The sequence below is a fragment of the Neopelma chrysocephalum genome, unplaced genomic scaffold (genome assembly GCF_003984885.1).
Source record: "Neopelma chrysocephalum unplaced genomic scaffold, ASM398488v2 Primary Assembly neopelma1_24, whole genome shotgun sequence".
Classification (NCBI taxonomy): Eukaryota; Metazoa; Chordata; class Aves; order Passeriformes; family Pipridae; genus Neopelma; species Neopelma chrysocephalum.
This window is the reverse complement of record NW_020897693.1, coordinates 46,041,732-46,113,820: the sequence shown is the minus strand read 5'-3', so window position 1 is coordinate 46,113,820 and position 72,089 is coordinate 46,041,732. Positions and strand designations below refer to the sequence as shown.

Genomic DNA, 72,089 nt, shown 5'->3' with positions numbered 1-72,089 from the left:
TCCTTACATATATATCCTATATAATCTTTATATCCTCATAAAGTCTGACTATTCAAGTTCATCAGGTTGATGTAACACCACTGATTCCCAGCCCTCATTTGCACTGGTGCACAATAGGCTCTAATCAGGCAATGCTACAAGCAAAGTGAGCTTCAGTTGTGTCCATGAACCTGCCAGAGTTCAAAGTTCTCCAAGCAGATGTGCCAACAGAATCACTGACATAATGCAAGGTGCTCATGCTCACTAAATCTGTCACCAAAATGGAAATTCACTTGGAATGAGAGTGTTAATTTTTGTGTGAAATAGATGTCTGAACTGAAATAGCAAAAGCTAACACTTCTAGCTATTGAGAGTCCTGAGGCCTACTGAAGTCCCTCGAAGTTCTGAGTGATAAATACTTCTTGCAAGGCATTAAAGGAAGATTATTGCAAAACCTATTGAAGTATAAAGACTGTCGTTGATTCCAGGAGGCATTAGATCAAGCCCAGTGTGAATGAGTATCAGAGTATGTCTACATAGTCTTTTGCAGGCAGAATACAAGTTTCTCTGTCCAAGATTTGAGCCAGCTGGATGTATGACAGCCTTGAACTGGAAGCCATGTTACTGCATTTACAGTGTTGAGCCCAAGCTAAAGCCCCTGCTCAAAGACAGAAAATATCAATTTGTGCTCAGCAGCGTGCTCTGTCCAAGGATGCGTAGAGTGAATGCACATATGCTCAGAGCTCAAACAGAATGATTTCATGCTTGCCTGCAAAAGACCACGTAGAAAAATGTCCTGAAAGGGGAAGAGCATCTAAACTCTGACGTGAACACTAAAATATTCACTCCCTTGGACTCAGGGAAACTGAGGAAAACAGACAGAAGGGCTCTTTTCTAACAGCATTCTTCCTAGTTTATTTCTTAGATGGAAAGAAAAGAGATAGTCAGAGAGGTCCGCAGATGAAAAAAAAATAAATTAATTGAAATAAATTCCAAAGCCACAAAATGATCAACTTTCACTGGCATGAGCTCTGCAAGCCCCTAAACAATACTTTAAAGTGTTTAATTTTTTTCACATCAATTTTAATTAAGCTCTCATTAGGCTCCTGTGCCCCTAGAATTTGGCGAACAAAAGAAGCTGGCTTGCCCAGCGAGTTTCCCAAGCTTGCACGGCTCTATTCCTAAGAAGATTTATCGCATTTCTTTCCTCCTCTTGAAAGAACCTTACATGAACCAATTCAAATGAAAACCACATGGACTAAAAAAGACTTCATCATGCCAGATACCTTTTTATATCCAAAGCAGTGAACTTGTAGTCAGTTTGTCCTTTCATGTGTTGTTTTTTCTGGCTTTGCGACCTAAGAATGATTTTTTACTACGTGCAGTAGTAAAACAACATATTATGCAATTCTATTTTTCAGGGAGAACACTATGTAATTCACAGTCTTTGCGATGCCACATTTTCTGTTCAACAAATACAAAAAGTGACTTCTCTTTCTCTTGTGGGCAGACATCTAGAAATTTGTGTTCAACGAATGGTATTCCAGTTTACCTTATTTGGGGTTTTGGAGTTTTAACTATTTCAAAAGTGACTGCATAATGTATTTATAAACAGTTTCCAAACTGTGTTTTTATCCCTGGCAAAAAAAGAGGGTTAATATCTTTAATCCTGAGACTTCCAGTAAAAGAATACAGGTGAAGACACAACATACCATAACTAGCTTGCAGCCCAATAGATCTGATAAAAGAGGAAGATCTTGCCATAAAATCCACATGATGGATTAGCAGCTGTGTTAAAATAACTTGTTGGAAATGTACTCACTGGGATGATTTTGAAGATTATGCCATCTTCCAAAGAAAGTTTTCAGAACTCTTTCCTATTTCTTAAAGCCAATCTCCAAAAGAGTTAGTTCAATTAAGTACAGTTTTTAAATGGATGTTTTTGTTTTTTAGCTTGAAACAGTCATAATTCCAGAAGACTATCCCTCTAAACCTTCTATGGATTTATGTGGTGCCTCACACCTCTTCCATCATTCACTTGCTAGATGCGTGTTCAGATGATGGATACTTAGCTATTGATTTTCCTAGATCAAGGCTTACAGGTCAGAAATTATCTCTAACGTGTAATTGGGAAAATTTCCCAAAGAATTCACTCACCTCGTGCTTAGAAATATGTTAGAACTTTGAAAGGTGCTGACAAGGAAAATATAGTTACACTTAAGTAAGTCTTCTTCTCTTGCTCTGCAGTGGTGCTAAGAAAAGACAAAATACAGGTGAGCTTCCTTCAAGTTAAGAAAATGCATTTGCAAGCCTTCTAGACAAGTTTGTGGGAGAATAATCCATTTATTGCTATACAACAATGCTACGTCAGGATCAGGATGTTCTGTGATGCAGCTTGCTGGAGGCTGGGCTAGTATTCTCAATAGTATTGCTGTATACTTGTCTTCCTATTATAGTCTTCTTTACATGTCTAATTTTAAGTGTTATGGCTCTTCTACTTAAGGTGTGGGTGGCTTTCAAAGGGAAGATCAAAACCCTAGAAATAGCTGGTGTAACCCTAATCAGAAAAAGTCCAGAACTTCTGCAGCCTGGTCAGGATTGAGAGGTAATGAACAGTGGTGTTTGAGGTGTTCACGGAAGATATGCCCATGCTTTACCCTGTAAAGAAAAATGCTACAGCACTCCATCCCTCCAGCGCTGCACCTGAATACCCCTATTATCATAGTTAACCCCCAGTTCATCCCAGCTAGCAGCTAGAAGAGGCATCAATGGCAAAAAAGATGGATTGTAAAGCGTTCAAAGAAGAGGCCACCCATGAGGCACTGTCACACTCAGACACCCGACCAGAACTCCAGACACAGCTGACCTGGGCTGTGAGAAGGCCACGATTGTTGGAGTTGAGGTTTTTCCAGATCCTCTAGGGAGTGATGATCTATGATCTCTTTACATGTGTCTGCTGGAACCAGAATATCTTCCTCAAATGTGGTTGTGGATATCCTGATGGTGTTAAAAACCATGAAAAGGACCAGTCAGTAACAGGCTATTTTGTGAGAAGCAGAAGTATTACAATTCTTATAACTTATTGGCCATTTATGGTCAGCGGTAAGGCTGCTGGACAGGCTATGCCTTTGTCCTTTCTGTTGTCATGCAAACTTAATGTTTCTTTAGCCCCAGAGGTGCTGTTGTAATAAACACACTCTAGACTGAATGTATGGATCTTGTAGCAATTTGTACCTTAAAAGCAGACACATCGCGAAACTATCAAGCTTTTGTGAAAAATAAAAAGATAAATCATAAGAGGAGATATTACAAGAGATGGAAAAGATGCACTTCACTTTGTGTTTTCACTAGTCCTTCTTATTTCTAGGAAGGACAAATCTGGCTGGCCAAAGTGCCAGATAGTTTATGATGGGATTGAGCAATCTTCTCAGAAGACTAAGGGGTCTTTTGCCTCCTATGTAGTCCCTCTATTCATGAAATCATATTCTTTTAGATCTTTTCCCTAATCCTCCCAATTCAGATGGGATTTATAACTTCTCCTGAAAGAAGACCTTTCTTTCAGAGGGTTCTCTCACATTTGTTCTCCTTGAGGAATATTGCTTTTGGCTTGAGTTTTCAGTTGGAGCTTTGTCATCTTCCCCATGAGTATCCAGCCCCATAGACACCAGTAACATAAATTCCAGTGGCATTTAGTAATGAGGGAAGTGTACTGACTATATAGTCCAAGTGAAGTGAATGACAACATATGTCACATTAAATGTGAGAAAGCTGGTGTAATAGTATTCTATACCATGTGTACACGAGATAGGATGGCTCCTGGCATTATATGAGACTTCAGTTAGTTGCTGCATTTGAAACAGTTTGTTAAGTGCAAATGTTCAAGACCTTATCACTCACCCTTTGTACTGCAGGCGTCATCTACTACACTACATCAGAGTAGAAACTGAGTCGAGTTGGCTCTCAGTGTTCAACAATGCCAGGACAAGCAGACTAGGAAATGACCGGAAAGGAACAGAGGGATTAGTACCTCTTTACCTCCTTTCAGTGCTTTTACACTTCTTGATATTGAAAGTCCCACATTCTTGCTTTAAATCTGTATATTACATCTTCACTGTAATGCATGCTGGTGATTTTGGAAGTACAGGCAAGCTTGGAGGATCTTTTGAAGCAGGTTTTTTACTCAGTGATATTTCCACGTTTTTGTGTTGCAAAGATCTCCATACTGTTTCAGATGCTTTGGGAAATTAATCTGATGAAAAAAAACAAAATTACTTCTGATTGACCTCTACATCTTCTGTCCACTATTTGTTTTGAACTCTCGTAATTTGTAACTGGTCCAATATTTTGCCCAGATGCATAGTACTGTTCCTTTTCCCTGACTAGCTGAGCACAATTTCTTGGGTCAGTCTGATTCTCTGAAGTCTCTGATAATTTCAAATTATCTTTCTGGAAATATTTAGCGATATTTAATTAAAATTTACTCTGAATATCCCTTTTTTCAAGACAGACTACAGGAATATTTTTTAGGTGAACCTGTGTGAAAACAGACCAACTAATTTAATTTGGCAAAACAGAAAGATTTTTATGGAAAGTTTGTTGCCTACCTCTACTTCAATATAATGTATGTACTATGTTACTGTGAGATGCTCAATAAGTCTTAACTTTACAAGTTTAACACTACATTGTCGGTTAAATACACTTTTTTTCTAATTTTGGGGTTTTTTTTGAATCTGATTAAGCACAACATTTTTAATTTCATCCATCATTTGAAAGGAATAGTCTGTCTCTTTTTGTAACCTTTGTTTGAGGCTCAGTGGAAAAATAATGTAGATAGGAAAAGTACATTAGAGATACTATGTGACTCAGACAGCTCAGGATTTCTCCCTTCAGAACCTATTTCATATTTGCCAAGGAATTCACTGCCATCTTACAGTATCTCTTACTATCAATTTGAAACTGTTCCAAGGCATCTCCCAGGCAGCATTAGACAGAGATGGTAGAGATGCTCTGCTCACTGGCAGCATTAGGAAACAACATTCTTTGGCAGAGACATCGTCTTCCAGTATAAACCTGTGGACTGGGATAGACATGGTGCCAGAGTAATGAGGCTTTCCCACCATGTGGGAAAGATTGTTACTCTGACATTCTTGGTACAGCTGGATTTTAAGCTGGTCCCAGTTTCACTGATGGGCATCTCTCTGAGTGACGGGGCTCAACAGATCACCTCACCAGTGCCACCCCAACCTAAAATATGCAGACAGTTTTTATAGCTGTTGTCCAGTGGCCACACCAAGACAGTGACTGGAGTAATTGCAGACTGGGAAATTTCAGAGGCTGCCATATAAAGGCGATGGTAATTTTTTTCCACCAACAGATAAAGAAAACCTTGCAGATAAAACAGATGGTTTTTATTTGCCCAATATACCCTGCACAAACTAAGTTCATTCTGAACCATCTGACCCCTTAAGGTGGCTAGAGGGAATAATTTCATTGTGCAAATTCCTTGTTAAAGCTTTGCAGTTAAAATTCGTGTGTGAAATAAAAGTACATCTGTGTTTAATTTTACAAGTTTGCCATACATCATAACCTCAGAAGAACCCCTCAAGATCATGCAAATTAAAAGCAAGTATTCAGATGATTTGCATACATGTTTTTCTGGGTTAGACATTACATCGGAATGCATTGGCGGTGAGTGGCTGTGACTAATGTAACAGAGCCTTACATTTAATGTACTGCATTATACAGTTTTATGCACACTAATGTAATAATTAGTTTGTCAAGATATTACGCTCAGTTCAAATTTAAATAGTGTTGCTCTCTGCTGGTTAGTCTTGTGAACTACATATTTGTTAATATGAAAGCTTCCCATTAAATTGTTCTCGGAGACAGTATTTCAGATCCCATTCCACCAGCTGCTATCCAAGTAGAGTGATTTTGTGAGAATCAAGAAAGTACATACAACAACAAATCACTTTGATCACATTTGCTCTTTTCTCTGGTGGATGTTATTAGAAAACAGTCTTCCCTCTTATTCTACAGAATACTGTGTGGCTTCTCATTAACCCATCCTGTATTTTCAGATTTGATCATTCCTCATAACCTTTTCTATTCTCTCTTCCTCCTAGATTTCCCGTCTCCTGAATAAATATTCTGAAGAGCGATATTGAAGGACGCTTCTGTTAATCATACAAGAAAGTAGCAGCCAAAACTGCATTCTCTGAAGAAAAGGAACTAGTCATCACATTAGGCATGTTCTGATTTTACTATTTGGGCTGAACTTCTAGGAGGATTTTTTTCTCTGGTTTCTCTACCAAAACCTGAGATCTAGAATAAAGTACAGAGCCTAGGTATTCACCACATTTGCAAGTGCAATCCTATATGCTGGGTGAACTGCAAAGCTTAGGCAAACATCAGATCTTTTAGTAGCAAAGACGGATTTTGGTTTGCACTTGAGCATCTAAGTTAACTTTAATCACGGCTGACCAAATTCTTGACATCTTGCTTTTCTTATGCACAGGTGAGAGGGAACCTGGAGAGAAGACAATGTAATGACACCATGCAGAGCATTCCGTAGCACAGTGCAAAGAGTGATTACTTTTCCTCTGACCCTCTACAAAACCACTGCGCAAGATAATAAGTAAAAAAAATGAATTTTGTCAAGAATTGCCCATATTATTCAAATGGATCATAATGTTTAATTTGATAATCTTGTATGTTTTGCTGATTCTGCTCTTTGCTTAGGAGAACAAGCTCTGAGAGGTATCACCTTTAAGTTATTTACATCCTACTTAGCCAGGATGTATATCATAGCTCACTTTATGTGTCATTCCTTGACTATATGAAATGAATACCTGACAGTTATCATAGAAGTTAACTGATCATAGATAAAGAAAAGTTTTCAGTGTAATTATTGAATAATGTATTTAAGTAGGATTTCTTTTAATTGTACATTCCATAATCTACTTCATTTCTATATTTTAAATTCAAATTGTATGAGCTAAAGACTAAGTTTTTCCATCCTTATGTTTTCAAGAACATTAAAATCCAGATCTTTCATATCTGTTCCTATTTATGTAACTAGCAAAGGCTCCTTGCTGCGTTTACTTCATCACAGATGTGTGTTGTATGAATTTGAAGAGATCCTCAAATACCTCTTGGTCTATTTCTCCTTCCAAACAGACAATCCCTGCAAGTCTTCTGATTTTAATTTCAATTATACGCTTCAGTTACTGCCATAAAACAAGTTAGTCTTGGCCCTGATGTTATAGGTTGTCAGGAAACATTTTATATGAAGGAACAATGAACAATGAGTATATGATATAACTTGTGGAAAAGTTGTGCTCCTGCAGTTTTCACTCAGACATTATTTCCACTTATTATGGCCTTTGCTGCCAGTGTTTTCCAAAATGGTAAAATGAGGACTCAAGAAGAAAATATGAGTGAGGATCAATATGTACTCATAGCAGACTGAGGGTTTATGTTGGGCTGTAAAATAGGGAGACTTTGGCAAAATTTCAGTACATAATATGTGACAAATCTCAAATCAGGACAGGGAGTATGCCATAATTTAACTTTAGTACCAATGAAATGTAATTTAAAGGGAATGTAGGAAGACAAAGATTGTCCAGAAGGGATGGCAGGGATGTGAGATGTCCAGTGTTTCCCCTCTACAGCAATCAAATAGTAAGTATTTGTGATTTGGTTTAGGTAAACATAGGTAACTCCCCTATTCCAAGTGAAGTGTTACTTCTAACTATTTTGATAATTTCGACTAAGGGAACTTACATCAGTCATTTCACCTGGGTTCCTGACTAACTTCTGTCAAAGCCACTGGTGTACCACAGTTTTTCCTGCTGACTAGCTACAGCCTAGGGGCAGCAGTGGTTCTCTGCAGTCATCATCTGTCTTTCAATCTTTTATACATCTGATATGGTTTGGAGCTAGCTCCCTGCCAAATCTCCAAACCTTACCACAAGAAGTCTCCCCCCACCCCCAAACCAAGGGGAAGAGGGAAAAAAAACCAAAAGAACCGAAAACGAGAGAGAGACAAAGCAATATATATAAATATATTTACACTTATATTACAGTTATGTACAGTTGAAATATATATACAATTTCACAGGGAAAAGGGAAAGGGGAAGGGAAGAACAAAAACCAAAGTTATATATATATATATATATATATATATATCCCGATCAGTAGCCCAAGGTCCATCAACTAAAAGAATTAGCAAAGAATATCTTACTACTCTCCTTGGGACAACGGAGAGTCACGCTGGAGCGACTGCCGGCAGCCTCCGCCTCCCAAGGTCGACAAGGCCTTACCAGGCCTCGCTCCCCAACCCAGCAGACTCAACAGCAGGGAACCCACACCTCCAAAGCCGCCGGAAGGAAAAAAAGGGAGCGAAGGCCTTTCCTCCCTTCTTCTTATACCCCGGCTTACGTAAAAATCGTAGGGAATACCGGGTAAACCTGGGCACTTCCTTGGTTACAAACTGGTCACCAAGGAAGGCCTAGACCAAACTATCACAACATCTTTATACTTTTTTAAGGCATCTGGAGAATTTTTTTTTTCTTAAGGTCAACTCAATGCAGAAAAATGATGGCACAGAGCAGTAACTGTATCTTTATATCCCATGTAGAAAAATCTACATCTTTACCATACAGGGATAGGCTTTGTTTTTACCTAGATAGGACTTTTTCCTTCTCAAAAGAAGTGCTCTTGAAATCCTTTTTTTTATAGTCAATTAATTTTTATCTGCATTAAAAAACAAAACCCAACAAAAACCCCAAACAAACAAATGAAAAAATCCCCCCACCAAACGTTCTATGAAAGCAACAGTGCAATACGACTGTGATATAGTTTCATACAAGTACGTTGGACTGAATTGAAGGAAAGGGAAATGAAGCACAATAGCATTTTCTTTTTTAAATAGAACTACACTACCATAAGAAAACTAGTTAACAGGAACCTAAAAAGGAGCAGCTAGAAGGATGAATTTTTTATAGCTCGCACGGAGAATGTTTAAAGCCACCACATCAGAGGATTGCAGTTAATGAATAGTGCTAATTAAACAGAACCATTCAATGAAAACAACCATTCAATGAAAAACCAACCACAAAAAGAAAAGGATTCAGCTTCATGAAACAGCCAAATTAAAGAGGAAAGTAGCTCTTAAAAATACATCCACTCAAATAGGTGGAAGTCATATATAATTGGGGGAAATAGAAAAGGGCATAAACTCTACCAAGAAAGAGCAAAGGATACTAGAAGTGGAAAAAAATAATAATAAAAAAAAAATTTGGAAAGTTGTGAAGAGGGAATCTGTCAGAGCATTTAGCTTATTTATAAATGATCAAGATGCGACAGGAACTCTTAAGCAGGATAAAAGCACAGGAGAAAAGTAATCTGACATCTTGGCATTGGCTTCCATGATAGAGGAACTGGTTTGTGGAACTGTTGAGAGCAGAGAAGATATCAATACGCTGCTTTAAATGCTACATATTTTGAATACAGTGTGTAGGTCTGGTCATTCCATACAATAGAACTAGAACTAAGGTAGATAAAGTATACCTAGGAAAGATATAGAGAAGAGCAAGAATAACCAAAAGTTTGGAAAAAGTTTCACATAAAGAAATGACAAAGAAAGGACTTTTCCACTTGGAAGGAAGAACCCTATAAACTCATGAACAGTGAAGTAATAAATAAGAAAACTGTTGAGCTTGTCCCTCTACATAAGAGCAGAGACATGGAAGTTTCAAAGCAATGAAAATAAATAGTTTTTTAAAGTATCTTTCATAAACTTAAATATTTACATTATACAACTGGTTGGCAGAAAATGTTGTAGAGGCAACAACTCCATGTAAGTTCAAGAACAAACAAACGAATTTAGCAAGGAAATAAACAGATTCACAGGGCATACACTAATTAAACATGTCAGCCTGGATCAAAACATCAGTTCAAGAGGTCCATGAACTTAAAGAAGTAGGATAAGTATAACAGGGGAAATACAATAACCAGAGCATGTTAATAACTGAAACAGTCTATATAAACACTTCTAATATTCCTTTATCAAATTGCCCATTTCTTTTTCATTAACAGCAGAAGAAGTCTGGGTGATCAACACTACTGTTCTCCTGTACATTGTTGTTCAATATACACACCAGTAAGAATTTTTATAGATGTTGGCGAGCTTGGAGTGTTTGATAGTGGGTTAGATATTGATGGCTTTCCTGCCCTTCAAACCCTTCTCCTTGTCTTCCACCATGTCTTGCAAAAAGACAGAATTTGCTTCATTTAACTCCCAGCTTTTTTGTTCATTCCTTTCCTCTGTATTTTTTTATTTAAATGTGTTTTATCTTAAATTTCTGTTTCCTGCCTCAGTCAATTTGTTTCCTTGTATAGAAAGCTTGCTCTGGAATATAGGTGAGGTAGCTTGTAACAGTGACTTCCAGTGGACACATAGGACCATCCCCTACATATTATGGTCAATACTGATATCTATAGTACTGCCTCAGCTCAGACCTTGCACAGTGACCTGTTTTCCACAGTTAATCTAGAAGTAGTTGGACCAGTTCTGCATCTGAAGAAACATGCCCTTGTGCTCACAGAATAAGAGTGATTATCTTTTAGCTCTTTGAAGTGCTCACTGCCTAACAGACTTTACCCTGGACTTCAGATGACCAAAACTTATGTATTCCAGGGAAAAGCAGAGAGCCCTTCACTCGGTAGGGCATCGACCGGTCATAGATATGAACTTATTGCTGCAGTTGACATCTCTAGACCTACTTTAAAGAGTTCCCTCTCTTGTGTAGGAGAGTGTCTGAACATGGCTTTTATATTTTCATGTGTTAGAATGTGTACCTTCCCCTCAGAAATAAACCTTTTCCCCCTCCTCCACTTGCCTCCTTATCCTCTGCTTTGGCAGGGTTTGTATCCTGAGTTTGATATGCTGCTTGACAGTCACCATTACGTTTCCTGGCCTAGCCTTGTGTCTTCAGGCATTTATGACATTGGGCCATTTTATGCTGACAACCTGATGTAAAATGAGCTCCTCCAAATGGAAACAACCCTCAGGAGAGCAAGTTCCTTCCAACTGGCTTCATATTTTGTTTACTGAAGCAGTTTGATTGTCTCTGTGTTATACTCACATATCTTGTAATTTTTCAGTACTGCTTCTATTACTTTTGGTAATTTCAAAGTTTTGGGCCAGGTTAAGTTCTCCAACTTATTCTGCCAACAATCATCCTTTGAATTCTCTCCTTATTAATGCCATAAACCAATTTATATTATAGCATTCCCTCTAGGACATTTCCAAATTAACAACATTCAGTGAGCTTTCATTCTACCACACAGAGTTGCAATTTCTTCTTGCCTCTCAAATTATTATGAAATTTAACACATTCTACAGAAACACTTTACTTTCCTGAGTGAACTTTTAAGATCTTTCGTAACTCCTCTAAATTATTACCACAGAAAACAGGACTGGAATAAATCTTGTCCTGGAGCATCCTTCTGCCCCAAGACGAGTTCTACCTGAATGAGTTGTTGTTTTTCTGAGACTGTAACAAAATGAGTAGGAGGAAGTTTTATACAGCCATTGATTAAAAGGTTTTCTTTATCTGCAGATCTTGTCTGGAAAAATAAGGAGATCACAACTTGCATAAACTGCTGCCAGCTCTTATTTACTTCATTGCCTGTGTTCAGTCTTCCTAAAAAAATTGCTTCCCCCACCCCAATCGCTTTGGAAATGGGATCAATCAGCTATAGTCCAGAACCCAGATACTCCTACAACTGAGTTGGTGTACAACAACTGGGTACCCCTTTCACTTACCTGTAGAAACAAATTGCTGCTCTGAATCCTGACTGATTAATGGTGTTTATTGCAGAATCCCAATTCTGGTCCCTTTCAGACAAAACTCTGAGCTCTGAACTCTCTCTTGGCAACTCCTCTCTTTGTTTCAGGAAGGTAAAATTTGCTTTAAACATAAAGCAGACAGACAGAGCTGTGACAGAAGCTCTGGAACCCCAATGGGTCAAGCACCTAACTTTTTTAAATCATTGCCCAAGCTGGGTGCCTACAGCAGTTGCAAAAAACAGTCTTAAGGCTTTTAGTACTTCTAGTCTCTGTGCTATTGCAAACAGACTGTGTATTTGGCTGGATAATTTTTGTATCTTCTTTGGCCTTGACTTTTTCAGCTTGCCTCTTAGTTACTCAGAGAGGCTTTACCAAGGGTTTTGTGTCTGGTATCACAGATGTAACACAGAGCTCAAGGGAGATGACATATTTTGGATCCGATTTAGACTTGGCTTCTCAGGGAAATGTTTGCTCTTATGATTTTACTTTGTAACTTAATATCATTTTTATATTCAGCTCTGAACTCTGCAAATGTTAAGGAGCAAAGCTTTCTGACTTCCCCAAGAGGTTCAGCATTAGAATAATTTTATGAATACTGGAACTGAAGAGTAAAGTAGTGAAAAGATTCCAGTGACAAAGTCCATCCTAGCCTCTCTGCTGATTTAATCACTAGAAAAAGCCCATCATCTTCACTCTGTAAGTACCTTCCAGTCATCTGAAAAAAACTTCTAACATGTTATGCAGACTGCAGGAGGAAGGAAGGCAAAATCTCTGCAATCTGGATGGATAAGCCTCTGTCTTCTTAACAGTGCTCACAAAGATCTTTTATTCTGTATTGTACTGTTTCTCATTGCTGCACATGGAGTGTTCATGCTGGATTCAATAAAAATTAAATAAAATGCCCAGATTATTATCTAGCTGCATTAGAATTGTCCACCTTATATGCTATGCAATAGGTCTGTTTTTTAATGTGTATTATTACTGAGAAACAGAATCCATAAAAGAATGGTATTTGTTTTATACAACATCTTCATCAATGACCTGGGGAAGGACATGTCCAGGGAAACTGGCACGTTTGTAGCTGACATTGAACTTTTATTCAAATAATCAGACACCCCACTTGTAATGAAGAAGCCCAGAAAGACCTCACCAGACTGTGTGAATGGGTAGGTAGGAGGAGGTGGTTTTCAACTCAGCAGTGTTGAAAACATCAGGTTAGGCATCAAAGGAACAGTAGTCTAGCCCACTGAGCTTTGAACAGGCAGCAACAACTCTGGAAGGAGTTTTTGGAACCATAACTGAAAATCCTCCACAACTACCAGCTCAGTGTGTATCAGAAGTCTGAAAAAAAACCCAACCCAACAAAATATGAGACAACACAAGGTAAACTGAGAACAAGACAGAGTATCATTTTACATGCCTTGTTGAGTATTGCACATGGTTTGGGATGCTGTATCTCCTGAAAGACATAATGGAGGTAGGGAAGGTACACATAAGAGCAAATAAAATGACTAGGAGGATAGTGAAGATGCCATATGGAGGAACTCTCTGAAATGTGGAGAAGTGAAGAGGGAAATATAATATAGATGAAACTTTGAAAGGCTCGCTGTCCACGGACCCCGAGAGCTTGCCTGTGGTTACTGCTGCATGCAGGATTTTTAAACCTTTGCATTCAGTGTGTCATGAAGTTCATTCCTTCTTTCAAGAGTTGTTCTTGCTCCATCCTGCTGCTATGTCAGCCTTGCTGACCTGAGTGATGGAAGGACAAATTATGTGGGCTCTATATCAGTTACTGAGCAGATTTCAGGCCTACCCTGACAATCTCCCAGTATGCCCCTGTCTAGCCTTTCTTCCTGGGATGCTGTAGCACAAGAGATTGAAGTCCAGTCCACACAAAGACTTGATATATCTGCCTCTCACATATCCTGCCATCTCCACACTGGGCAGTTTTACCATTATCAGTTATGGTTGTAGGAGAATGGATAGGTACTGCACATACTATGTTGGTTAGTCTTCCCTTATAAATATTATTGTAGAGTCCCAAACCTAGTCAAGTGTCTATGCAGTGTACAACATAGCATAAAAATACACCAAAAGAGACTGAATTGTAGAATACTTACAAATTTACAAAGTGCATGGAGAATAACAGACAAAAGAAAAAAAAAAACAAAAAAAAGAGTTGCTGAATGACCAGCAAGAGACATATTGAATACACATTTACCTTTTTTGACAGAGAGACAACAGTAAAATCATCAAACTCCCAGCAGTTACTGTTGTTCATAGCAATGACAGTGATCTTATTTTGTTCTATTGTCGTCTCTCTTTCTTTGAATGTAAATTCAAATTAATTGCCAGATGATGTTAGTAGATTGTTTGATGTCACTAGCATGTTATTTTTTTACCTTGTAAATAATGTACTCTCTTTTTCCGTGCTCGCTGTATGAGATCAACTAAGTGCAATTTGCTTAGCTTTTTCCTTGGATGGCTGATAGCAATCAGGCACTTTGAACAATCTATGTAGGTCATTGGAAAGCTAATTAATCCTGCTTTTCAGGCTGAAAATTATTTTCAAGGAAATATGTTCTAAACCAGCTCTCACAATGATTTTAAATAGGTTCTAATAATATGCATGTTTAGTGCCTCACCAGTATTTCTAGAAAATAAAATTGATTGAGATTCATTGACAAGTATGAAACAGAAAGCTGAGGGTTACAATACTAGATATATATTTCCTAAGCAGGGGAAGGAAAATTGCAAAGCTAATCAGTTTCTGAATGAACAGTGTAAAAGAAAACCAGTAATACAAGAGAGCCATGGAAGATATCTGGGTTGGTATTTTCTTCTAAGAGGGAAGCATTTGAACCTTAGAACCTTAAGGAGAGTTATTATTTTGATGCAATAGCTTTGCCAAGCTCAACATAGGAGTTTCTTCATCTGTCAAATACTTTTCTTGCTGTATCTGACTTTAAATATTAAAGGAGCTTGTGTCAGGTTTTTGGTTTTATGCATATGCAGAGTCACCACTTCCTAACACCACTTTTCAGTGAAGAGCATTTTTTTCCTCAGACTATTGGGCAGGGTGGCAAGAGACAAATAAATCTGTGCACTCCCTTACATGATCTCTTTAAAATTCTCTCCCTCTGTCCGTCAAGCTGGCAATGGCAGCTTTGGAGTTTACCCAGTGTTGATTGCAGTTGCCTGTTGATACAAGAGAGTTAACAGCCAAATTTCATGTATGCAATAGCAACAAGCTGCTTATCTGATACAATTCATTCTGCTTACTTTTCAGCTGATGCATCAGAGAGAGCAGTTATTATTAAGCATGGACATCAACACATTAATACATTAGACAGCTGTCTTAGGAACCAAGATACCATACAGTCTGCATCCAATACAGTATCTCCAATAGCTCTTTGGGGTTGTGTTTCTCAAACAGTGCTTTGTGCATCACTGACAGATTTTAATACATTGGTCTGTGAAATTTGAAAGAAATCACACATACTACTCATACTTCCAAGAAACCAGACTTTCATTTTGTAATAAAGGAGCATTCAAACTTTACCCTAATTTTATGTTGCTTGTAAATGAAGACAATTGTGGGAACACTGTAGAGCTGGTCTGTGGGATTTTTTCCTAAAAAACATCCTTATGATCATTCAATTAAATGAAATTAAGAACCACTGGCTTACAGAGTGGATCTTTAGAATTAAACTGTCAGCAGAAATTACAACACCTGGAACTAAAAGATGTATGTTTCTAGGTCAGACTGTCTGCGGTGTTAGATTCACAGATGAAAAATGAGTCTAAAGAGATTTTTATATAAAGAATGAAACAGATCTTTCCTGTCTCCTGACAGTGGCCCTCCCCAGAAAATTTCTTGGGGTTATATTTCAAGCTCATAGGTAAATATAAAATCAGTTCTGAATACAGTCCACTTGTTTTGCCTGTACTGCCTCTCCCACAGCATTACTCTGAACCCATCAATTCCTTCCTTCTGTCTTCACAATATTACTAAAGAGAGAGGAAGGGAAGAAAGATTCAGGGCTATTTCAAGCATCTGGAATCGCAAAACAGCTAGAGATTTGATCACATTTTCCTTGAACTTTAATTTTCACAATCTGAACTGCTAAAAGTATGCTTTGACTAGATAGTTTTAGGAGTTAAATGAATCCATTATTCAAAGTGTATCATGTCTGAACAGATGTCCCAGCCTTGACTGAAGAAACAACATTGGGGGTTGCTCTGTAAGAGGGTAATGGACCCTAGCCCTTGCTCCTCCATCACTGATTCTGAGCCCTCAGTCCTCCTTCTCCAGAGCACATTCTTGATGGACATGTTCACGACGTAGCTCCCTTTCAGGAGCTATGACTGTGGTCCACCTCCACACACAGCCCTGATGTTCGGTCTCCCGATGAAGGTGAAGCCATATAAAATGATTCCTTTATGCACACAGCTCTTCTCAGGCTAAATCTCTGCATGCCTGCCTACATTCCTAAAAACCTCAAATTCATAAATCCAGGTTTCATAGTGTCATCTGACCTATGCTTACAATTAAGTGCCAAAGCCCATGAGATAGGCAGGATTTGAGACACAACTGCAGATGCTTCACCTTTTCCGGACAGGCTGGTTTATCCTGTTTGCCAGGTCACACACTGGCATTGCACCTCTCCCATTCTCTCACTGCTTTGGGTGCTTCAGAGCCCCATATTTGAAGGCGCTCAAATCACAACATTATCATGTTTTTTCTTAAATCTGGGTCAGGTGATATAAGTGGTCTGAACATTTGATCCACAATTTATAAGAGACTTCATTAAATTCAAGAAGTGTTAATCAAGGGGAGGGGGGGAAGCTCTAATAAGCATTTCAGGATTGCTAATTTGCACAGATGGTTGAATTGGAGGGAATACGCAGAAAGAAAAGATAGATCCTGAACATACTTTGAAACCAATTTTTCACCCAAATAGAAATAACTTTGTGAAGCAGCCAAATACAAGAGATTGCTGATACAGCAGCGTAGATGCCATGTTCAGGCAGTAAACACTTGGGTGCTATCACGATGGCAACACACTATTAAGAAAGACAAAGAGAGAGTTTTAAAGAAACAAACATAAAAGCACGTTTGTAACTCACATCTCTACCTTCTTCACTCAGTATAACCTTGGATCCAATTTTTAGTGCACTACTTTTCAAACAGATGCTAGTGCTGAGCACCCCATACTCTTATAAGCAGGAGACACAAAACATAAATCACTTATCACCCTAAAATGTGTTAGGTCCCTGAAAAACTATGGGTTGTTTGAAGGGTTAAAAATAAGTCTGTTGAAATAAAAGACATCCAGACATTGCAAGGGTTCTAACTCTTTAAATTATATTATAAATAGATCAATCTGGCTTTTTGCTGCAGTCATAAGACTAGTGAAAGGAATTTGATAAGGTGTACATATATAATACCATTGCAAAAGCAATTTTTTGTCAACTGTAAACACATATTCACTAACTGTAATTAGAAATGTAAGACTGAAAAGGTCTTTTCACTCTTGGATGTCATCCTTGTACTAGCTCAAATGGTCATATCTTAAGACTTGCCAAAAGCTGGTCTGTCTACATCTAAAAAATAGTTTCTGACTTTTTCCTGCTTTGTGCCTCCCTGACAGTATTAGAATATACATATGAATTATACAAAATAATATTCCCTTCTAATTAAAAATCACTTTAGGCTGCCTCAGGTGATTATTGATTTAGGAGTTTTTCATCTCTATTGACGAAGGCATGGACCAATTTCTGCAATGGTCTAACATACAGGATAAGTGGACTTTGCAGTATGGATACAGAATTCTCAAACTGCAATCACTAAATAAGTGCAGTTTGAGTTTTTTGCATTCGTACAAGTTTACAACCAGTTCTTATAGCTTTAAGTTTAATATATAGTTTACTTAATATTCCAATGTCAGTACGCTTGGTTTTATGAATTTATGTGCAAATACACAAACTCTTCTAACTGCACCATAAATAATGGATTCATGCATTGAGCTTTTTAATTGTAGGAACTACTGATAATTACAAGCATTCTGAAGCATAGCCAGCATAATTCCATTGTAATTGTAGAGAGGAAAGTCTTGGCTTTTGCAAAGGTGGTAGCAAAACTCCCAGTGCCCTGCCTAAGTCAGGGTTTCCCTTACTATGAAACAATATTTCCCTTACTATGAAACAAATATTCCCTTATTTGCAACAGTATATCAGTTTTTTACCATCTGTTAAGCAGGACTGTTTTGTTTAGCAGGACACACAATGAGGTGCTTAAGTTAGACTCCTTCAGTGCTTTTGGTGTATTCCTGGACCCCAGACCTGGAAAGCGTAAGTCAGATACCACATTGTGTGAATGAGCTCGTAGTCTGAGAACAGGACAGACATTTTCTGCTTCCTTATTCTGACACTTGGAACATTCTTTAAAGGGATACTGAAATAGAAAATGGGAGTTTATCATGCAGGTGAGAAAAAGAAGAGAATTACAAATGTGCTGAATGAAAAAGGAGATTCTGGTGTAGGTAGAAGCCAGGCAATATCTGTGACTGGTTATTTCTCTTTTTCCTTTTCTTCCCCACCTACTGAGAAGCTGGACCATATCTAAGTATAGACCATCTCTTCTCTCCTTCAGAGCTATGTAAAAAGTTTGTATGTCATGGAAATAATTGTAGCTATACATTTAATGCACTTTTAAGGTATTATTAGCACATAGAAAAAGGAACAAAAAAAAAAATCACAAATCATGACCAGGCATCCCATGAGCAACTCTAGAATCCCTATTGCAATGAATAATTTCAACAATTGGACTGTTTGCAGAAACATTACCTTTTAAGTAGGTATTAGAAAATGTCCATGGAAAATGAGTCAGAAGAGTCATTATCTTCACCACAGACCCCCCTCACAGAATTAGTTTCAGCTTTCTGAGAGCAAAAAAAGGCAATGTGACTTAGTCATCATACAAAAATTACTGGAGAAACTAGATTTTAAATACTGATATCACGCACTGAACCGTTAGTGAGCAATCTATAAAACAAAAGAGGTCTGGGAATACTTGCAGGCACTGTAATTCAACCACACTCTTCATTCTCTCCATCTCTTTTATTCTTTTATTGCATTATATTAAACTGAATGGGTAATTTAAGCAATTAAAAGGCAAAATAATTTTTCTGGCCCAAGGAATTACATTGGTTTCATTAGGCTTGTTATGATTTATATTAATATTCAGTTTTTCAGTGTTAGTGTAATATAGAAAGGGTTACATGGATTAGAAAGGCTAACATAAAATCTCCAAAAGATTAAAATATTTACTACTTGACAAAGGCACACATAATGAAGCTGGCATCTCCTCACTATAAATGCATGTTTGAAAGTTTAGATTTGGAAAGGTTTTAAAGGATTACTTTTATTAAAATGTCTTAGATTGCCAGAAATAGACCTCATGGTAGACAAACAGTAAACAAGGTCACATACTTCCTACCTGTTGAATAAGGAAAAGCATGCCAGATTTCTTTGCCAAAAAACTCCTTTTGTGCCTTTGTTCTAAATAAACCCAAGGCAATTCATTGCCAGAGCCTCTGTGCTTCCTGCACCCCCTCCTACCCCCAGCTTAAGATTCCATCTAGAAGCAATAGATAATTGGGGATCTTTTGAAATCAAGTATTGAGTTTTCTATTTTTATCCATGTTAATAAGGATGAACTGAAATTCTTTCCAGAATTTCACCTCTTCAGCTTAGGAACGAGTAATCAAAATTTGTAATAACGCCTTGGTTTGTGTTTTATGTTAATGGCTGAAGTGCCTCAACAGCCTTGGGAAAGGAACAGCTTGCTAGTCTAATTGAAGCTGGCAATATTTCCACGTCTTATTTCAGCTGGTAGGTACTGTAGCAACCAAGGTCATGTAAGAAAATTTCAGCATATGGTAACAGCTGTGCCTGTGATTGCAATATTTTCTGCAGATGGTTTATTCATCATTAGATAACAGTCATGATTATTGAGGGACTAATTGGATTTTCAAACAGTTAATCTTAGAGGATGGAAGAATTATAATAGAAAAGTTTAGTGTAGCTTAGGGGGTCTCTATATTCACCTCCTTGCCAACTCCCAAGTTTTCTTTAATGTAAGAAAATATTTCCTTTCTTTATTTGTTTTCGGCCAAACAATTTCATCACCTGCTGGAGATACAGTCTCCTTCAGATCTTCTAAGTACTAATGCCATCTTTCTGTCATGTATAATAACACAAAAAAAAAAAATCTGAATTTTGTTTCTATCATTTAAATGCTTGGTATGCTCTAGTTTAGCACATTAGAGTCCTTACTTAGAATAGCCTTGCACATGTTTGTACAAGGTCAAGGAGATCAGATACAGCAAGTTAATTAATGAAGGTACATAGAGAAGCAAGTATTGTTCTTTATTTTTAATTATCAACAAGACACTTTCTCCAAATCACAGCACTAAACATGTTTCTGTCCAAAGAAACTAGAAAAAAAATCTGAAACATTATGAGACCCATACAGATAGTGAGAATCCCAGAGTTTTTGCCACTGTTTACTCCAGTACTGTAATATGGCTTATTCAGGGGTAGGGGGTTATGATGGTTTGAGGGGTCGGGTACAGAGGTAATAGAACTGTTCTTCTGATCTTGTGACCACAATTCCATTCTGGAAGATATATTGAACTGCTTTTCTGTTTTGTCAAGGGGCATATGACTCTTCTATTGATTTTAGAAGAAAAATTTGAAGACCAAAGTGCTACTACACAGGACCACCAGTAACAGAATCCATTTCTTAGAGGATATGTTCTGGACTGTAATACTAACATTTTGTCTAATAACAGCAATGATAGTGGGATCAGGCTGTTAAGGGTTTTTGTAAAGATTTAGACTACTCAGTAACATCTTATGTGTAACAATGCATCAATATTTAAATATACAGTCTTGAAGTCTTTCAGCCCATGATAGTTCCTGGATGTGGGGTGTTGGCTACAAAAACTCTTGTACAACTCTTCAGCAATTTAGAAAAAAAAACAAAAAGCACCATTTAGTCTTGGATTTCTACATTAAAATCTGCTCTCTTAATTCCTTTCTCTGGAAATATGTATTCTTTTGTTTCAGCTCAACCACAAAAAAGGCTAGACTAAAAGAATACTCATGTCTTACATAATAGAAATTTTTTCTCTATCTGATCTTTATTCTTTCTAGGCTGATTTTGCAAGTTATTTAAGGACACCTTAAAGTTACAGTACTCTAGGGCATTGATATGTGGCCAATGTTATGCTTGGGATCTGTGTAATCTTAGCAAGCACAATGCATGGCTACCGCACCTCTTTTGAATGTTATGATCAGCATATTATGTCTCATTCAATCACATAAACAGTTTTATTCTGTAATATTGGTGAATGATGATTGTGCTCTGGTGAGTTTAAAGACCTAGTAGGCTGAGATCCACTGTGGGAAGAAAAGGTGATATTCCATTCTCCGCTCCCTTTTTAATGACAGTAACACATTGCTGGGCTTTAATCTTATTGAATCTGTCTCCTCAGATATGGTGAAGAGTGGTAGACACGCCAGTGGTTGGAATAAAATAGTATTATTGTATTATGAACAACAGTATGAGAGGAGAGACAGAAGAAATTAACAGTAGCTGGCAGGTGAAAAGTTTGAGATCTGTACCTGAGAGAGCAATTAAAGAACCAAGAGGGACAGGGACTTATATATAAACAAGCAATATATTTAGCCTAGAATATAACACTTATTGGAGTCCATCAGCACAGAGTGAATAATGTGGACTCTCATCACAGACAAGAAGAGTGTTTCCCCTAGGGATAAATTGGTGAAAGTGTATAGCTGTTTGTAGCCTAAACTACAGTTGCAAGAAACCAGGTCTACAGCAGAACGGGTCTGAACACAAAGATATCACTACATAACGTTCTTCTTTCAAGCCTACTTCTATAGATTTTATGAATTAACTTCACTTGTCATTTGAAACATATTTTTAGGAATAATAAATGTGGATATAAAAAGAAATTATTAGAACAAGGGATAAAATTAAGAACTGAGAGTTGTACTCCACAGTTACCTTAAGCAGATTATTGAAACCCTGTTTCTTAACTTACTGGTCTTCTACAATGAGGATAATCTTTGTCCACAGGGTTTTGTGAATGGAATTTGTGAAGTGCTTTGAGGGCTTCTCCATGAAAGTCCTGTAATCTGGAATTGCAAAGCTTTATTAAATGGTTTAATGTGTCTAAGAAGGTAAAGCAAACATAAACATAAAACATAAAAGCTGCTAAGTTATGATTTAAAACATTTGTGTTCACTCTTTAATATTCTGAAGCAGTAATTATGATGTGCTGGTGTACATGGATGTCTACAAGACTTTCATAAAGTCATAACCAGTCCTAGCACTCAACCACACAGGAATTTCTGATTTTTTAACATGTATGTTAGAAAATATACTAAAATACAATGCACTCTACAGTGTGCCTTGAATATCTTTTCTGCTTAATCTCATTTCCATTATTCTTCTACTACGGTATCATCATACTTAGCACTGTCAAACCTTGAATTACCTTGAAAGACACAAAAATCTAAGTATTTTAAGGAATGGATGTTATTTACTTTGTAACATTTAAAACTTACAAAATAAGGTACTACCAGTATAACAGCTTACTATTTTGTGTTCTTATTTTACAATATAGGTAATTCTCATGAGAATTCTTTGTATACTGTGCTTATCGGTTGTGTGCTAACTAGGTTGCTGAAAAACCAAACTGATTCATGCCTTGCACAATCCCCTTCTTTGAATCTTAATACAAACATACATTGTGATAAGTAAACAAGCTATAGTGTCCTTTTAACTTGATATTTAACTTTTGTGCCAAGAATTACAGGGATATGGGCATGAGTTGAAACAATGGAGTTCCTCCTGAATATGAGGAAACCCTTTTTTACTGTGAGGATGGCCGAGCACTAGTACAGGTTATTCAGGGAAGTTATGGATCCTCTCATCTTGGAGGTATTAAAAATGCACCTGGTTTTAGGGGGCACTGCTTGAGCAGGGGGCTTGGACCAGATGAGCTCCAGAGGCTGCTTCCAATCTCAGCCATTCTATGATCCATGATCTGTGATTTTAGTGTAGCTAAAAACTCCTCCAAAACAATAAAAACTTAAGCTAAGAAATTGTCTAGACTTCAGATGGGAGAAGGAAGGAAAGAAACTTCACAAACAATTATTTCCCCTCATTTTAATGAGAAACACAGGTTTATCAAAGCTAGTTGAGTATTTTGGTGATCTCCTTCAATAGCCTTTTCTACTGCTATTAAATTAGATTTTAAATGAACAAGGAATAGAAATCCCTGATAATACTCATTCTAAAATTAGAAACAAGGCTTAAGAACATGTTTCTACATCTAATACACAGCCAGAGTATTTCATTATAACAATCACAAAGCATTTGAAGAGAGATTGATTTAGGCCAGTGTTGAAGGGGGAGCACAGAATTTAGGAAATACCTATTCCTTATTCTTGCTGTTAAAATTAGAAAAGACTGGCATAATTTCAGGCCATGGACAAATTTGTGTCTTTGTTAGGTGTCCAAATGCCTAAAGTTGTACTGATATAAAAGCAATAAGAGTGAGAGAAGAATCCAACCTTAAGAGGAGAGATGGACCAAAAATACACTATTGAAATCATTACCAAAACTTCTCAGAGCAAGTTGAAAAAAAAGAGGCAGGTAAAATAATTTTCTGTCAAAGTGAGCTGAAATTTCATCTTTCTTTGTATTTCTGATGCTATGTGTGTCTCAGTATGCAGCCCCAGATGGGTCTACTTATTAGAAAAGTCTCTGTTGCAGAGTAGGAGCTGTGAGCCCATCCATCTACCTTTCCTGCAGCTATTCCGTTTGAATGAAAAGTTTTTAGAGGTTATGAGTAGTAGTGCAAGGGAAAGTAGCAGCTACACCCAAGACAAAAAAGAAAACTCTGTGCACCAGTCCTGTATTTCCTGTGGTATCTCAACAGGAGGGGAGAATAATCTGCCACAGACCACCCCAAACCATCAAACCACTAGGAACTATACTTGCCATTCCAAGAACCAGGCATCAAAGCTCAAGTGCTTACATATTCTATTAAGTGTTTTAATATTAGAGCAGGGAGACCAGAAAAAGTGCAACCTTTTGGCTCCCTGAGGTCTCCTAAAGGAGGTCATGAGGGACAGAACACCGTATTTTTTCTGTTCTTCCCTACAATATTAAACCACTTAATAGAATATGTAAGCTCTTGAGCTTTGATGCTTGGTTCTTGGCATGCCAGAGGCTTTGTTACATGTTTTTACAGTAATTGAAAGAAATATCCATCTGTAGCAATTTCATTTTTTAGCAAGCTGAACAGATTCTTGGGAGGTAGGAGCTGCAAACATATGAAACGGAATAAAATAGTTTCTATCAAGTTTAATTCTTTTAGTTCTGCTTTTGAGGAAACAATCACAGAGGAGTGTTATAGAGGAGTCCTGGAATCGGAATTGACATATTTGCAGTCTTGGTTCAAATATTGCTGCATGCAGCCAACCCTTGGGATACTTACAAACCTACCACACCATTTTATCAGATAAGGCTGGGGTTATGGCACCAGGCTCCGGGTGTAAGACAGCAGCTCTGATTATCCAGTTCAGATTTGTTTCCTGAGTTACAACCAACTGTTAACCAAATCTCACCCACCTTGTGGTTCATCTTCCCACTTTCTTATCCTCCACTCTGTTATGGTTTGTTTATGTGCTTTTGGGACAGTGATTTGTCTCTTACCCTGTTTGCATATAGTGTGTCACAATGGGACCCTGATATTAGTTCAGAAATACAGATGATGCTATGTTACAGTTCAAAAGCAATATTCAGAGAACAGCTATTCAAAAATCAGTTAAAAATGGAAAAATGGGATACGCTACAAGCAGAGGTAATCTGGTGTCTTGGAGGAGTAAGATAAAAGTAAAATGGAACCGAGAAAGAACTTAGAGAAATTTGTAAAGCCAGAACCTTGTAGACATTTGGCAAGGTGCTGAACAGGGAAAATTTCTTTGAATAGTGGAGAATCAAGTTTCCACAGTGAGGTTTGTTACGGACTTTGAGAGCTCAGAATTTTTACAACTTCAGCAGATGGACTTCGCCCAGGTAATATGTTATTTTTTTGGAACCTAAGATGTGTGGTTAGCAGCACCCCCACCAACATCTTTCATTTCTGAAACTGGCACTGTTCTGGGGATTGGCAACCAATTGCCTACGAGGCATACTCACAGCACTGTGACATCCTGACGCAGAAAATCGCACCACTCTGGAGTGCTCCATGAGTACTACTTCCAATCTAAAGGCACAAAACTCCCAAAAAGTAAGGTTCCTGTGCCATCTTACCTTTCTGCTGAAAAGCAGCAGGGATTTGTTTGCTACTGTTTGCCCTATACTATTCTCATCTGAAATGTGTAGCTGCAGAGAAGAATTACAGTGAGATTTCTCTTTTTCTGCCGGGTATTAGATTGAGCTCAGTTGTGCATTGAGCTGGGCTTTCCAGGTAGCTGAGCACCTCAGGGCAAAGAGAGGTGCTGTAAGGCCAGTTTGTGAAATACATGAGATTTTAATTTACATTATGAACATCAAAAGCTTTTGATTTTAGAGCAGCCTCCAGAGAACAGAACCAGAGCATCTTTGCCAGGCAGGGATGATCCCAGCAATGAAATGTCAATTCAGAGCATGTTGTTCTGCACAGCTTCTCACACTTTATTTTTTATTGCTATCTTGAAATAACAGAATCATAGAATGGTCCCTTCCAATGAAGAGATCTTAAATATCATCTAGTTTCAACCCTCCTGCCATGGGCAGGGATACCTTCCACTAGACCAGGTTGTTCAAAGTCCCATCCAACCTGGCCTTGAACACTTCCAGGGATGGGACATCCACAACTCTGACATCCACAACTCCTCTGGGCAATCTGTTCCAGTGCCTCACCACTGTCACAGTGAAGAAAATGCTGGCACATTCCATGGAGCTGACATCCAGCCTGCGATAGTCAACGTCACCAGAGAAATCATGCCTCTGCTTGTTCTTGCACTGCAAAGCAGGACCATGCCCACAACAACCAGAGCTTTAAGACAAGGGTGTCTATACTTTTTTTCTCTATAGTCTGTACCCCCCCAATGACAAAGCAAACAAATAACAAAGAAAAATATAACCTTTAATCTGCAAAAGCTAGGTTTATAATGTCCTATTTTTAGAAATACAGAAATCTATTTGCTCCAGAACAGGCTTTGCTCAATGTCTCTTTTGGGGAACAACCTTTTTTCCAGGTTTAAGTTTCCATCCACTCCAAATCTAGAGTACCCACTCCAGTGATTGTGTCTTTCCCTCCCCATGAAGGTCTGGCCACTATCTCTCACTGCCTTCTCAGCAGCCTGTTTTTAGGGCAGATTTATGGTTTCTTGATGCAGCTATTCCTGCCTACTGCCTTGCCTTGTCCACTTGTCCCCTCCACAGAAGGCACAACCTCTCCACTTTCACCTGAAGGTCCTGCCTGACCCAGTGCTTCTCCTCACAGGACACAACACAAATGGAAAACAAGCAAATTAATCACTTCATGTCACAGGTGGCTTATAACAAAGTGTCAGCACTGATTAAAAAAAAGATTGGAGAATAGCTGTAAGTGTTCTGGCAAAAAGGGAAAAAAAATTGTATTCTTTGATAAAATGATGGAGGTCAGCAAACTGCAGCTAAAAATGGAGATAGCAATGAGATAAACACCAGCTGTTTTTTAAATCCTTCTGAAGCAGTGTACGAGGTGAATTTCAGGTATTTAGGAGGACATGTGCAATGTTCTTGGCAAACACACTGCCATAAAGGAATATTAGATGAAGGAGGAATATATGGTTGTTACCGACCAGGATAAATCCATATTAATGTTTGCAATGGATGTCCAGATAGCAGGCAACAGAACAGCGCAATGGTTTGGCCTTAGAAAGCCTCTAGACACCAAACTTTTTCACATAGCAAGATGTAAAAGGTCCAGTTCCCGTGTTTTGCATTAGTAGGGGGGAAGTGAATAGAGAAAGCTGACAGCTGCCAGATGGCACAAATAGCTCCACATTACCAAGTACATTTCTTGTCTAAGTTTGTGACAGAAGATTTGCAGATTTGCAAGAGCTCAGCCTTCAGAAATTACACCTAGAATTTCTTATTGTATGAATCAGGGTGACTGAACAAGGTTTCCAGCTTCCTCTGGAATACTCTTTTATCTTTGGAGTTTCTGGTTATCAGCTTCAGTCCCATGCTTCAGTGAATTCTGATGCCACATTATTATCCTTCAGTCCCCTCTCACAGCTTCTGCAATCCTTCTCACAGCACCTCTTCAGAAAGTGTTGGAACTGCTTCGGCCTTAGCTTGGTGGCTGTTTCTCCACCTATCCTTTAGAGGCTAGTGTGAATTCCTGAAATCAGCTAGGGCAGCCCTGGCAAGAAAGATGCTGAACTACAGATTCTGTGGAACAGCCACAGAAAAGGACACAGGTTGTTGTTTTTTATTCTTGCTTTCAGTTCATGGTACTTCTACCCTCAGACAGATTCCAGAGACAAATAGGAATATTTAAACTGTGACCTTGACCAAGTTACACTGAGCTACTCTTAAGAAAAGGACAAGAGAGACAAGGCTGAAGACTTCTGTGACCAGCTATGAGTGAAGACACAAATGTAAAGGGGGAAGGTAGCTTATCTGCGTGCAACCTCCTTCCTGGGGGTTTCAGCATGTAATTCTGCTCACCCGAGCAGCTAGAGGACAAAATTGTATTGCCGTTAAGTCAGATTTTTTTTCCTGTGGAACAGGAGAGAAACAAATAAGACTCTACATGCTAGTTAGTAGCAAGATGAAACCGTAAAACTTCTCTTCATATAAAAAATCAGTATCTGTACTCTTCTATTAGGTCTGTTGTGTGGACAATTGTACAAGACCCCCTTTTTGCTCTGGCTCAGTTTGTCCCCTTGTTTACCAGGTAGGTACAGATGGGAAAAGAGGCTCAGCTCTAAGTTGGTTTTGAAGTTTCAACAACACAAACAGGAAAATCTGTTCTGTGTCATCAGTATTAGGCACTGAATTTATATGTCTGCAGTAATTGCCAAAAGAGTTCTCACCCCAGCTTTGTTGTGATTCTGATGTTCTCTAAATGTCAGTGAAATCAGATAACCGCCCCTTCGCTAAATAATGTCTGTCCTCTCCCTCTGTCCAGGGGATGAACATATTGCCAGGGACTTTTAAATAGAATGAGAGATGGGGGGTGCTGAAACAGACACATGTACTTCAAATTCTTCTTATAAGAGTGCTTGTCATTAGCACAGATTATTTTTGTTCATTGCATATGCACATTTTCTGAATAAAATTCCCAGTACTATTGCCCCTTTCTCAAAAGCCATTGGCACTTAAGCCCGAAGTTATAGCAAAAGAAAGTTTTCAGCTCTTTAGAAGGCAAAATAAATCATTCTGTGGGAACACAGCCAGTCAGAGACTTATTGCAAATGAAAAAAGTGACACAACTATCACTTTATTTGGATCAATGACATCTGTCTGCAGGTAGACTCAGCGCAACTGTTATGTGTGCAGATGTACACACAGATGATGATGTTATTTATAGAAGGATGCACAGCCCATTGGAAACCATCTTGTAAAAAAGCCGACTTCAAAACCTCTGAAGATGCATTTTGGGAGCTTCCAGATGCTTGGATAGTCAGCCAAATCTCTGGTCCACAAGAACAGGATGGAGATCTAAAAAAATCAGGTTGTGGTTTCAATTTTCTTCTGCAATATCTCTTGCACTTGGCACCAAAAGAAAACATAATAATTCAACAGAACCAAAAGTTCAAAGGAAAGTTTCAATTCAGTTTGTGGATGTCCAAACTGGCATCCTCTCCATCCAGGTGCTAAACACAAATGGTGTCTCTCATGAGCTTTTCTATAAATAACACCAGCACAAAGGTTTGCAAGAGAGGGCCCAAAGAGAATGAAGGTAGTTGATATTCTACTCACATCTGAATGAATACAGTATCATTATTGACCCTCCTTTCTTGTTAGCATTGTTAAAAACTTTACCTATTAGTAAAACAATTTCTCTGTGTGTGTGTGTATAATTTTATAGATTTATTCTAGAAGAGAGAAAACAATATTGAGGCTTGATTCTACATAAGGAACTGAAATGAATGAGTGGACTAAAGAAGGGTGCAGAACTGAGTTCTGACTGTGCACCGCTCGTGTGAACATCCAGACATGCAGTATGTCTGGATTTTCATCCATTTACTATTCAGTACCATGACATGTTTTCATACAGGTGCTTTACCTGAGTTTACCCCATTTTGTTCCCTCAAAGACGTTCTATAAAGTTGTTAAGCAATGGAGAGTCCTTTTTCTTCAGAAGTGTTCTGTTCCATCAACATTTGCTGCTTCCACACAGTGAAAAATACACTTGCCTCCCAGCTTGCACAATTTAAATCTTATCACGTAGGTAAAGGCAGTCTACTGGCAGTCAAAACAGACATGATTTACTTTGCATTTTTCATGATACCAGTACCTGTGAACAGAAACTTCACAGATTTTCATATTTAACTACTACTGGCTTAGTTTACTTTAAATGATAGAGTTGCAGAAAAAGAAAAGAGAGTAACTGAATGTGAACATGAGAAAGAACTGAGTTTTTTCACTGGTGTTACACTGGTTCTCCCTGAGGTTCAGTAGGGCAGTTTTAAGGATGGGTTTTTCAAGGAAGCCAAATGACTCAGGAGCCCTAGGTCAGCTGGTCTGGGTAACCCACAGAACCTGGAGGAGTGGAGGAGCACACTCTGACTGCACAGGCTGTGGAAGCAGAAATAGCACAACTCCATCAAAGCATCGCTGTCCTGACCTAAAAACCCAACCAGGGAATGAGTTCACAGCCTCAGGGGCAGCACTGAGCTGACACAGCTACCCTGCTCTCCCCCCTCCGCGCTCTCCTGAGCATGCAGCTCAACACTCAGCCAGCACTACATAGTGGATTTTATTTTATTTTACTTTGTTTGAATACTGTACTCTGAGTCTCCGGGGCTTCAGTGCTACGTAGGATTTCGCACATCCATTAAGGCACTAGAACAAAGGGCCATGCCCAGAAAAGTAATGAACACATGCTGTCATAACATGACAGTTAAAGTCACCTCCCTGCCCCTGTGAAACCTTCTGTTTCTTCAACCTCCTCAGCACATATGCTTTACCAGCTCAAACTCACTCTTGCTCTGGTAAATATGTATCATCGACTACCCTTTGACTATTTTATGCTAACAGAGTCTATATCCCTACTGGAAAACATAACGCCATTTAATTTGGTTTAGTAAGCTTAAAGAGGGTTTACTCAGCTGCAATCAATACCACTGGTTGTTGGGCAATGTGTTTTACCATCACACCACAGACACAAAAACTAGTGCACAAAAGAGAAAAAACAGGAATTAAACTTCTGAAATTTCTTTGAAAATCTTCATTATGGAATGAAAGTCTTCCAATAGTTCAAGAAGCACTGAGTAGGGGAGTAGCTCTAAGATAGTAGACAGAGAGTGACTAAGATTGACTTTTTTCCGCAGAGGACAGTTAGTAGTTGCCTTACAACTGCTGTATCATTTATGGAGAAACCAAGTCCATGGAAAAGATGTGTCCCAGGGTTGAGAACCTAGAAGTCTAGAAGCCTGATGACAGAAATTAGAACCAGAAGTTAGGGCCCTGGCTAGGCATCATTTCTTTAATTTTGAGGAAAATAAAAATAAGTGCCTCTCACAGACTTCCAAAAGAATGAGGTGACATTTGTTAATTGAAGATTTTATTCTAAAAGTGTTTAGGTGCTATTGATCAAAGAAGGAACTCAGACCAGAATTCAGAATGAGAGTCAAAACCAGTGCACACTAAAGAGTTGTCTATCTATCTTATGTTTCAACTGGATATGTCTCTAATTGGTACAAATTAAAACAAAATTATATTGGTGTTTTTCATATGAAGAAAGAGTTCAAAACCCAAACCTGTGCTACCATCCAGCCTTTGTGGTGACTTTGGTGACAAACCTTTCTAAAATATCTGCACCTGAGAAAATCCTTCAGCACTCTTCCACCATTGTCTGGTCTCAGTAACTCAGTTGTTCTGGAAAGAATCATAGAATGATTTGCCATGGGCAGGGACACCTCCCACTAGACTAGGTTGCTTCAAGTCCCACCCAACCTGGCCAACACTTCCAGGGATGGGGAATTTACAGCTTCTCTAGGCAACTTGTTCCAGTGCCTCACCACCCTCAGGGTAAAGAATTTCTTCCTTATATTTAATCTAAATTTCCCCTCTTTCAGTTTGAACCCATTACTCCCCATCCTATCACTACAGTTCCTCTCTGGCTTCCCTGTAGGTCCAAAAAGGATCCAAAACAAAAACTGAGCAAGTCTAACCGTTCAGTAATGCTGCTTCACAGAAAAGTTGGTAGTTATTTCTCTTATTTTCTTTTTTTTTAATAATCAATTCAGTTACACTTTTTAGCACATACAAAAGAGTGTAATTCACAGTGAATTTTTTTTGTTCGCTCATGTCAAAATGGTATCTCACAAGTAGAAATTGACTCTGCAGAGTGTACTTGTTAAAAAAAACCTGACCATTCGGATAGAATGAAAGAACTACTGGAGCCTGGCTCCAGCCAAAACATTTGAGCCACAGCAGCAGTAGTGTGCCAAGGCAAAAGAAGTTTGCCATATGGGTGATGCACGGTGCCTTGTGAAGGACTAAACTCATATATCCCAGTAACCATATGATATTCTCGCTGAACTTTGAAAAGAATGCATTCAGTCAAATGAGAATGCAACCCTAGGGCCCTTTGTGGCTCCAGTTTCAGTTCTAATTTCAGAATAGGAGCTTTATCCTGAAATCTTTATTCAGACACACACACACACACACAAATTGAATCAAACTGCAAATGTATTTTCTTCCCACTTGCCCTTTTCATGAGCAGGGATCTCAGGCAGGCTTTGAATAAACATTATGAAGCTTTTCAGTCTAACAGTCTTAAAATACCCATTTCTGCCACTGGAAGGATTTCAGAGTAGGGATCTGAGGTCCCTCACACTTCAGGCTCAGAGAACCACATGCTTCTGCAGGATAAGAGGTCACCACAGCCAGCTGCATCCTGTAATCATGTGCAACTGGCAGCTCACAACAAACATGAGGCATCCTGAGTTCACTGAAACAGAAAGACAAAACAACTCAAATTATGTTTTAATTTGCTCCAGGATGGGCAGCTTCATGCAGCATGTAACCAGGGCAGTTAAGGCACGAAAACTTGCTATCTGTGAGAGAATGTATTTCAACCAGAAACTCTAAGATGCTGTGAGGTTTGATCTCTGACCTGCAGGAGGTGCACTTCTACTTCTAAGAGGCTTGACATTTACGTGGAATTGTTTTTTCCAATAAACCTGGCATTGGCTTCCCTCACACTTGTTGTTTAACTATTGCATTATTAACCAGAAATTCATGACAGCCAAGTAAAACTCATGTCAAAAGGACAGCAAGTCTGTATGAGTAGCCCTCAGAATAGCACTGTTATGCTTCAACACGTCAGATTATAATTTTTAAATAACAAATAGAAGAGACAATGTCTTATTCTTGGAAACCAAGCTGGTTTTTTGCTGAGACTTAAAACAACATTAGTCTGAGAGCCAGATACTAAGCATGGGAAACCTGAATGTCGATGATTTGCTTCAAGCATCGCTATTGCAGCTCCGGCACAGGCTCACGGAAAGAGAATTGTCAGACAAGTCTCAGTACAGGCATGGTTTATAGTATAAGAACCACCAAGACAATACAAATAGTAGCAAATAAGGCTTGCTGGATGATTGGACAGAAATATTACAGTGCATTGAGAGTGCATTGTTAGTTGTTGTGTTTTTTGGGTTTGTTTGTTTGTTTGTTTGCTTGTTTGTTTGTTTTGCCAGGGGGAGCGTGCACTTATGCTGAATATATGTTCTTAATGTATGTTCTCAAAACCCAGAGTTCCCACTTCTCCCATAGCTGTAATTATCCTTCCCCAAACATGAAGACATATACACACAGTAACCACTGCCAGAGCTTTTACAGATACCTGTATAAGGAGCAGCTATCATCACTCTATTTGCAGTTTCTATGTATAATATGACAAGTGCACCATCTAGTCACAGCATTGCTCACTACCACAGCCATGGTCTGCTGAAGCACCTAACAAACATTCAAGCACACACTGTCCATGTTGAAACTACTCTTTTTTTAATTATTAGTTTTTATTTTTTTAATACACAATCATTTGGATTCACTGTAAGTTTGGGGAAAATGTATTTCCATGGGGAAAATGTATTTCCATAGGAAAAAGATGAATATTGATTGGGCAGAGGCTTGTGGACAGCCTTCACTGGAACTTTTTCGGTGGAAACTCACTCATTTGCAAACTCAGCACTGCCCACAAGACACAGAACATATGTAAGTGTTTATTACAAGAATACATCTGAAGACCTATTTAGGCTGATAGTTTAATGCTCCAACATTTGTACCACAGGCTTTAATAACATTTTGTCTCCTCTACATCAAGTTCTTCCAAAGACTGGTGAGAAGAAAGAACAGCAAGGAATCCTTTTAAGCTTCAGTTGCTTTTTTGAAAGACAACACAGTCCTATCCAATAGAACAACACTATTTTTGCCTAGCTGTAGGCATCATTAGGATACAGACGGCCCTTCAACACCTCAAGCATTTAGGATAGTCTTTGCTGAATATCGTCAATCCCATTTCAGCCTCCTCAGTTCCTCCTCAGCCTCCTCTTTAAGCTGTGAGATGGATGCTAGACACTCATCCATAACAGGATGGCCAGTTCCTCATCATCTTGTAGTGGTCACACATACTCTGACGCCTGTAAGCAATTGGGTAGAGTATCGCAAATCTAACCACCACATCTCAGGGGGAACAGAAGGAAAGAAAAAAAGCCTAAATTCCCTGCTTCTCCTAGCTATGCCACCTACTTAGATTTCCTCCCCTGCCTCAAGCTAGTCACGCCTGGTAGAACGACAAGGACTTTGAGGTTCATTGTTTCCAGGTTAACTGGGTGGCCTTCATTCCTCTTCTGTCTTGGGACTCTGTGGAGACCATCCCACTGTTTTACTTCACATCCTCAAAGCAAATGCTTGGACTCACCATTCCATTGTCTCTTTAAACTAGGCTATTTCTCCGTTTTCTTCTTTTTTGTGTGTCTCTGCTAAGTAGAACATGAAGCCCTTTGCTAAAGCTGTTAGTGGATTAAGTCTGCATTGATTTGGGCATGATCTTCCATGGCTAAACGCTCTACCACCACTCTGTTTGCTTTTAGTCATGCCAATGTAGTTAGTTTCAAAGTATTGGAGACGCATGCATAGTGTTAAACAAACCCCTTTACCCCAAAACTCATACTTCTGAAAATGGTATCAGTGGACATGATGACCCTGGATCTACTTACTTAGGAATCAGAGGGAGCTACTGGAAAGTCATTGTAATTTTGTAACTTGGCCAACAGAGTTAACAATCTCTAACCATTCTTACTGGATTCTCTGGAGAGGAAAGTCTTGAGGCTGGGGGACAGCCTGAATTTTTTGCACGGTTTTTGACTCACTAGTTTTGGTTTGTTTTTTTTTAATGAAGATCATGACCGTAGGATAGAAAAATAAAAGTCTCCAGCCAAGATCAATGCAGAATCTGTGCAGTAATGAGCAAAATATCAAAAGGACTGATATTCAAAAGGAAAACGACACCCCAAGGTAACAGCAGCAGTTTCATTGAAACTATTGGACAATTCCAGCTCTCTGAAGGGAAAAACAGGACTGGGCCTGCAGGCAGCTGTGCAAAGCAAACCTGATAAAGCTGCAGCTTCTCCCTCTTATCTCCTGCAACCTTGCACGTGCTCTATAAAGCGCAAAACTTAGATCTCCCCTGCTGAGCTAATCTCTTAGAGTATAACAGCCCTGCAGTTGTCTAAAGAAAAACTCCCTCAGACAGAGCTCCACATCAGACTTGGTTCCTTTATGGCTCTTTCCCAACAGTAAGCCCACACGTGATTCCTTATGCTTTCATCTCTGGCTTCCAGGCAATCTTTGTTCTCTCTCAGCAAGGAGGCATCACTGACTTTCTTGGGCTCAAAACTACAGGGACAGCTCCAACACATCCTGAAAACAGCCTGCCTTTCATATCTCTCAGCAATCCAGGCTCCCAGCCACCAGATCAGTCAGATCTCCTTAGTCCTCCAAGTCCCATTATTTAGGAAGAAAACCAGGCACAGGTGAGAGTAGTGGCTTGAATCCCTTCAAAGCTTACACTTGCCCATGATAAGATGCAGGACTCTTGAAATACTTCCAGTAATTTAAACACTGGAAGGTAGAATGGAATAACTCCAATCAACTCCACATTTATTTAACCGCTTGAAATATTAACCATTTCTTGTCAGAAATGTTGTATATGCACAACTCCCAGCAAGCTGGGAGATGCCTGCATCTGCTCTGGAAATCTGAGTGAGGTTCTGTCCTTGAATTTGGCACAAAAAAAAAATTAAAAAATTAAAACCTCTATTTTCCTTTTTCTAATTTAAACATCTTTGAAAGGCAGTAAGACAGAGACAGGCAAAGAAAAATTTCACCACATGGTGTGAGAAGCATGAAAATTAATATGAGATCATTGATAAAGTTGCTGTGCATGCCCTTTTGGGTTTAAAAATAGACAAGTAAAATGGCAGAGGCTAGGAGTATACTAGTGTACCAAAATCTTTTCATTTACCTGAATTTATATAAAATACTCATTGGTTTTCTTTTCCTTATTCTTAATTTCCTCTCAGTGACTGTTCTTTTAAGCTGTCTTCATTCAGGTAGTTTTGTGTATAAATCATAGAATCCTAGAATATTTTGGGTTGGAAGGGACCTAAATGAGCATATAATTCTACCTCCCTACCATGGGCAGGGACAAAACTAGACCAGGTTGCTTAAAGACTCATCCAACACGGCCTTGAACACTTTAAAAATTTATACTGTCTGCATTTGGTCTATGAAAAGCCATGTACAAGTTAGGTGAATGGCTAAATTCTACTGTCAGTTTAATTTCAAGTGAGAACAGCAATTCTGTGGGAGAAACACTGTCTTTCTCTATGCTGCAGCACATCATATCACGAGCAGTGGTTACCTACAGGCAAAGAACTACCGGCATGGTCTCGTTCTCTCCTTTTGCCATTTTAGCGTAACCAATCACTGGGAATGGGTTACAAACTTTGCGATGTAAAATGCGAAGGTAACAGTTTGAAGAGATTCAAACGGTTCTATGTTCAAATGCTGCCATCAAGCGGATAAACACAGTATATGGCTGCAATTAACATCAAGCACGTAATGCTGAAAGAGGAAAGTTGAAGGAGAGAGGAAGAATAAAACAGTATCCAAGCTTCATGAGGTAAAACATTATAAAAACATATTTGGTCCAATAAAAACTCCTCTTTAAGCCTGGCTTAGTCCCTCTTCTTTATATTATATCATCTTCATATTTTAGCATCTTTAAAGTTGCTCAAACTTGCCTTTGAGAGACCATGAAAATATAAGAATGTTGCTTTGTGCCTACAAAATTTGTCTGGATTGCAATGGATAAGGACTACACTCTTCATTATGTTCCTATGAACTTCTCTGGGACCCTCACTCACATATGACCTTCAGCACAAGTTCTCCATTTCGAGGATCATTTTGAGTTTTAGAGCTAATGAACAAAGTTAATTAATTCAATGGTTCCTTCAAATCCCAGAGCCACAGTTCAGTTTATATTTGAGACTGAAATGTTCCCCTTTATATGAAGTCTTGTTACACCTCCTGAAAAGCTTTAAAATAACCATATCTTCATTTCCTTCCAAAAAAATTAGGAGAAACTTCAAAATATTACATGATGTTATAAGAGCTAAATCTAATACCCATTACACTTTCTGGGTTGATCTCATTTGACGGCCACAGAGGTGCAACAAAACTGGCCCATGGACCTCAGGTGTTGACTCTAATATGGGTTGAGCAACTACAAAAGTCTTTTCTCAAGACGCTTCTTTCACCTAAGCCAGGCAGAACTGGATATTTTCCTTAGTTGCATGACATCCAGGAATGCAAGGTTTGTCCATGGCTCGTTCACAAGAAATGCATAGTAAATGAGATGTGTTTTGGAAAATTCACACTGTATGTATAGTACATGTGCAATGATTTAATGTTCTCTGGATGCATATGCATGTAGTTCTGCCAGGAAAATCCTGTATTTAAAAAAAAAAAAAACAAACAAAAACCAAAAAAGTGACAGTTCTGTATCTGCAACAAATTGTTTTGCCCTTAAGGCTGTGATGGTAAGTAAATTTGCCAAGGCAAATTTGAGAACTTGGAGAGGGAATGACATAGTTGTGAAAAGTATTGTACTTGGGCAGTGTAATCTGGGCTGTTCTCTTTAGGGACAGTTTGTATATATATCTGCAGCCAGGTCCTTAACCAGTGTCATACTCAAAAGTTGAAGGTCTGTTTTAGATAGGAATACCATGTTCCACCTGGATCTAAATATTTCTTTGAAAACAGAACTCAGGTTATCAACCCTGGAGAGCAAACTAGCTGGGCTGCTGTGGATATATCATCAGCAAATGGTTTAGCATTTACAAACAGGATAGTTACTGATAAAAACAATGCATACATTATTGGTTTATAGACTGATATCAAGAAAGCCCGTGGATGTATTCTCTATATAGGCATCCTTGTCCAGAATTCGATGATTATTTCTTCATATGTTATACTTTTACAGCAGACAGACCTCTCCCCCACCATGGCTATGAAATATCCCCCTCCCCCAAAAGAACCAAACCAACAACACCACCCCCCCAAAAAAAACCCCACCCCACCCAAACAAACCCTAAACAAACAAACAAACAAACAATGTAGAAAAACATCCACAACCTGTCTCTAAAAACCAGGTATTTGTAGAACATCTAATGGTCTTTTTTTGTTAACGTAGCAGGAACAGAAGCTAAGATGACTCAAAGGGAGATAAGTAAAATAAAAATACATAATAATATTCTCTCATACATAATAATATTCTCCCATACCCTGGGGACAAGAGGGAGCTACTGTCCTTAACAAACTGTTCCACTGTCCCGACCCATCCCTCAGCCTAGTTGTCTTTATTAATTTTTTTCTTTTCAAAGGCAGTAAGGCAGAGGTGAGTTTGAGTCTCAGAGAAATCATCGCTGACTAAGGGAGAGATTGAGAAATCAAAAGGTGAGACATGGCAACATAGCTTGGTACCTCTGGCAATAGGTATCATAGATATGTTGTTCTCTGTCCATCAGTAAATAATATGTAGTATTAACATAAAATTGATGTGGTATCAATGCTCTGTCTTCTCTTTGCTCTTATGTCAGTGTTTATGCACAATGCTTGTTTTAAACTTCTTGCTTTGGAGATGAGTTGCAGGCTACTGATCCAAACACCATAACTTAAATCTTTTTTGTCATCCCAGTTCTCTGTGACTGATGTGGTGATAAGTCTTTGGAGATATTCACTACACTAAGAGCACAGATATGAGAAACAAACATACATATGTTTAATTCTTTTCTGGAACAGAGAAGCTAAAGACAGCTATTATTTTTTCCAGACTTTCATATTTAAGGTAACACTTTTTCCCTTTGGAGAGTATAGCAGGACAATAGCAGCCTTCTATACTGTTCACTGACACCACCAATGACAGGTAGGATACTGGGAGTTGAAATCTGTTTTTTCACGCCAAGCAGATGCTCAGCTCACATACAAAGAAATACACTATGATGGAGGAGCTGCCAACTAGGTCACCATGGCCAAAAAAAAGGTAACAGTTTATAAATATGAATTATGATTACCTAAATTTTGTATGTTTAAAATACAACCTTTGTTAGTTAAAGCCTTGCTCCGGCCTGGAGCACACAAAGCTATAAACGCTGAGGGAGCCTCTGCCCAAAGGGAGGTGAAGGTGTTCAGCTGACTCAGGAATTTAATGATAGATTCCTAGCAAGAATCTAAAGCTGTAACTGGTTCTGAATCAAAGCTTCAAGCTACCTAATGGAGTTATCCATGTTTCTGATTATCTCCAAATTGAGCCTAACATATTTTTAATCACAGAACAGATTACATTAAAATGCACAAAACTGAATTATATGTTTAAAATATATTGTTTTAAAAGAAATGTGTCAACTCCTGGGACTCATGTTTCATGGTTTGAAATTCAACTCTGTTTACCCAGTTTTATATTCATCCGGGTTTCTATGTCACCTTCAGACTTCACTACAACTAACTGAAAAGTTGCTGGGTTTGATGAATATTTGTCTTCCCAACAAGAGTTTTGAAAGGGAGAATCTGCTTCCTTTAAAATTTTCACCCTGTTTTCTAGAAGTCAACTTTCCATAGTAGTATCTGAACACTATTAGCACTACATTGTAAGGTTATGATGTGTGCAAATATTATCAGCAATACAGCATGCTTTAAAGTTTTTTGGGTTTTGCCTTTTTTTTTTTTTAATTGAGTAGCTGTTAGTGGATTTGGGAATAGAGAGCTTAGAAAAGCTGCTATCTAGGGTGGCTGGGGAAATAAATTGTTACTTAACAGCAATTAAAGATATCTTTAGGCACTGCAGTTCAAAATGATTTGGTTTTGTTAGGGCTTTTTTTAGTTGGTTTTTTTTTTCCTTGTTTTTTTGTTTCTTTCTCTTACAGGGAGTGGCCAGTGTAAGGCTGACCAGCTAGGAAATGAAGCTGGGAGACCCAGGAGGGTCATATTCCAGGGTGGGACATACCCATGCCCTCACCAACAGCCCAGTCTCACAGAAGCTGAACACATTGCCAGAGCTGGTGCTGGTAATGGTGTCCATCGGTACTTCCAGACACAGCAAGTGCTGAACCAGGTCCAGGGTCCATCCATGCGCTCCAGTCAGGAGCAAAAGGAGACAGGGCCAGAGACAGGGCTGGAGCACAGATACAAAGGGTCCATCCAGCAGATGGGCTACCAACAGTAGGTAGTCAAAGGTCCACCAGTAGGTAGAGGTGGAGACCAGCACTCCTACAGCATAGCTCAGACCAGAACAGCACAGGGATGACCTGAAATGGACCTGGGCAGCGGATGGGTGACAGCCCCAGGGGAGGCTCCTCAGGGAGGTTAAGACTTATTAATGCCCTCAGGCCCCTGACAATTTTGTGGCTTTCGTGACCCTTTGCCTGTTTGCCAGTGCTGATTTTGATTCTTGAAAACCTTGTCCTCTCCTTGAAATGTAACAGAAAAAGCAGAAGTGAAGAATTAAAAGCAGCTGTTCTATTTCAGGTGACACATGATATCTTTTCATTTCTCCCCATGACACAGGCATGAAGGATACTTCTATTGGCAGAGTTCTTTAAGGAGTATTTATAGAAAAGTCAGAATCAGATCCTTTAAATCTCTAAAAGGTCTCTAAAAAGCAAGTGTGATCAAAGACATCAAACAACTTTTTAACATTTTAAAATAGATAAATAGAACAATTTATAGATGCAGCATTTCAAGCAAGAGACCTTTGACCTCAAATTAATACCTCGAAGACCTGTAAGAATCTATAGAAAGAGTAATCTCTCTTATAAGCACGTAAAAATAGCAAAACTGACTGAATAGGTGAGGCACCAGTGTGAATTTGCTCCTGTTATCGCAATCTTCAAAGTCTTTATCACGTATAGCAGAAGAATTAAGCAGGACTTGCTGCGGACTTTGCTGTAGTGTAACATTTACAAATGAATAAATAAACCAGTATAGCCCTTAACTGCTGTTTATTAAAAATAAAAAAGCATTACTAAGTAATTTACAAGTACTGTATTTGCCAAATACACTATGCACAAGACAAGAAAGCTACAATACAGTTCCAGTGGTAAATAATTTTTTTTATTTTACAAAAAATAGCTGCCTTAAAAAGAAATAAAATTAACATTCCTTGCTCTTTATCCTTTTTTTTTACCTTTTATTTTGGGGAATGAAAAAATCCTTATCTAGACAGACACATTGCATTTCTTCATTATCATTCAGCACAATTTACAGCAAATATACCCACAAATACTGAGGCCAACCATAGGCAACAAATTTTACACATTGCTATGAAAAGTTGCAAGTTGCTGCTCGGCTTTCAAGGGCCTAGATGGCAGTGTAGTTCTTAGTGTAATTAGTCAATTTGATCTTCTCTGGGAAGATAATATTAACTGAGAGGTTTTCCCCATTGTTAGACTTCAGAAAAAAGTTCTTTTTCTTGCGCAGAAGATGACTGTATTTGGCATTAGCAAACCACATTTCACATTTTGAAAAAAAAACAATCCCGGTTGTACCCAAGACAACAAGACACGTAAGCAAGCCCAGAACAACAAAACATATGACCTGGCTTCTACTCAGAAAAGGATCTGCATTTTGGATTGTTTCTTTCACTGTTATTTTAAGGATTTCTTGCTGTTGATGCACTGATCTATGATGAGGTTTTGAGGGTGGCTTGTAATTCTGCATGTGCTTTGTTTCCATATTCACTCCAGAAAGACTTGTGTTTTTGCTGGGATGTTTGCAGGTAACACCAATGAATTCTGGTTTACAGAAGCATTCGAACCCTCCCTGGGGATGTTCACTGCAAGTCCCTCCATTCTCACAGGGGCCACTGGCACAGAATACGACACGGCTGCTGCAGAGCTTTCCTGTGTAGCCACGGGGACAAGAACAGCTGAAACCCACACCAATATCTGTACATGTTCCTCCATTTTCACAAGGGTTGGATTCACAGTCATCTCTATCGATTTCACAGAAGTTGCCAGCAAAACCAGAAGGGCACAGACAGGAAGCATGTGGTGCAAAACCGTTGTCATCAACACATGTTCCTCCATTCTGGCAGGGAGAGCTAGAAAAGATAACAAAGAAATAGACAAAATTGATGTCCAATGAAAGGAGCTATTATGAAACACTTTATATAACAAAAGGAGCTGGTTTTCTTTAAAGAGCAATTCCAAATGCAAATCCACTAAAGTCAATGAAGTTGAATCGAGAATGAGTTTATTCAACAGCTTCGCCAATACAGATTATAATATCTTGTGCTGACCCTTTGGGCAGGATTAGTACACTAGTATATAAATTCAATCTGAAGAGCCGTGAAGGGATTTTAAATTATTTCAAACATTTATTCAAATTAAGCTTCCCACTGCTTTCATACGCTTGGAGCTATTTAGCTGAGCAACTATTCAGACAAGACAGAACAAAGACATGAGCAGCATGGCTGCTTCTTCTCTACCTGATTATTCATAAGATAATCTATATATTGTATTGACAGAGCAAAACACTCTGCCACAGCAACTACATGTTTTTATTGTGCCTCTCTGGTGCTTCATGACACAAAAAAATTTAGAAGCAAGCAGATACTTTCCTACAAACTGCTGTTCAGTCAAAAATTTTGATAATTATAATAACAATAAATGACATAATTTCAGACTTGGCAAAGACACCTGTAATGTGAGGGCAGGACCATAGGAAAACAAGTATTTCTGCAAACTCTTTAGGAACTTAACAACTAATAGCTTGGTACTGTGTTTTAAGTGACATAAATTAACTGAGAGATCTTTTTTACCTTTACAATGCAATTGTGCCTCACTGAGCACTATGCCAAAGGATAGGCCTACCCACTGACTGGCACAAATGTGTCAATTCAGTGGGTCTGTGCAAAGTGGGCTTAATCTTTCAGCTGTCTCTGCTGGCAGTGAAGGGTTCCTGGGTCCCAGGTTTACAAATAAATCTCAAACCCCACTTTTATGGCAGTTCATCACATATGAACAAAGCTTTTAAAACTTACTTCGTAAAAAATGAAAAAGATTTGGCAGAGCTTAGGACAAGCCTCTTTGACAACACTTTTCTTAAAACACTTATGTATCCCTGAAGACACACAGCACAGTACCAGCTGATAGTTGAGAAGTCCAAGCTGTTCTTTAAGTGTTACATTTCCAGGGGAAAGTCCCAGGGATAGTGAACGTCACAGTTTCATGGATGCAGACATTTCACATATGCAGTGGTCAGTAGAACAGGCCATTATGGATTTCCATGGTGGGACACAGGAATTTAAGAGATCTGTTGATGTCTCAATGAGATGACTGTGAAGGACATATAAGCTCCTGACTACAAATGGTCCCTGACTTCTGGTCAGAATAAGGTTGAGCTATTCAAATGCCCACCCATTGCTCTGGGACTAGCTGTGACAGTGTTTACTCCAAGCACCTCTGGCTTCACTGGGAACTGAAGTACTTGGTGGCCTAAGGAGGGTCTGAGTATTGTGATAGAGGAATCATCTGTCTGTTTTCTGCTGCTTCCACATAAACTTCTCTTTCCTCTTGTATTGTCCTTCACCATAGATGCTGGCTGGAAAAAAAAGCTACTAAAAGAACATATTGGAAGTCTGGAAGGAGTATTAGGAAAGGAAAAGGTGTCATTGTCCCTTTGGCATAGCCATTGTTAGCGATAACTCTTGGTGATAAGAAATTTCAACAGAGTAACCAGTCACTATGTCTCCTTTAAGTAAAACATGGAAGTTGTAGTTGTACAGTCCTGGAGTGGTTATGGACTTCTTGGACAGTTTAACACCCTCTTGTACCTTTACAGGTCCCATGGAAAACTGGACAAGCTGTTTTGGATATGACAATGTGTAGAGGTTTGAACCCTCATGGTTGGGTTGAATTTCAGTATTTTCTAGTGAAATGAGAAGAAATTGCTGGAGATGTAAGTGTAAACTTTTTTCTGAACCTCACAGAAATGTGAGTAATTGAAATAAAGAACAGTTAAGAAGAAATATGCAGAATTTTTAAAAAATTTATTTATTTATTACTAATACTGCTGCTCTGCTTCAAAGTAAAACTTCAAAATATCACACAGAGGTCACTAATGCAGATACATGTAAATGGACTAGAACAAGCACTTTGATTTGTGAATTGTCTTGGTTCCATCTGTGAATATTAACTAAGGAGCCAGCAGTAATGCTTAGTAATATCAACATTGTTAACATTACCAATGAGGTAGAGAGGAACTGAAAGGAAGTGAGATGTGAATGAAAGTACACCATCTGATGAGGTCTTTTTCCAGGATGTGGGATGCACTCTCTGGGGGACTGTGAATTGTTAGCAGACACAGAATGCTTATGCTGAGAACAGTTGTCTTTTTGAACTAAAAGCAGATTTTCAGACACTGCTGCTCATTTTCCTGAAAAAAGACAGCTTCTTAGAGAAAAAGAATCACTGTTTCAATTATGTTGTTTCCTTAAGAAAAACTGTTCATGATTTCCAGACTAGCTCATGAGCATTCAGTTCAAACACAGAGTACCAACACAAAAATGTAGTTTCAGCAATTTAAAACCATAAGGATTTTAAGGAATTACATGGAACTAATCTATGTTATTTTGTTGATGCTGTACTTTTGGAATTCACTTGTTCTTTGGGATAGTTAGGATACATGTTCACATTGAATTACTGAAATATTTGCTCTACAGATGAAAAGAAAACTATTCACATCCCCTATATTAGGCAGGTAGCTTGGATGTGATTCATTGCACTTTCAAGGAACTTAAATTTCCTCATCGTCAATGAAAAAAAAGTAGGCAAATGAGAGCAGCTATTTTAGAAGCTGAAAGTAAACCCAGACAGCATTATGCGAGTGCTTTTAATTTACCAATTAAAAGTAATGGTAAAAAAATTCCACTGACATGAAGTTGTGGAAGAATAGCAATTCTTGCCAGAGAGAGTAAGAGGTGTTAATGTTCCTTAAACAAGAGTGTACAAGTCTTCAGGAAGATTCAGTCATAAGGTAGATCTGAATATTCATTACTATCTATTGCTGAGCAAAAAGAGAATCAGAGGGTACCAATAGAGAGCAAGAAGGCAACTTCCTAAAAGAAAACTGTGATTTTTAAGGTGATAGTTTTAACAAGCTTGTATCCAACAGAAAGGCATTCTGTATGCTTATGGGACTAGATCTCTGACAAGCTAGAAGATTTCACCAGTTCACATTTTCTTTAACACTTAAAGGTCTTCCTTTTTTTAAGCATTTCTACCAGTGCATTGGAAGTTCTTTAGTCCACTGAGTCTTGCCCTTTCACTGAGCACCTCAAATCTGGCTCTGTCTTCTTTCCTTCTGCCCATCAGGTATTCATATACATGAGTACGTTCCTCAGAGCCTACTCTTCTCAAGGCTAAATAACCCAGATCTCACTATCTCCTTATAGGAGAGATGTTCCCATCCCTTAATCATATTCATGGCTCTTCACTGGACTCACTCCAGTATGGCCATGTCCTTTTCATATTGGGTAGCCCAGAACTGTACCCAGCACTCCAGATGTGTCTCATCAGGACTGAGCAGAAGGGAAAGATCACCTCCCTCAGCCTACTGGCAATGTTTTCCTAATGTCCCACTTCTCTTAAAGAATGCAGAACAATGGTCTCCAACATCCTGTTCTGATGGAAGTGAGATTATCTCCTTCAGTAAACTATGGACATATATGTTAGTTAAGAAAAATGACAGACTAATGAACTAGATGTTTTCATGTAGACTGCTTGTGTCTTTGGCTACTGTTCTCATCAGTGTACATTCTTTGTGCATACAGTTATCCCTTACTAGAGGTGGGAGCACAGGATGGGAGGTTACTTCAAGTTTTTTTACAAAAATCATGCAAAGGCATAAATTCACCACAATAAGATGTGCAAATTAGCACTTTTAGTACTCAAATTGTGCACACAAACTCATGCTGATAATCTGTAAATCTTTAAAATATTAACAGGTCAGATTTGTAAAGTTTAATAATAATATCATCACTATAAAAGCATTATTTATTTTAGCACAGAGATACTTGACTTAGCAAAAAATTCTGAATACTAGTCAGTAGAAGTGTGGATTTTAAATTCACATCAGAAATCAATATTTACCCATTAATAATGCATGGTCCTTTCTTGAGATGGCAGTTTTTTCCTGTAAATCCCTGGGCACACAGACAAATATATCCTCCATCACCAGTCTCTATGCACGTTGAGTTATTGGTGCAAGGCTTTGCAGAACATGGGTGAATATCTGTTTAAAAAAACCCAACAGGGCTCAGTCAGCCTAATGAGAAAGAGTTAGTAAATGGTATGCAATACTTCAAATAAAATATAGCTTTAATAGTCCTTCATCATGCATTTTATAAATTCTGATCTATTCCTTCCTCTGTTAAAATGGAGTTCAAGTTGTTGAACTATTGCAAGCAATTTCAGTTCTTCTCCTTTTAGCTCCCCCTTGCAAAATATGCTTGAATTGCTCCATTCTATAAATAAGCAACATTAGAAATGAAATATTAGTATGGGAGAAAGAATTTCTACGTAATCTAGCCATCCTTTCACAATGTTGGATTCACCATGAGCAGAATTCTGATAAAGCAATCAGGAACTGGGAATTCTCCCCGCTCCCTACCCATATCATTATGTGCTTATGAGCAAACATTTCATAAAAACAGAGATCAGCAAGTTAAAAACAATCTGCTAAAATTTCATCTTTTGGCTGGGCTACATTCAACCCTTACATAACTGTACCAGAAGAGAGAGCTGTATGACGTCTGGATCCAAAGTCACACATCTCATTTTCTTTACAATTTCCCTGCTGAGCCACTTCCCACTCAAACAATTACTGAATTTTTAAAATAATTAAAACCAAATAAACAAACAAGTGCATATTTTAGCCAGCTAATGGAGCAGCTGTAGAGAAGTGTTGACTGGAAGTTTTCTGATACTTTGCACACACATGTGCACACACACACTTTCTAAGAAGGTGAAAAGATATTTAAGAGCATCTATATTCTGCTTTCCACAGCATAAAATAAAATAAAATTTAGAAGGTATCATGAGGTACTGCAAAATTTTAACCATAGCAAAACAACAGCCTTAGCTTTCAAATACAATCTTCACTGGAAAAAAGGTTCTATTTTCTAATGTATTAGCCTGTTCTCATCTCAAGACTACAACTTAACATGCACTTTGCATGTAAGCTCCCATTTTCACAAGGGCCAGAGTAACCTTGAGTGCTTTTTGGAGGAATGTTTTCTGCCAGCTGTTTTCTCAGGCTTTAAAGGCAGCTAATAAAGCACGTACTTTGATGCAGGAGCATGGAAACTGTCTGAAATATATATATATATATAGGTGTATATATATATATACAAACATATTGCTGTCAGTATTTTATGTCAGGGATTTAATTTTAAAACACAACTTAAAAGGTTGCTGTACCAGGTCTTTTTCAAACATAATACATAATCAGCCCCAATTAGCCCACTTTCTCTATTTTTCCTCTCAAAAGGCCAACAACTAAGTCACGTACTTGCTTCAAGGGATAATTGAGTCTGAGATGAGAACCCGAAAAAAGAAATGTTACATTTGCACATGTATTATGAATGGCAACAATCATATTATCAATAAATTAATTAATATTTGCCTAAAACTAAATTGCATGCTGCAGCACGTGAAGCAATCACTAAGTGTTTTTATGAGGAAGACACACTCAATAGTGGTGCATCACAGCAGAATTTTTAACTCCTGTCTCATGCATGCCTAGCATGGGCATTAGAGGCTTTACAAGCACTCTGATGGCAGTTTACCAACACGTGCCCTTGGCAAAGCAGTCAAGTGACAAGTAGCACAGTATACTCCCAACTCACACCATATGTTGGCTTTTTAGCCAAATTGAGGTGAGCATTCAAGGAGGAGGTCATGGACCTGCTAACATGACTGTGTAGGCACAGCCAGGGATGACAAGATGACAGATCTGATTTAGCAAGGTGGATCATATATTCTGGCTGGGCTGTCATTTTCTCTTGGAAATAAATTGACTAAATTGCTTTTCCCTTTGTTATGGGCAGTGTTTGATGTGGCTCCTGTACTGTGCACTGCGTATCAGCTGCAGAGGGAAACTACGCTATGCAGCCTGGTTCCAGGTGTTCGTATACCTGACTTCGAGGCTGTGTTTCCACAAGATAAGAAGATGCCATGGCATTCAGTTGGACAGGTTGGTGCACTCCACTGCAGAGAATAACCAGCAGTATTAACACTGAGACCAATTCACAGATGTCTTTCTCAAGTGTCATGTCCATGTGACTGCAATAATAGTCATAAATGCTACCACTGATTCGTACCTACAGGTTTACAGTGGATCAAGCCCAAAGTATAACCTGCGTACCTCTAAAGTACTGGGAAGGTCATTTTTGACTTGCACTGAGAACCAGGCTGCCCACACTAAAAAAACCAGCTACCCAATTACAGGCATTAGCAAATCACTTAGTGATCTAAAACTACTCCAGAAAGGAGCTTCCATGATACAAGACAAGGAGATCATAAAGTAACTTTTCTAGAAAACAGAAAAAAAAGATATCACCACTAGTCCAAATCATCTTTTTCACTCCTATGCTTAGCAAACAAATAAGATGCTGCTACTATATCTGTATTTTACAAATATTTCAACTGTTTGCAGTAGCGGCCAACAAACTTCAGACCCTCCCAGTTTTCCCATCTGGGTTTTTCCTTCTATTTTCCTAACCAAATCAAGTTTCATTCAGTGGTACCTGTAAATGAGTTGTAGCTGCCTGTAATGACTTTACACAACCAGGAAACTGACACCAACTTTTTGGCAGAAGATGACAAGATCAGGGGCTGAGCAATCAACTCATTTGAGGTCTCAGTGCTTTATTGAGTCAGGATAACAATTTGTAGCAACTTTCCAGTAGCAAGAAGACCAGATCTCTTGATCCCTTGTGGCTAACCAATGCATTTAGAGTAGGTAAAACCACCGAGATGAAAGACTGTCGACATAACGTCACTGCAGATAAAAAGATGGTTTTGTCTTTTCGGCTGAATATTCTTGGCAGTTCTTCATGGGGATCTAGATTCAAATCAGCAAAGAAGACTCTGAGATGTCTCTGAGTGTTGAGAGAAATAATAGTTTCTGCACTTAAGAAGGGATAGCTTTTCTGGTATTATAGGAGTATGTTAATTGTTATGTATTAAATTAATATTTCTCCATAAAGAGATGTGTAATAATTTTCAATGTGTAATAATTTTCAATTTTCTTTTGCATCCTAAGGATCAGTTGCAAGAGGGAAAGATTGCAAGGCTCAGAATTGCAAAGATATATTAGTACTAAGAAATTCAGCCAGGCACTTAAAGCTTTTAAAAGTAGCTGTGAGGATGGTACCTTTAAAAATATGGTCCTTTGTGTTTACCAATAAGCAATAGAACTGAGCCTCTTAAGGTGGCAGATGTGGGTTGTTCTGTCTAGCTTTGGAAATCTATGATTGTAGGTCACAGAGGGACCCATTACTCCTCACCAACTGTAATGAGTTTAGGTGGCTATCTCAGGTACAAACACATCTGTGAGATGTGTCCAGAGCATCTGAGAGTTTACTGCCACCACAGCTCCTGTAAATACACTAGGACTAGCTTTAAACTAAGAAGCCTCTCACGTGTGCAGCCAGTAAGTACAAGCTGCAAAACCTGATGAGAAGGTAAATGAGTACCTGAGAACCTTGCACCAAAGTCCATGTCACTGCAAGGATGTGAGCTACCTAAAATCATCTGAGTCTTTTAGTCATCTTGAAAATCTTATCCGGTTCAAACCATCGTCATTAATTACTGTTTTGGCTACGCATTGGAGAACTCAGGAATACTCTATAAATTATAAGCCATATACCAACAAAAGCCTGAAAGGCATGGAAAGAGAATGAGCCCCTGGACACTTGTCCTCTTCCAGCTGCAGCTACGTGGGCAGAACAGGTGCATGCTCCTGGATGTTCATGTGATTTCTGTCTCCTCAGATCTCTTTGACTGAACATTGGCCTGTGTTAGCCAAAATAACTAGTTCAACAAAGGTCAATTCTTCAACTTGCTTATGCTAAGCTGGCTCATTCTGAGTGGCAAGGGGTGAGAGAGCCCACACACAGCTCTTCCCTCTCAGACTTGAGAGGGAAGTGGCAGCCTGGTCAGGCAGACTTTTTTCCTCAATTGTAGTAATGTTACTCCACTGCACCATCACTGGGTTAAGCAAAGGAAGAAATAAGCACAATGGTTTTGTTTTCAAGAAGTATTAAGAAAGTAGCATATATATATAATCTGCTACATAAATATTTCAAATTATATTTAATATTTTGAATTATATTTAATGTATACAAGACAACTGTATATCTACAAAAAGGCCTTATATTAACAAGGGAGCAGTTATTTGTTAGCCTTGCCCATGATAATCAATGCTTAAAATAGAATGTGTTTACACTTTGCTCACACATATGCCAACTGCAAAAGATACTACATGCTCCTGCCTAAATGATTATAAAAGTTCGAGGTTTATGTGCTGCTGCCCAGAATCCCCTTATCTATTCAGTATTTTAAAATTAGTTCTCCAGAAGGACTTTGCATGTCTCCAGCACCAGATGGGGCTGCTTCCCTCATTTGCTCAAGAACAGTAAAGGATGTGCAAACCTATGTCACAGAGGCTGCCAACCCAGCCCTCCTCACAGATGCACTGCCAGGGCTTGGCACAGCTGCCATGCAAACACCCAGGGAAAGGAACACACTGATTACAAAGAGCACCCTGCCAGCCAGGTTGACACCTGAAAGAGATAAAAGACAAGACAGAGACATAGTTTATTTTTAATAAACACAATTACGAGGATGTTCCTCTTTTTGAGGTACAATAAATGAACTTTTGTATACCAAATTGGACTATTTGAACAAAAGGATACCATCAATGTTTCTGGGATACTAGAAGGAGTTTATGTGAAGAAAACCATCTCATTCAGTGAGAAAGAAAAAAGCTAATCAATGTAAATATTTCGTACTGGAAAAAGTAAATTAAAATGGTATCTAGACATCCATGCTCTATTATTGCAGTTACTGCATCGTAGTAGAGTGCTGTTCCATTACAGTTCCATGTTTTCAAAGAGCAAACCATTTCAGCTTCTATCTGTTTTACCAGGATTATGAATTATTGAAGCTGTCCACTCCTGTGTTAATAGTCCTGTCTGACAGATCTTTTTACCTGCATTCATTGGGAGATTCACAAAATCCATTCTCTGGGTGACAGCCAGTTCTACAGTTCACGCCTGGAAGAAGAGATTTTTTATAAACATCAAGCCAAAAAATCAGCACACACACAAAAAAACCACATCATGTCCTTTACACACTACTGATGTTTTAAAAGAACCTAGAATGCATAATGTACTGTTTTTTTACTTCAAATAAATGTTTTTGCAACATAAAATTTTACATTAACCTAATCTAGAACATGTTATAGAATGTTCCTATAGGGCAAGAGAAATGCCATAAAGAATTAACAGCAAAAGAACACTAAGTCACTTTAGCACATGCAAAGTGTATGTAATATCCCTACACACTGCTTTAAGAGAAATGTCAGAGCAGATCCACGGATGTCGTTTCACAACATGCCATTCCAAATGCATTGTTTCAGAACCACTTGAAACACAAAAGTACCTTTAAGTCAGAAGAGAAATTACATTTCAAACAACTTACAAGAAAAGTGTTAAATTCATTTCAACCCTCCATCGTGTAAAAATAATCATTTTCATTAACTCATGCATAAATAATATAAGTTAAGGAGAAGATATCTCAGTCACAGTTTTTGTTTGTGTTTGTTTGTTTAAGTATTTGCATCAAGTAATAGTCCTCTGAAATATCACCGTTAGCCACTGACACACTACGCCAATGGCAGAAGAAACGCACTCCATCTGCTACGGAGGAGAAGCTTCCCAAAGACACCGGCATCTCTGGCCGGAGCAAGGACCGAACAAGCCTTTGCCCTCGAGGGACTCCGGGAGGACTCCCGCCACCGCCGCTGCCCGCCTGGCCCCGGCAAACTCCCGAAACTTTTCCAACTCGCCTCCCCTCACCGCGACATTTCCCTGGCAGAGGATCCCGGTGCGGCCGGTGCCCCGTCTGCGCTCCCCGCGCCGGCCTTACCTTGCGCTGCGGGCAGGACGAGGGGCAGAAGGCAGCAGCAGCCGAGGAGCCCCGCGGCGCGCAGCCCCATGGCCGGGACGGGGCCGCTCCGCTCCGGCCGCCCCGCGGGGAGCTCGGCGGACGGCGGGGCCGGGAAGGCGGCAGCACCCCCCGCCCGCAGCGCCGCCGGGCTCCGGCGCCGCGGGGCGGGGGGAAGGAGGGACGGAGGGCGGGGAGGGCTGCCCGCCTCCACCCGCGGGCGGGGGAGCTGCCCACGGGGCAAGGCAGCCCCCGGTCCGCGCAGCCCCTCCGAGCCCGCGCTCCTGCGCTGGGGCGGCCGGCGGAGACGCGCACCTTGCGCACCTTGCGCTCCTGCGGAGTCCTATAAGGGCACGGGAGAAGGGAGGTCTGCTGGCGGGGAGGAGTGTCAAGCACGCCTCTAGTCTCCTTAAAACTTAACTCCGGCTGTCCGCACAGAGCTGATTTGGGGCTTGTCTTCAGAAATCTGAACACTTCTCTCCTTAGTCATTCGCATCAGAGCTCCAATTCTTTCAGAAAAGACCCAGCAAAAAGCATGGAAGGTGAAATATTGTGTGTTTCTGAGGCTTAAGAGTCAAAAAAAGATCCCACCAAAACACCTCAAATTCTACCTTCAGCAGTCACAGAATAGATCAAGAAGAAACATTACCTCCACCACAAGACAATTTAAATTCTCCATTTTATTCTGTACCTTTTGCTTTTATATCTCTTTATTCTTCCTTTGCACTGTCCCTTAAGGAAATAGACTGGGTATTTCTTGTTCTTTGTATTCTTTCTTGTTCATTGTTTTCTTCTTTTAAAGAAGTTCTGCTGGTTTTTAGGATTCCTGAGGGTCCTGTTTTCTGCCTGCAGATGCAGTGCTTTCTTCCACCAGACCTCATTTACTAATTTGTCGGCTTTTATGTGAAGCAACTAGAGATCCTTATAATATGGTAAAAAAAACCCTACACAGCCATCTGCTTTTCCTCTAGAATTACAATGGGATAATTCAAGATTACCTGCCTGAAAATATACACACTGGAAAGCACACATTAGCTTCAGATAGCCCATTTACTTCTACTTCAAGACAATGATGTCACTTAGGTTGAAAAAGTTTGCTGCTAGTAATGCTGCCTTTTAGTTTTAACGGAGAATGGAGGAAGTGAAGGACAGAAAAAGCAAGAGCAGAAAATGAGGGATAGGTTAAAAGATAACACTTAGGAGTAAAGTGTGAGAGGCAGATACTGCTTCTTCAGGGCTCTTCAAAAGTTTTGGTATCTGAGATAAGTCTGACTCTGTAGGCACAGATTGCCTCCATGGTTTTCCAGCTTATCTTGCTTTCCTTTACTGCTGAAACACTACTTTGCCTCACAGCTTTTGCTGTAGCTCACCAGACCAAGCTTTGCTGGGATATGGTCAATGACACCCTACAGAACTGAAAACCTGTGGTGGTAATGATGACCACTTAATCCTTTACTCTGCCTTTCTGTGAGCCTGTGCTTTTGTAGGGTTAATATCAGCAGCTCTTTGTCAGTCTGTTCCCTCTGCTTTTATTCCGGCTTTCTTAGTTATTTATTCACACTCATGTTGTCATAGGTCCAAGGTTGCTTATTCCTCTCATAGGCCATAAGTTCTCTGCTTGCTGCTAGAGAAGCGCTGTTATGTTAGACCTTTTCAGCATTTTTTGACTAAGAGATAACCTGGGTAGTTAAAATGGTTACCAGCATTCTGTTATTTCAGTGATATTTAGTGATATTCCTATATTAGTTTGACCAATGAGTCAATGGAAGGGTTTAATCTTTCTGCCTTCTGTCCTAAAAATTTCTCCTTCTATTCTTTTTTACAAAACCTTAAGAGTAGAGAATCTGTAGAATTCACATATTTTATCCATGCACTCATCAGTGTCAAATTATCTGCTCTAATTTGCATTGTAAATAGATACTCTGATGACATATGATGACACATTTCTTCTATTTTCTGAGTTAACTATTGAATATCAGCTGTATTGTTCAAAAACGATATCTTACAAAATTCATTAGGAAAATCTTGTTCTCACGATGTTGTACGGTGTTGTAATGGCCATTGCAAACTTCAATTTTTGTACTCTCTTCTTACTTTTCAGGCATTTTTTTTTCATAGATACACTGGTAAGCAAAAATTAGCTATTTTTTAGAATAACTCTATTTTTTACTCTTCCGTTTCTCAGGGGTGCCCCTTGGATTGCTGATAATAGTAAAAATCTCAAATTTTCCATCTCTTCTGTTTTCTTCAACTATCATTTAAATAAAAACCTATTTCCATTTCCAATAAGTCATAATCCTTTTTGTTGGAGTCTATCAGTTGGAACAGAATCTGTCCAGATACTAATCCAAAAATAATTCCAAAACAGAAACCCAGCATTCTGTAAATCCAGGGTAATTCTCTTCTCTCCCCTGCTTCCACCTGAGCAAACCAAACTGTAAATCATTTTTACTTAGCTTGTTTACTGCCAAAAGCACTCTGATCTAAATCTCCGTCGTCTTCACAATAGTTCTTGAAAATTATAGTAACTGTGTTTTAGCAGATGTTAGTGATTTCACTGAGGATAACCTTAATTTTTTTTTTAACATTTTTAGTCTTTGCATTAGAAATTGGAAAGGAAAGAATCTCATGCAATAGTTGTCTAGGTATGGAGATCATCCAAGGTGTTGCACTCATTTTTTCACCCGAAAATACTTGAGTGGTGAGCACAGACTGAGGAGTGCTGGTCTAGTTATCTCCTAATAGTCTGTGATTCTTGGGAAACACAGTTTCATGGAAACCTTGGGATATTTCCTTTGGAACTTTTTACAGGAATCAGGGACATCAGATCATCCAAGACACTGACAGCAACAACTGAATCCAGAAAAAAATGTTTTGATGGATCCGTGTCCGGAAACTAATATGATCTTTCATTTGTTCCAAGAAAATGCCCCACAATGATCCTGCCTTTTTTTAAACTGGAATAATGAACATGTTCAAGGACTGACATACTGGAAAAAGCAGACTGAGATTGAGAATTTTACTTGGGAAGAACTTCTTTTTGTACACTGAACATAGAAACAGAGTTCCTCAACCTTCTGGTCAGCAACATGCAAGCAACTTTTCGAAGTCTGAAAATGCAGAAGCAGCAAGGAATCCTTGAAGTTCTGTCCTGGCTAGGAGTACTTGTACTCCCAACATCCTGTTTACCTACTAATATAACACCTTTTGACTGGAGAGAAGTTCAGTCAAATTTTTGTTTCGTTGTTGCAAGAATCTGGACAAGGAGAATCTGCATCAGTGATGAGAAACACTAAGCAAATAATTACTATAACAGCTCCTAAAGGTCCCCGCAAACTCTGGTAGCTAGAATCTGAGGCTATCAGCAGAGTCATATAGAAACCATATGTGAGACCTCCACATGAGGGGAAGAAATAACTGATTAACTACCCTGATACATATTGCAAAGAGAAAGGGAAAAATATCCTTTAGAGGACAGTGCCACCTCCCCGGAAAAGCAGGAATATTTTGCAAATGACTGTATCAGAAACTCTAACATTATCATGAGTGGAGAGGTTTATTCTTTATCCCTTGAAGTGATCTCATCAGCCATGAATATACACAGACATGAAGTTTTAGGCTCTGTTACCTGGTTTTACAAGTTTGTACTTCATACTCTGTGAGTAGTGCTGGCCATTAGAAGAAAGCTTATCAGACACAACTGGAGCTTAAGGAACTCTCTTTTTCTGTTAGGATGTCCCATCCTCGTGTGCTGGGACCAGATGGGCTGAACCAGGCTTCAAGCTTGTCGGGGTTGAACAGAATATCCTCTCTCCTTTCCCTCTGACGTCCTTACCATGTCCCAGGTGCACAGTGGCATTTGTCCCTCCATGCCAGATAACCTCTGTTACCTCTGGCTCCTCAGTGAGCTGATTCAGTGCACTGTGCTGGCAGGTGACTGACAAGAAAAACATGACATTATTTCTGCTGCCACTGTATCCTTTTCAAGAACATGTTTCTGTCCTCACAGAAAGCAACAGGTGGATGTCTTCAGACTTCTGTGGGGAGACAGGCATCTTGTCCATCACCCTCTGTATCAGAGTATATAAACCAGAATTTTTTTTCTGCACAGAACAGATTTCATTACATACAGAAGTTCCAGCTATCAACAGTGAGCTAGAGATTGCCAAAGTATATTTTTTTTAGAATGGTAATTTTTCCCCACTGAAACAGTAACCAGAATGTGTAGAGCTAAAATATACAGCAATAATTTACAGGAGTTAAAGCCAAACCCATTCCCTCTCCTAGTACTGAAAATCCTCATAGCCTCCCTCTCTAAGTATTGTCAAAGAAGTAGCTCAGTGCTATCTATCACCCAATTACTATAGCACAGAGAATTCTGCCAGCTGTTTTGGAAAGTACATTACTTGAAATCTTGGCTGCTATGAAGACTGAGGCAAAACTTTCATCACTAGGGCAGCTTTCCACCGTCTGTAGCAGTCTTGATCAAAAAATGAATGCAATTTTCCCCCTCTCTCAGTATTGGGAATGCCAGAGATTTTGCTATCCCTGAGATCATAGTCCTTCTTTGATATTGTAAAGAAAGAGTCCTAAATGTAAAAATCTGAAATATTCAGTAAGATTCTGCATTCATAGTTATTACTCTGACAGATGCATGAACTTAGCAATTAAAATACAGGGTCAAGAAACTACTACATAAAAAGCAAATCAAGGCAACAGGAAAAAACTTTATTCTTCTAGTAGTTTTTTTTCCATCCTGCTATTCATAGCACAAAAGATGAGAAACTGGAGGAGCATAGGCATAGAAGAAAATAAAATATATTCAGAAAATATGATTCTGTCACTAATGCAAACAAAAATGAAATCTTATCTAAAGCTGTTACAAAAAAAATACATATATATTTAAAGAAATCTAAGCAAAGCCATTTTTCAAAGAGCTGGAAGATATCGCTGTCATTTTATATAGCAATAGTGGGCTGTCCATACTTGAAGTATAGAATAATGTAGACAGGTTCATTGAAGATAGTGGGAAAGTCATGGAAAGAATTTTTAGTATAAAGAAAGAGAAATTCTAAAACATATATGCATCATAATGTGTGAAAACAGGAAATTCAGAAGTTCAAATACTCGTCATAGATAGAAATAATGGCCAGAACTTTACTTGGAAGAAAGATTAATTTAGGCTGAGTAAATAGACATTTTCTTTTAACACTGAGGTTGATCAGACAGTATGACAATTTGTCACCAGAGTAGAGGCAGAATAATTAGATGTCTTTAAGGAAAGGTTAAGTAAACTTAGAAGGAGACTAATATGAAACCAACATTGCTTGAAGCAGGTGTTTGAATTAGATTATCCAAGATGTCCCTTTCAAAGCCATCACTTATGGTCCTGCCATATATTTTGGTCAGGCTAACAATCCCTTGCAAACTGATGTTAAAAAAGCCTGAATCCTAGGTATTTTTAAAGGTGATTGACAGTCTGACAGATGTTAATAGCAGCTAGAAAGTTTGTATCATAATATGTCCAATATATCCAACATGCTATACTAACTTGGAGATGCAGATAGTGTTCAGTTTTTAAATCACATCATCTTGTTATCTTTTATTTTTCTGCAGTGAAAGACTTGGTGCTGTGAATATAAATGTAGATTCTTAATAGTCAGCCAGTAAATAGAACATTTTTGTTGATATGTTAGTAGTATTGCATTTTCAAATATATTTTAAGTACTTTCCTGAGGCTAGAAAAATAATTTTACTTCCTACATAAAACATAACTAGATCTGAGACTACATTGCTGGACACAGGCTGACTGTGTATACACAGGGGAGAAAGCAAGAGAGGGAAAAACAATCTCTCTGTTAAGACACTATGTTCTTATGGTTTTATGAATTGAGAGAATAAATTATTCTGCCTTCTGGCTGAAAGGATATTTATAAAGAAAAATGGACAACTCACTGTGAGACAGACATATTTCAAAATGAATAGCTTAGTTTTACCTACATGGAATCTGAAATTATAAGAGAGCCATCAAAGATTATATCAGAGAGAGGGGAATTCAACATTGAACCACCATTCAAGTCTATTGGAAAATTTTCCACATATGGATAATCCAGAAATAGAAAGTATGGCCATATATTTCTGAGTGTGTGTAGAATCTATTTAAATTTAGTCTGTATAATACATATTTGTCTCTATGATATATATATATATGAAGAGTGAAGAGGAAAACAAACAGATATATGGGAAATATATAACAGAAAATAAATGCATGAAGAAATATTTTTATAAAATTATCATTTATCAGTAGAGGTACTCTGACAATTTACAAAATTTTACACTCTGCAACCTCTAGTGTGTTCTGATGCTAACAGTTTCAAGCTGAACTCTGCTACTTAGAGATGTCGGCTGCTTTTAAAGCTTTGAACTGGCCCTGATGGAGGCTTTAGGTGGCAAAAAAATAAATAAAAAAAATCCACACACCTTTCTAGACTCATTACTACTGTCAGAACTCTAGCTGCTATTCAGTCTTTGATTTTTGTCTTGATCTTAGCAGGATTTTTTGCAAGCTACAGAAGCAAGCTGTTATTTTCACTCTTAGTTCTCTCTCTGGTTTTGTGCCATTTTAAAGGAAAGATGCAGTGTTTACTTCCGTTTCACATAAACCCTAACAGATCCATTGTTGCTATTTATACACACTCACATATGGGTATTGTCTGCTGATTACCAGCAAAGTTTCCCGTGTTTCTGCTTTATTTGTCTTCTGACAAAGAAACCAGATCATTCCTCTACTCTGTGCTATTTGTTTGATTGGGTTTTGTTCAGCTTTTTCCAACATATATGTTTATTTGCTTGAATTTCTTTTTAGTGGGGTTTTATATGCCTTTACTAATTCTAGAAATCAGGTGAGCTTAACTCTGTCATAGTCCCATTTCACAGTTTCTTTTTAAATTCTCCCCTCTTATCTTATAAACATTACTATGCTGTAAAATTCTTTCCTTTTCCATACTGCTGCTAGTTTTTTTTAATGTGGTGTCTTATCATTATGGTTTTCAGTGCTCTTTTTAATGATATTGTTAAACTAGAAAATGGAACCTAAACTAAGTTCTATTTGCATTATTTTGGTTACCTAGCATTTTGTCTAGATCTACTTAGTTTTTATTTTGTTATGGGATATTATATAATCATTAGTCAAAAGTGATCAGTTTTGATTACATTCCTGATGTTCTTTATCAATGTATTTTTACCTTCTGGGAAAGGGACACATGAAGAAACTGCCTCAAGATTACCATTCCAGTTGTAAATGTGAGGATAAGGTTTTATAACAATTGGTGCCACAAAAATAATTATTTGAGAATTAAAAAGAACCCAAATGAGAACAAATATCTAATGGCAATAAAAAAGAAGTCTCTGCCAGAAGCAGTCCTTTTTGCCATAGCTGGAAGCTCTTTTCCTCAGTCTAGCGTCAAGGCCAAGAAAAATAGAGATTGGCAAATTGTCAACCCTTTATACACTAGAAATATCGAGAAAGTAATTTCCACAAAGATATACAACCTATTTCCTTTGCTTTAGTTCATGTCTGAGCTCTGAACTTCCCAGGAAAGTTTTCTTCGTTCTAGCCTTATCTTGAATGAATTTGCAAGTGAAGGACAAATGTTTGTTAATAGTACCAAAATAATATATTTTAAATTGTTAATGCTGATAAACACTTACAGTCAGGAAGCCTGACTTCTTGCATAACAAAAAGCATGACCTTTTGCCCTGTAATTCCAGTGTCAATTCTAAGATATTCTATAACTTTGGAAATGCAATTTTCAGTGAAAGATTCTAATGAAACAAATCAATTACTCCAGTAAGCTGATCCAGTACTTAGTATATTAATGTAGAATGCTCAGAATTAGGAATGATTTTATTAAGCATGGTTTGAGATAAAAATTAGAAATTAATTAAGCAAGAATGTAGTTGTTGTGAAACACCTCCATTCCTTAGTGGTGAAGATTAAGCGAGGTGGCTAAGGCAAGACTGACTTAGCTTGCTTTTTCCAAATCAGATCTAACTCATAAGATTTTTGCAAATCATATAAAGACAAATAACTTGACAAGCAAGAATATGTTTGCTGAGATCCTACTTTTGCACTAGTTTTTTTTTGGTTCCATTTCACAGGTAGAAATGCTGAGGCACAGAGAAGGAAAGTAACTAGTTCAAATTCACACTTGTGGCAAAGTCAGGTATGCATGGTCAGGTCTCCTGCACCCTTCTTTCTTCTTCTTACTATATTGCCACCTTTGGAGTGAACCACAGATTTGAAAAGAGGAAGAAAGAAATTAGGAAAAACAAAAGAAAAGGAGCTATTCAGAACAGACCATATAAAAAAATGAAACTAAATACAGAATTCTCTTGCATTCTGAATTTCCAGTGATGGCTATTGGCAAGGAAAATACTGGATCTTTGTGTCAGAAGTTGGCATGGTTTCAGTTTCCTCAACTGATATGAAATATAGATCATCTGCTGGAAGGTCTATGTGCTTGTGTTCTTGAAACAGTGATATCTTTATGTTTGTCTTTTATAATCTTTTTTTCTGCTAGCATGAACTATGCTAGCTATACATTGTTCACTCTTGCAGGTCTTCTGTAAACTAATTAAATGTTTTATCTACATATTGTTTGTGAATGATGAACACATGCACAAATATGACATTTCTCTTCCAAGTGCAATAATTATTTGGCATTTTATTCAAAAGTGTTATTTTCCCATTATTCCCTTCCCATCTCCGAACAGAAATGTGTCATAAATCTTTTGAGTCCTGTTTTTTTGCATAATGCAGTAACACTGAAGCTCTTGGTTTTCTGATGTAGTAATGTTCACCGTTACTATCATGTAGATGTTGATGTAGTCTCCCTGTTTGTTATATCTTATGACATTAATTTTTTAGATGTGATAAAGCAGTGGATGCAACAGGGCTTTGGGAACTGGAAACAGAGCAAAGAATCTATAACATATTACATGATCACTTGCATTTTGCTATATGTAAAAGCCTCCAGTGACAAGGAGGAGAATAAACAGATATCCCCATAACTGCAGCTCTGGAAAGTAGTGGCGAGCAGGTCTGATATAAAAGACACAACAATGCTTTCAATTACGTTTGCATAAATGCAGAAGACTACTGATTTTTTTTTGTATGACCACTGTATTTTATTATTATTGTTTCACTGCTTGTATCTTTCTTATATGTCTGTCTTATTTATAAAACTGTGTCTTATTTTTAATTTATAAATTCCTTAGGTCAAGGACTGTCTTTTTATATTGCATCGCTAAAATACCAGTGTCTGTGATGGGCTCCTAGTAAAATACTAAGATGATGTAATATTTGTGTTGCATTAAAGACCTTGCAACTGCAATCAGGACTGTAATCTGACTGCACAGGGCCCTCTCTAAGTTGAGAGCTACAGTCTTACTTACAATGAATGTGAAAGAACGCAATAATGAAAGTAGGACAACAGATTACGACACAACCACGCCAAAATAACGTGACCACGATGATTCAGGAAAGTTCACTACCCCCATGGGTCTGAGTGATGGGGCTTTCTTATTGTTTCAACATTTTTTTGTGTCTGTTGCAGAAAGCAGGAGTATGTAAAAAACCTGTCCAATGTTATATTATTATGTTGGTTTTGAAGCTGAAAAGTCAAGCCCTCAACAGATGGGAAATGCAAGAATTAAGATCCACGTGCAAACTTAATTTGGCTTTTTTTGTGATTATGCTTTCTAATTCCATCTGCAATCTCATCATTACATACTGTGTTTTTTCACAGCACATCCGCCTGATTGAGTACTCCCTTTTTAAATAGGTTTTTCAGTATTTTGTTTACTCATGTGGCTCCTGTACCTTATCTCTCGCATTTTGCAAAACCTGTTCTAAAGACAGAATTGTCAAACTTTCTCTGAGACTTTTCATGCTGTTCAAATTAACATCCAACAGCTACACAAATAGAAATGAACATATTTTCAGAACATCTCTTTAACATAAGGCAGTATTCGTACATCCATTTTATATCTGAAGGACTGAGAAACAAAAGAAGTGAAAAAAGTTCAGTTCTTGCTTGTTCTGAGTTGCCAGTAGAAAACTTTTTTCAGTGCATTTAGCACATTACACATTCAAAGCACAGCTCTCAAAGGCATGAAAGGCAGTGGTGAAAGCGCAGCACCTTATCAATTCAGGCTCAAGTGAGAGACCCAGATAATGAGTAAACGTAATTGCCACACATGAGTAGTTTGGCTCTAGTGTCTTTCCTGGCATCGTAGGCAATGTTATGGAGAGAGGCAGGGTGGAATATAATTCTGCAGAACATTTAAAGCAGAGGACAGTCTTTCTCCTCCTGCTTCCGCTTCTGACCTGTGGGCCTGTGGACTGTACACCTTTCACAGCACAGCCGTGGTTCATTTTCACATGCTCTTCCATAAAAATGAGCCCCAATTCCAGTTGCAATACAAGTGCATGACATTTAATTAAACCTTCCACTATAATAAAGTCATATGAGCAGGTTGGAAAAGATTGCACAGAGAAGTGCACGAAGTGCATTACTGACATTTTATGAGCTTCATGATGCTTTAAAAGTAGTGTGCGAGTAAAATTCCTGCCTTTTTCTTTTTTTAATGGCTTGTTTGTTTTTAAATCAGAAACAGGAGCAGAATATCCCACAATGTGGCATCATCTTGGTGTCTTCATTGTTTGTTTGTGTGTTGGCAACACCTAGAGCTACATCACAGAACTCTGCAGCTTGAAGCTAGTGAAGTAACTCCTGGTCATGGCAAATAGTCATTCTTGGTGGGGCAAAGAAAGCCTTTGTTAAGGAGTTTTACACATTTGCCAAGAGCATGTGAATGGCAAGACATGACTTTTTAATTCCATTCCAGGCATGGGTCCTGCTGTTTCTCCATAAGATCAATCTCTCCTGCCACATCTTTCCAGCATTTCTTCTTTTGAGTATTTTATAGCTCTTGGTCCTGTCTCAGTCACTGTTACCCTTTCCTGGACTTCTCACATCAGTCTTCCTTTTCAATCATTCCCACTTTCTCCTTTCCTAAAACATGTGCTGTCCTTCTTTTCCACCCACTGCACCACTACTCTCTGGGGACATGAGCCTCTTCATTTACTGCATTTCCTCTCATACACTCCTCATGACTGTCTGTCTTCCTAGTCTCACCCTAGTGGTTCTTCAGTTCTTCCTCTGCAAATCTGCACCCAGTACTATTTCATTACAGGGTCCCTCCCTACAATCTGCTTGCCTGTTCAATCCCAGTTCTTCCCCTGTATCTGGGACTATCATAAAATCCAGAACCCTTCTTGTTTCTTCTTATTTGCTCGCACTCTGAAAACATCTAATCAATCACTGGAAAGATGGGAAGAGGCTCATTATCAGGATGTGTGGTGATGGAAGTAATGATTTTAAACTGAGAGAGGGTAGATTCAGACTAAATATAAGGAAGAATTCTTTACTGTGAGGGTGGTGAGGCACTGGAACAGGTTGCCCAGAGAAGTTGTGGATGTCCCATCCCTGGAAGTGTTCAAGGCCAGTTGGATGGGACTTTTAGATGGTCTAGTGGAAACTGTCACTGCCCATGGAAGAGGGTAGGAACTAGATGATCTTTAAGGTCTCTATGAACTCAAATCATTTGATGACTATGATTCTGCTCATCATCTTAAACTCATCTTCTCATCTAGTAGTCTTGGTTTTCGTCTTGATCCAGTTCCCATCTCAAGAGTCTGCTTATCCTTCTCAGACTCTCTCAGTCTCATCCTCCCTTTGGGGAACACTGCACTCTGGTCTCTTGCCTGCAACATGCAGAGTATAAACAATATCTGTTGGGGTCTTATCTGGTAAACATTAAGAATTCTTTGTTGAGATGTGAGGATGGCAATTTTTTCAGGGGTTATATCTTATTTGGAAAAGAGCAGATATTCATAAGGAGAACAGGAAGCACACCCTGAAGGAAACTGCAGCATATTCTGATAAACTGCATATCCCTTTTCTGTACCATGAAGATAGCATAAAGTGTGGGAAATCTGTTTAAATTTTCTTTAAATTACCATAATTTTGGGCCAGGTCCATGTCAACCCTATCTTAAATCTTGGAAACTTTTTATGAATTTTGGCTGACAATAATTACATAAACTTCAAGAAAATAACTTCTTCATCCAGATGTCTGGCACACACAATTCCATCTGGAATAGCTATGATTAAGTTCTCATCTGTCTGAAAACAAAGCTCTATGACAGAAAGTATCTTGCAACGCAAAACACAGGTGATACCAAAACAGTCTTACCAGAAGCTACGGAGGGTGGCAGGGTGGGTGTGAGCCTCTGGGACCACAGGAGTAGAAGATGAAGTGTCAACAAAGGGTTATTACAGAATACAGAAAAGAATGGGAATGGGAATTCAGTGCGAATGAGGAAGGAGAACAAGACTGGAACAGTGAGAAAAGTACAGGACAGGCATAGAAGAAAGCAGTGTTCAGCAGACATACCACTTCACAATCCTCTGAGGACTCCCTCATCCACTTGTCCTGCTACATCACCACATTGCCCAGTTATTCCACCACAAGACTTGGCTCAGCCATGCCCACTTTACTGTCATTGTTTTAGTAGCGTGTTTCCCTATATTTTCTAATGATATGTAGGAGAAGAGAAGATCATCAGTGTTTCCTGGGAGTTGATTTCCCTCCCGAGACCTTGTGTTTACCTGCTGAGCTCACGGACCTATGCATCTGCACGTCACTGAGCAGGCACACAGGCCCAGTGCTTCAGCAAGAGGTACTGTGCCCAAGGGTAGATCAGGAAAGGAACTTGGCTCAGTCTCACAGAAGCTCAAAGACACATTCACGCTTGTGCTGTGATTTCTCTTACACACTATGCAACAACGGAACCAAGCAGGAGTGGGATGACCCATTTGTTTGGTTGCCATGACAATGTGTTACCCAGTGCAGAACACTGCTCTGAGCAGCCTTGCTTCTTGGCTGCTGTGGGCTGATGATATTCTAAAAAAATAATGTAAGAGAGTCAGCCATTGTCATTGCATTGCACCGTATTGACCTCTGCAAGATGAGAGGTGCAGCTCATCTGAAGTGATAGAGGTTTCCTGCTCTGAGCATCGTGTTTGTTTGAAAAGAAGGTTACAGGTTTTTTTTTTAAGAGGGATTGGATGAACGAGATGGGGATTTATTTATTTATTTGAAATTCTAAGAGGGGTAATTTAATTTCTAATGCTGCAAATAAAAGACATGAGGAAACTCACAGTGGCTTGTAGATGTAGGGGCAGAGTGGTATTCACATTGCAGAAGAAAGCAAAATACTTTCTCTTGAATGGAAGCTACTGAGATCTGTAAGCGGGTATGCATAGGAAACAAGTAAAGATATGCCTGAGGTCTGATTTAGAATGATGGATAAAGACTGTGTTTGACACAGATAAGAATAGGCAGCACTTGCTCTCCCTACCACGAGCAACTACCTCAGCTGGTGTAGAAAGGAAAAATACTTCCCCATCAGCTTATTATCACCCTTGGTTGTATTTCTTTAAAGAAATATTGGTTTCTCAAATACAGATATACACCTTGGAGGGTTTTACTGAGTCTTTGAGGTATTTTCGATATTCCCCACTTAATGTTGCATCTTGCTCCAAGACAAAGATGACTTTAATTTTGTACTTTGTTGTAGAAGTGTTTGTGATACTATTATCATTAAGATGATTGTTATTATGAGAATAATACTTTGTATTGCTGTACAACTTAGTTGTTGGCTGGACAGAGGGAGATTTCTGGAGTTCTTTTTGGGTATTTTTCCAGATAAACCTTGTTTAATATTTTCGGTAATGATCTTGGTACAAAAATTAGAAATGCGGTGAGGAACCCCCTCATGTCACAAAGGGACAAGGTCAGATCAGGTCTCCATTAAAAAAACCCAAAACCACAGGAGGAAGTGATTAATAGGAGGTGAAATGAGAGTTTAATTAAATGGCAAGTAAATTTGTGAATTTGAGTCCCCAGATTTTAAGTCAGGAGCTCATCCATGGGAAATGACTGACCAGACGGACCAGACCACACTGTAACCGTGGATCTGTTAGTGATTGCTGTTGCCAGCGACACACAGTTGCTCAGAAAAGCAAACCATGACTGAGCACTGCAAAATCTTCACATTTTGAAGTGTTCCTACAACCCAACCACTCAGTTGCATATGTTGACCCCAAGAGGTGATTGCTTTGTGATTCAGAGGGAACAGAATGGCAATACCTGGGAAGTAACCAGTATGATCAGAAGAGACTGTTGAGCTCAGCCTAGACTGAGAGCTGTCTATAAATATATTCCCTGAGGATATAATAAAGTTACCTCTACAGAAGACAAAGCTAGCACCAAATCAGATTGGTTTGAACTGGTTGTTAGTTAAATTTGGTTGGAAATTTGAAGAATTTTTATAAAAGAGTGTTGAATAGCCTTTGAGAAGGAGTATCAAGGGCAAACAAAACACATACCATGAGTGGGTTTTTGATGTATTTATGAAGAGATCTTCTGGTGTGACGGGTGAAGGTATTGGGACTCAGCGACACAGAATCTATATTCCAGGTTTGTCTTTCTACACTTCTTTTTCCTCATACAGTCATGTAAATTTAGCCTCTAGATGTTCTCCACACTTCCCTAATATAACTGGTAGCAACACAGATTGTGTGCTTGACTTGTCCAGAAATGGATTCAGATATCCAACGACATCTTCTCCTGCTCTCTAGTGAAAAAAAAAGCTGTTTTGATATTACTAGTGTTTGGCCTCTATTCCTACCATATGATTTGTCTGACAGATATAACACTTTTTATTGTTAGCCTTGTCATGTGCAGAATGATTAAACTTCTAATGCATATCCTGCAATTCAAGGAAATATTATGTTTGTTCCCATTTTAAGATTTGCTTTTTTCTTGTCGCTCTGGCAACTATCAAGTCTCTAAACTAGCAGTTTCCAAGTACTTAGAAGCAGAAAATCCCTCTCACTCTTTCCTTTTAAGGCTGTTGGACAAAACAATTAATTAATTTGTTTATGTCTACATGTATAGGATGAGTGAGGACGGCTTGTGTATGTATAAACAAATGACTGAAGGGAAAATAAATCATCGAAAATGAATGCTACATTTGGATATGAAATTTTTTTGAGACTTGTGGTTAATTTTGTTTCCAAGAACTGCTTCTAAAATGTTATCTTGTTTGAGCTCACATTCACAAGCCTCCACATCTAAATAGTTTCCTAGGACGGCTACCCTGAGACATCACTGCATGAAATGAGCCATGTGATACCCAATTTTTTTCTCACAGTGGGTTTGTCCCTTTAGAATCTGGATTAGAGCTACTGGCTCTGAGGTGAATGCAGTCTGGAACTTGTCCCCTATTGCTAAAAGAATTCATCCTTCAGTATTTGCTTTTCCTGTGCAGTATGCTTTCAGTCTCACAGATGTGAAGTACTTTTGGTGTATTCTTTTAAAGCAGTGAGTGCTTAAAGTTTTTAAATGTTGTGTGGATATCAAGAACAAACTGGACAGAAGACTCTGATTTCCTGTGCGGTTTATTCAAACGAGAGTCCAGGCTTACACACAGGCAACTCAACAACAGATGTTCTGTCTTGAGATTTAGGCTGGTGGGTGTGTGAATCAGTGACAAGAAATGTACAATATCTGAGAAAGAACAGGTACTCAAGAGCATCAAATAAATATTTACTTGCAAATTTGAAAACAAAATCTAATTATTAATTAAACATAAATTGTTTTGTCAGAGTCATTCTGGAAGCATTCTATTTCCTGGAAACTGCTGAAGCTAAAAACATGCCTGAAGCACCTTTGGAAACATATTTTTTCCTTCTGATGTGTGCAGATGGTGGACTGCTGATGACTCCTGCTTTGGAGAAATGAGAAATCAAATTATACCCTTTATTAGGACGTAGAGGAAGAACAGCATTATGAAGGGACCCTACATTTGCCAATTCTCCAAGAAGGCTTTGCATAGGCTTTGTCCTGGAGTGATCCCTCAAAGACTGAAATGTTTCAAAACTCAAATAAACTAGATTTTAATGGAACATGGACTAAATCAGTGGCTTTAAAATAGAGGAACCTGGAAATGGCTGGGTAGGAAAGAATGTAGCTATATAAACCCTTTGTATGTGTAGAAACTTCAACAAGGACATTGAAGATCAACTAGCAAAAATAATCAAAACTACTGTTAAGTATTTATTAATACTCATCAGAAACAAGGGGCCTGCCAGAAAATTTGTAGAGTTCACTGATGATCAGGATAAGAAAGACATGCTCAGAGAACACAGAGCAATTCCAGTGATGGTAGAAACTCTTTCTGCATCACTGTTCGTGGCAGAAAAAAATGAGAGATATTCATATTGAAAAATCATTCTTTATGGGGGACTCATCAGCTGAAGTGATTCAGAAGGGACACTGGAACTAACTGAAAAAAATGAACAGTCACACATCCCCAGGACCAGAGTGTATTCACTCATGGGTTTCAAAGGAAGTCAAGGATGAAATAGCTGAATTATTAACCATGTTGTATGCCCTCTTACTTAAATTGCACCTGCATCTTAGGACTCAGGGGTGACATTAAGATGTCTATTTTTAAAAGATGTAGAGAAAATTAGTAGAAATTATAATAAAGAATGGAATTAATAGATACTTGATACATCTGATTTAAGTGGCAAGAGTCAACCTTGGTTCTTTTTGTGAAGAGACCAGTTTGGTATGTTTTTAAGAGAAGCTCTTCTCTGCAAATATTTTACAGTTCTTTCCAGAAATCAATGGAAATATGGATGAGGATGATGTGATTGATAAATTTTCTAAATGTTTTTGATACAGTGTTTCATTTTTACTGCAACTTTGCACCTGTGATGTAGGAGGTTCACTGATGGACAAAACAGGGAGCAAAAGGAACCATTGCCTTACCATGGCTATGCTAATGGTTTTTTGATATTGCAAAGATGACTCCTGCCCAATCTTTCCTTGCAAGTACATGGTTGCTCCTGTTTTGGTTTCCAACAACACAATACTTATGAGTTGCAACAACCCCAAGCAATCCATTATGGTCCTGCAGTATCTATTCCTATTACCCAAAAGTCCAGATTTCAGCTCTCTGTTCCTCTGAATAGTTTCTCACTTTATGCATGAGCTGAGGGCTCATTGATCTGACAAGAAACTCTCTCCTCTCTCTTGTGCCACAGGAACTCCACCTCTAACAGCAAACTTATCCCCTGGCAAGCAGGAATCTTCTGCTTTCTAGAGGAAACCTCAACCAGTTAGTCATTTCATAGAACATAATGCAAAACAAGAATAAGCAGCCAAATAGAGCATGTCCATCACAGCTATGGGCAAAAGTGGACTACCTGTGTTGGCAAGCAACCTGATTAGCAGGAAAGCTTGGGAAACTCGTGCTGCCAACTCACAGGTGGAAGCATCATTACTAGGCTTAAAGTCACGCAGGCCGTTGAGATCTCAACTGTCACACAACATCCTGGCACAGCAGATGTTGTGTTTCAGAAAACAGGCAAAGAGACAATGTGATTTGTTGAGAGAGACAAAAGAGGGACACTATGCCACACTGGTCAGTGACAGAAGAATGTCCTTCAGTAACCATGATCAATTAAAAAGCTGTTATTCTTTCTAAATAACATTCAAGGACAGGCAGCTTGAGAATTTGACAACTACAGCAGGGTTGCCTCTGCAGAGCAGATATTGTGGTGGCAAAGAATCCATCCCTTCATGCCCTCAAAGGAAATCTTCCAGATTTTATGTCCCATTTAGTTACCTTTCTGACAGCTGAAAAGTAGCTGAGTTCAGATGACAGGAGCTGGATTGATGTGTATTACAGTTATTTCTCAGCATTGTCATTTTAGTCATCTCTGCTTCAGATGTTCACAGCTATTCTCTTGCTATCCACTGAGTATCACTGGATCATTAAAACACAATAATTTTCATCATTCATCCCTTCAATTCACATCAGTTTGTTCTATTACTTCTACAGGGTGGACAACACAAGTCTTTTGTTGTTTTGCAACTTTTATTTTACAGTTTTCTTTTTGTTTAGAGATTTTTAATGATCTTATTTAGATGTTTCCAGGTGTTTTAATCTGAAAAATGACTGAATCCCTAATCCATCACTGAGTTTAAAATAAAAATAACTATGCTGGATCAGACTGGAGATTCGTAGTATCTGACAGTATAAGCAGCAGAGTAGACATTACCATGTGGTGACACGTACGTGTCTTATCTTTCATCTGTGTATGTCAGGGATTTCCTGACATACTGAGTGGTATAGCTGTGCAGTACAGAATATGGGGAAAGATCATCAGCCAGAGATGCAGTTCTACAGCTCTCCCCACATGCTAGAGAAGCCTGTTCCTCCTGTTTCACCTGCTGGCTGCTGCATGAAGGTCAGAGATGTGGCTTTAAGATATACAGGAGATAAAAATGTCTAAAAAAATGGTTGGCGTAGGTTGGTAGAGTAAAAGATAACTATTTGCTCGTCATTGTGCTGGAAATATTTTGGCCAGAGTTCAAAATCAAGCTGTATATGTTTATAAATGTGTGTTGTGATATTTAGGATTGGGGTTTGGTATTGTTGATTTTTTAATGTACTATTTATGTGTAAAAAACTCCTCTAATTTTTCTTTTTTTTTTTAAAGACACAAAAAGACTATACATGTTAAGATTGTGGAAATGGTCTTCTTCAAATTTGATGGTGATTAGCTAATTTATACAGCAAGAGGATTGGGTTCATGTTCTTTGGAATTAGGTGATGGACAGCTCCCCAAGAAAACATCAAGCAGAAACAGGAAAACCTTAACCTTCAACACAGAAGAAATAAATAATCTGAAAAATCTACAGGAAAAACTGGAGGAAATGGAGTTTGGTGAATCTTGGAGAAATTTGGTAAAATCTTGGAGAAAGTTCAGGAAAAGTAAACAGTTAACTGTGATTGCAGCATAAGAATACACCAAAGATATTACCATTATCCTTCTGTCCTAATGAAAGATGCTGTAAGAATTCAAAGTGTAATATATTCCAATAAACGTAATTAAAAGGCTAAATATGTAAGATTTATAAATAGAAATATGCAAAAGATATGTTTGCTTACTCTACTGGGAAGTGATATTTTAGGAGAACAGTTCATATGTATCTTATAAAAGGTTTGCAGAAACACTGAACAGTCTCCTGGCCTTACTCTCCCAGGACATCAGAGAGGCAGCTCATTCTAATGCAGCATCCAAGCGCCTTTTAGCAGCACAGTGTACAGCATGGCTAGTACCTGTAATGTTGTGGTTTTCCTTCTCTGATGATAAGGACGACTCATGTCATACATCTGAGTTTGTCAACTCATTTACCAGTTATACTTCTATTTTAGAGAAGGCAAGGGCATAGACATATGTCTGGGGTTTCTAGTGGAAGGCAATGAATTTTGTAAATGAGTTGCTGGATGAGTCCAATCTACATATAGTTTTTGCCCCATGGAAAAGACTTGTCTTCACCTGTTGTTAGGATAGGCTTCCTTAAAAGAACTCAGAATTAGTATTTATGACCTAAACTTATGACCTGGGTTTATATTCTTCAAGGGGCATATAGAGTTCTTGAAGAACAAATGATACAAAATCCAACCTTGCTCCAAAAATTAAAACAACTTTTACTATTATGTCCATGGGCTTAGGATTTCATACACTGGGCTCACTTCTTTACTAGTTACCAGGAGGAGACTCCAACACAAATAAAATTTTCAATTCAAGTAGAAAATTGAATTGTAAGTAGAAAGTTAACCATGGTTTATTACTGGAAGAATTCATGCGTACTAGAGCCAAAAGACTAGGTATTTCCATTGGCTACCTTTAAAAAAAAAATCCCTTTGTATTTCCATGCACACAATGTGGTAATTTAAAGGCAAAAAGCAAATAAAGAGCATTTTGCTTAATTTATACATCCTTGTGTGCTTGGTTATCTGCTGTGAAATATCATTTGCTTTTAGTAGGAAGCCACAGGTATCAAACTGATTGGAACAGTATCTTTATGAGAAATTGTTGCAAGTTGGGGAACACTTTCTATTTCACAGCAGGTCTGTCCTTTAATTT

General features: G+C 38.5%; 1 protein-coding gene across 1 annotated transcript; it reads right to left on the bottom strand.

Annotated features, from left to right (window-relative positions):
- Nucleotides 1-40,698: 40,698 nt before the first annotated feature.
- Nucleotides 40,699-52,139, bottom strand: DLK1 (delta like non-canonical Notch ligand 1). Its single transcript, XM_027673983.1, has 5 exons — nt 51,932-52,139; nt 50,994-51,057; nt 50,435-50,565; nt 45,869-46,010; nt 40,699-41,817 (listed from the first exon to the last, which is right to left on the bottom strand). The coding sequence occupies exons 1-5, from the start codon at nt 51,999-52,001 to the stop codon at nt 41,076-41,078; spliced, it is 1,149 nt and encodes a 382-aa protein (XP_027529784.1). The 5' UTR covers nt 52,002-52,139; the 3' UTR covers nt 40,699-41,075.
- Between the last annotated feature and the right edge of the window lie 19,950 nt (nt 52,140-72,089).

Coding starts and splice junctions, on each gene's coding strand:
- DLK1 (XM_027673983.1), bottom strand. CDS start 52,001: ATGGGGCTGCGCGCCGCGGGGCTCCTCGGCTGCTGCTGCCTTCTGCCC. Junction 51,058..51,931: donor CGTCCTGCCCGCAGCGCAAG/GTAAGGCCGGCG, acceptor CTCTTCTTCCAG/GCGTGAACTGTAGAACTGGC. Junction 46,011..50,434: donor TGGCAGCCTCTGTGACATAG/GTTTGCACATCC, acceptor TTTTTTAAACAG/ATATTCACCCATGTTCTGCA.